At 33.8% G+C, this 69921-nt stretch overlaps 8 protein-coding genes, 1 non-coding gene and 1 pseudogene across 18 annotated transcripts in view; 3 read left to right on the forward strand and 7 right to left on the reverse strand.

Annotated features, from left to right (window-relative positions):
* The window catches only part of LOC110714764, a 10919-nt gene extending 7448 nt beyond the window's left edge, over positions 1-3471 (reverse strand). For 4 of the 5 annotated variants that reach the window (XM_021893313.1, XM_021893312.1, XM_021893310.1 and 1 more), the window contains exons 1-5: positions 3249-3471; positions 2065-2129; positions 1897-1974; positions 1527-1574; positions 718-817 (exon numbers count right to left, since the gene is read on the reverse strand). In XM_021893313.1, the coding sequence (XP_021749005.1) occupies positions 718-817; positions 1527-1574; positions 1897-1974; positions 2065-2129; positions 3249-3338 (381 nt within the window). In that variant the 5' untranslated portion in view covers positions 3339-3471. Of the gene's footprint in view, positions 695-717; positions 818-1526; positions 1575-1896; positions 1975-2064; positions 2130-3248 lie in introns of those variants that run through there. The other variant, XR_002510152.1, reaches the window with a different exon arrangement.
* Positions 3472-9879: 6408 nt separating this feature from the next.
* LOC110714956 (E3 ubiquitin ligase PARAQUAT TOLERANCE 3-like) lies at positions 9880-18795 on the reverse strand. Of its 3 annotated transcripts, none has more exons than XM_021893511.1 (15): positions 17807-18795; positions 16825-16924; positions 16543-16624; positions 16287-16459; positions 16105-16175; positions 15902-15967; positions 15652-15808; positions 15408-15556; positions 14502-14666; positions 14108-14422; positions 13717-13761; positions 13287-13578; positions 12163-12285; positions 11866-11944; positions 9880-10821 (listed from the first exon to the last, which is right to left on the reverse strand). In XM_021893511.1, the coding sequence occupies exons 1-15, from the start codon at positions 17970-17972 to the stop codon at positions 10096-10098; spliced, it is 2709 nt and encodes a 902-aa protein (XP_021749203.1). In that variant the 5' UTR covers positions 17973-18795; the 3' UTR covers positions 9880-10095. The 3 variants fall into 3 exon arrangements, with proteins under 3 accessions (XP_021749203.1, XP_021749202.1, XP_021749201.1); XM_021893510.1 differs by having other exon boundaries at positions 11866-11941; positions 13717-13803; XM_021893509.1 differs by having other exon boundaries at positions 13717-13803.
* A 3851-nt stretch (positions 18796-22646) lies between these two features.
* On the forward strand, positions 22647-25381 carry LOC110714919 (probable aquaporin SIP2-1). Its single transcript, XM_021893474.1, has 3 exons — positions 22647-23071; positions 24535-24795; positions 24897-25381. Exons 1-3 carry the CDS (start codon positions 22778-22780, stop codon positions 25056-25058), a joined length of 717 nt encoding a protein of 238 aa, XP_021749166.1. The 5' UTR covers positions 22647-22777; the 3' UTR covers positions 25059-25381.
* Positions 25382-25932: 551 nt separating this feature from the next.
* On the reverse strand, positions 25933-29270 carry LOC110714855 (magnesium-protoporphyrin IX monomethyl ester [oxidative] cyclase, chloroplastic). Its single transcript, XM_021893403.1, has 5 exons — positions 28706-29270; positions 27600-27664; positions 27080-27407; positions 26823-26921; positions 25933-26353 (listed from the first exon to the last, which is right to left on the reverse strand). Exons 1-5 carry the CDS (start codon positions 29153-29155, stop codon positions 26090-26092), a joined length of 1206 nt encoding a protein of 401 aa, XP_021749095.1. The 5' UTR covers positions 29156-29270; the 3' UTR covers positions 25933-26089.
* Positions 27821-27892, forward strand: TRNAC-GCA. Its single transcript has one exon. It is a non-coding gene; the product is annotated as a tRNA-Cys (tRNA).
* A 759-nt stretch (positions 29271-30029) lies between the features above and the next one.
* LOC110714854 lies at positions 30030-35505 on the reverse strand (annotated as a pseudogene).
* Positions 35506-37123: 1618 nt separating this feature from the next.
* On the reverse strand, positions 37124-43181 carry LOC110714897 (probable protein S-acyltransferase 3). 4 transcript variants are annotated; one of them, XM_021893450.1, is made up of 7 exons: positions 42616-43181; positions 40874-41053; positions 40488-40790; positions 39336-39557; positions 38635-38890; positions 38417-38535; positions 37124-37446 (listed from the first exon to the last, which is right to left on the reverse strand). In XM_021893450.1, the coding sequence occupies exons 1-6, from the start codon at positions 42757-42759 to the stop codon at positions 38447-38449; spliced, it is 1194 nt and encodes a 397-aa protein (XP_021749142.1). In that variant the 5' UTR covers positions 42760-43181; the 3' UTR covers positions 37124-37446; positions 38417-38446. The 4 variants fall into 4 exon arrangements, with proteins under 4 accessions (XP_021749142.1, XP_021749141.1, XP_021749140.1 ...); XM_021893449.1 differs by having other exon boundaries at positions 37124-37440; positions 38417-38890; positions 42616-43180; XM_021893448.1 differs by having other exon boundaries at positions 38417-38890; positions 42616-43179.
* Positions 43182-51012: 7831 nt separating this feature from the next.
* LOC110714864 (50S ribosomal protein 5 alpha, chloroplastic-like) lies at positions 51013-52759 on the forward strand. Its single transcript, XM_021893415.1, has 2 exons — positions 51013-51211; positions 52169-52759. The coding sequence occupies exons 1-2, from the start codon at positions 51028-51030 to the stop codon at positions 52513-52515; spliced, it is 531 nt and encodes a 176-aa protein (XP_021749107.1). The 5' UTR covers positions 51013-51027; the 3' UTR covers positions 52516-52759.
* A 287-nt stretch (positions 52760-53046) lies between these two features.
* Positions 53047-59773, reverse strand: LOC110714875 (E3 ubiquitin-protein ligase At4g11680-like). Its single transcript, XM_021893428.1, has 4 exons — positions 59058-59773; positions 58173-58292; positions 54039-54306; positions 53047-53764 (listed from the first exon to the last, which is right to left on the reverse strand). Exons 1-4 carry the CDS (start codon positions 59471-59473, stop codon positions 53600-53602), a joined length of 969 nt encoding a protein of 322 aa, XP_021749120.1. The 5' UTR covers positions 59474-59773; the 3' UTR covers positions 53047-53599.
* Positions 59774-61930: 2157 nt separating this feature from the next.
* Positions 61931-68696, reverse strand: LOC110715012 (alpha-L-arabinofuranosidase 1-like). Its single transcript, XM_021893585.1, has 17 exons — positions 68438-68696; positions 67580-67784; positions 67305-67359; positions 66784-66995; positions 66575-66696; positions 66317-66470; positions 65902-65971; positions 65615-65760; positions 65471-65516; positions 65319-65371; positions 64983-65127; positions 64533-64651; positions 64341-64412; positions 64156-64259; positions 63693-63948; positions 62789-62929; positions 61931-62374 (listed from the first exon to the last, which is right to left on the reverse strand). Exons 2-17 carry the CDS (start codon positions 67739-67741, stop codon positions 62222-62224), a joined length of 2010 nt encoding a protein of 669 aa, XP_021749277.1. The 5' UTR covers positions 67742-67784; positions 68438-68696; the 3' UTR covers positions 61931-62221.
* Between the last annotated feature and the right edge of the window lie 1225 nt (positions 68697-69921).

Genomic DNA, 69921 nt, shown 5'->3' on the forward strand with positions numbered 1-69921 from the left:
TTTAAGAGTAACTTTTGTGAGTATAAGAATAAATTTTAGGTATCCTGTCAAAAAAAAGAATAAATTTTGGGTAACTCTTGCAATTTTAAAAGGTAATTTTTGTAATTTTAGGGGTAACTTTATTAGACATGATATTCTATAAATGTACAAGGAGTTAACACTATTTCAATTACACGTACATATTAAGACTTTAAATAGTAAATAGGCTATTTTTGCAATTGATGTGTCATTTACTCATTTCGAGATGATTTTAAGGAAAAATTGTATATAATCTTTAGTGAATTGATCTACATCAATTGCGATAAGGTTTAAATATAAGAGCATTAATCACTTCAAAGGATTATTTTTTGTATGTTTTTGCACTAATTATGTTGACGTTGAACATAACACTCCTTTTAAAATGGTATTGTATGAATTAATTTTAGGAAAAATTGCCCAGAATAATCTGATCTTTGCCTCATCCGCCCAAAATAATCCCACCTTTCGATTATTTTTTAATAATCCGACCTTTATACCCAATCCGCTTTCAATGGTCCCAGGTGACTTGAAACCGGCTAAACATGTTACCATTTGTAACTTGGGATTATTTGCACACGTGGTACCACATTATTGGTCTAAAATAATAATACAAAAAAAAATAATAAAAAAAAAAAAAACCCAACCACCTCCCCTTTAAAGCCATACAAAGCCATACAAAGGTTAACATATAGCACACACCTGCCAGGCACGCCGGTGGGAATATGTGCGATTAAAGACAGAGGATACTGGAAGCAATGATGCAGAGCCATACGGAAACTTTTTGTGAATTACTGATCCACTGAAAAAAAATATATATACCAATGTTTCGTTATAAATTACTCACTGCCTTGAAAATATAGATCTAGCCAGGGAAAAAGAGACAAAAAAGTGGGCATTCAAATACACAATACCGAAATCTATCAACATTCAGTAATAATTAGACTAAAGCAAGCTAAGATGGTAACCACCAGGGTCCACATCCTCCACCATCACCACTCATAACAAAGCGTTGATTAGAATTAAGGATCATATACCCACACTCAACATAGGCACACATACCATTGTCTGAGAACGATGCGCTTCCAAGAAGCAAATACTTTTATAAATGGATGTTTGCAGAGTAGAGTGGCCACCTGCTACCCACTTATTTCAGCATTATAAGGCTGACCTAAAATACTAATAATAATAAATAAATAAATAAATAAATAAATAAAGCCCGGTGGCACTCACAAAGTCACAAAAAGTCCAACAGTGCAAATTCATCAAAAAAAATCCTACTTATCTTCTCATGTACGGAGTATTAACTAGCTATGCACACTTATTTCATAATGTAAAAATGATGGTAACTTGACCCTCTAGAGCATTTTTTTTTAGCAACAAAAGGCCATTTGAATTTATTATATTACTTGAAGTCACCAAAGCTTTACTATCAACTATTCTCTAAATAAATATATAAATGCCAAAGGGTAAAAATAAAAAATAAAAATCAAGCGGGTGTTATTCTTTACCTCATAGCAATGTGGCGTAATCTTCGACGTACAAGTCTATCATTCAAACTGCATCATCAGAAACAAACCATAACTCAGAATTTACAGCACATGTGATTCTAGAAATTTGAAAATCTAAATAGAAAATTACTGATATTCCTATAGGATATAATTTTAGTATTTCAAATGATTAGAGATAGGAACTGAATGCAATGTGATGAATTTTAAGAGTAATAAAATCTAGTTTATGTTATTAGTGTTGAATAGCTAGTATATGAGCATGCTGACTAAACAGTCTCTTATATTACAACATGAATACATCTCAATAACAATATATGAAAATGAGGGAATGCCAAATACTGAAGTCTAAACATGAAAGCAAAGAGGGAACCTTATTGGATATGTAATTTCAACTCCAGTGACGAAGAGCTTGCTTGGCTTGACCCGAGAAAGCAACCATAACCCGACACTGCATAAAAGTTTAGACTTAAAATAAGGAATATGATAGGAAGACCAGTAAATCACAATAGGCAAAGATAAAATTTGTAACTAAGAGTACCCATAAATCTTCTTTTTGAAAGACCCTTGTGGCGTCTTCTCCAAACCCGTCCAAGCCGTATTCATCTTTAGAAAAAGAAGATAAAGATAATTAACTGATTAAACAGAATACATCAGAATATGGCACATGCAGTTAGCTCTGCACTCATACATTTCTGCATACATAAACTAAAATAAGAGAAATCGAAAGGGAAAACAGATGGACAACATTAAATGGGTAACAAATGTAACATATCAAACAGGCTGCACAATATTTTGACTATTAGTATTTAGTACCCATATTTGCTCCAATTTTATTGAACTTCTCAACATCCCAACAAATAAAAATGCTAGACGTTAATTCTAAGTATCAAACAGGTTGTTCTTAGCTTGTGTCTGTCCCATTGAATTTGGCATGATCCACCATTCCACTAGAAGCTTAATACTGGCTAATTCAGGCTTCATAAACAAAACCAAACTGAAATAATTTCTGCTTCAATATGAACAGATAGCTGTTTAGGGACTACAAATGACAGATGGGGACGAGTATCTAACCCTAAGTTCACCACAAGATAACTACACATCATAACATTACGACTGCATTCAACAATCGAGCTAGGGGTAACTACTCTTTGCAGCAAACATCACAGCATGACAAATGACATTACTCCGATTAGAAAATGACTACCCAAAACACCAAAATTGGCAAATATACCAGCATACAACTATCAACAACTATCAAAATATGAAAAATAGCCCAGATTAGTCATATTTTATACTTCATCTCCCAAGAAATTACCCAAATTCAGAAATAATTAACAGTACAACAACAATCTTGCACCCCCACATCATTGCTACCAAACATCAACAACCCCATTTCAAGATTATAATGTCAAGACAATAACAATGAAACCAAGATTGTTATACTGCTTCAATATGAAAAGATAGCTAATAATTTCTGCTTCAATATGAACAGATAGCTGTATAGGGACTACAAATGACAAATGGGGACGAGTATCTAACCCTAAGTTCACCACAAGATAACTACACATCATAATATTACGACTGCATTCAACAATCGAGCAAGAGCATCATTACAAATGACAGTACTCCGATTAGAAAATGACTACCAAAACACCAAAATTGGCAATTTATACTTGCATACAACTATCAACAACACAACAACTATCAAAATATGAAAAATACCAGAAGCTTGGTATTAGCAGTAGCAGGCTGAGAAGAGGATGAGAGAGACTTCCAGAGAGTAGACAATAACTTTGACGTAGCTCGCATCATAGTTGCTTACTTGACGATGATTGTTTGAAGAATTAGGAGGAAGAAGGGTTTATCGAAGGATTATAAACCCTAGAAAAACAAATTGATGGAAAACATTTGTAGAATTAGAAATGAGTTCGCGGGTTGCCCAAGTTTTTACAGTATATCTTGTCCGAAAAAAAAAGGGGGGAAGTGTTGATAATAGACCTGGTTATTGGGCGGGTCGGTGCGGGTCGGGGTCACATTTTATAGGGTCAATATAGGATCGGGCCAATGCGGGTTGTGGGTTGATAATGTGCGGGCCTGCAAAATATCAATTAAAATAAATATTGGATAAAACAATTATTAAATACGTATGAATACAAATTAATCTATATAATTATTTTTACATTATGTATTTTCTTTATCAACTAAATTGGAAAAGCATGTTGGCCCTATATTGACCCTACCCAATAAGGGCCCTGTCCATTAATAGCCCTTTTCAATAAAAGCCCTATAAGCTTGACCCTGACCCTATTATCATTGGGCTACCCTATCCAATAACTACCTCTAGTTGATAAATGTCCCGTTAAAGTTTATGGGCTATTTTGGCCCTAAAGGATCTAAATTAAGATCAGAATTGGAAAATATAAAACGTAAATACCTCGTTTTGCGTATTAAGAAATGTCTTCATTTGCGTGTTTACATTTCAATCTGTAAAATGAGGTATTTACATAGTTTTTTTTTTGGCAAATTTAAGCTCAATTTGGTCTCTTAGAACCAAATAACCCCAAAACCTTTAACGGAACATTTTACAACGCGCTATAATCAATAAAAATAATAATAATTGGAAAGGGCCCCACTAAAGAAATTTATTAACGGTGGGATGGCGGCAAGGTTACAAAAAAAAAGTCTAAGATCTAAGAGCAAGATTAGCCCTCAGGGTGACATCATCATTTTATTGATTTTGTGATCTTAAGACAGGACTTTGTTTTTTTTTTAATGCATTTAAGAAGCTAAGTCTTAACAAAATCTGAAGTGGAGTCTTGAAAACTCAAGACTCAACTCTCCACACTATACACCGTGTTTTCCCTATATACATCAAAACAGAGTGTTTTGATAAAATAAAACTTTTTTTTATTTCTTAAATACATTAAAATCTATGTACATTTCTTAAAAAAAAAATAAAAAAAATAATAAAAAATTATAGATATGTACGTTTGTTTTAAATTTTTTATATGCAAAAATCATTGTTTATTCTATTTTATCTTAACTATGTACTTATCTTGTTGCAAAAAAATAAAAATACATACCAATCATAACAATTATCAATTTAAGTTATCTTAGTATTTAAACTATCAATTTTACATTAGTCATTTTTATTTTCCATTTACAACTATTTAATGCAATATTGTAATTTTAAAATTTAATGCATTTTTAAATCAATTAAATTCATGTAGTTCCATTATAATTTATTTTTTTTTGCTTGATCTTTTTTCTATTATTTTTCAACTATGACATCTAAATTGGGTTAGAAATTTGTTATCCCAATGTGAATATTTATATCATATTAAAATTGTATATGTATTTCGAAAAAATATATATTGAAATATATATGTTAAAAGACAAATAAAAATTAATAAATATTTTAAAGAAATCTAAAATAAGTCTTAGGATTGAAGAGATAAATTTGATTGGGTTTTAAGCAGTCTTAACATAATTAAAATTAAAAAAAATAATTAAATTTAATATAAAATCTGATGTAGCAATTAATTAAAATCTTAAGACTAGACAGGGCTAATCTTGCTCTTAGATCTTAGACTTGAGTAAGTCATACTCCATTTGATTATGTAGGGTGGTTTTCTTTAAGGTTTGGCTTTCTATGTTCTAATGCTTTATAAAGCTATTTCGAAAGATTCGTTCATCTTGCTTATTTTGGATACTTATTTATTCTTTGGTTAAGGACTTAAGGGTGGGCAGTTGTTGCAACGATCGGTTAAAGTGCGCGACGCGAGCAACAAAGAGTTCCATTAAGTACAGTGTCTATTCCGTTGAGGTTTAAAGCGGCATTGGCTTTTGGTTAGGTAGTTGTTGTTGCGTATGTTTGCCATTTTAGGACTTATGAAATTGTGATTTTTTTTTTTAGTTTTTTTTTTTTTAATTTTTTATACAGTATATAGGAAATATGACTTTAGTGATTGTATTTTGTTGTAGTGTGAGGAGAAATTGAGGGGTGAAGCTAGGGAGGTTTTTATAGGGTGTGCAATAAGGGTTAGTTGAAGAGTATAATAATAATAATAATAATAATAAGAGCAACTCCAATGGTTGCTTTTAGGGACTAGCTTGCAATTTTAATAATTTTCAAGCTAATAGCCAAACCATTGGAGGATAGTTTGATTGAAAATGTAGTAGTAGTACTAGTAGTGTAGTCTTTGTTTTTAAGCTATTGTCAACTATATGTCTACTTGTTATCTTGATCAGGTTAATTAACTTGTAGGCCTTTAGTAATAATATTCACTACATGTAGTTCAACCTATTGATATTCAACAAATCATAAGACCCTTATTTGCAAATTTTCCATGGGTACAAATTGCAGGCATACCACTTAACCGACATGATTGTACGTGACACGTGTGACATGTGTATACTTGACACGTATATGTGTATAAGGGTTGTGTTGTGTTCTGCGTCGACACGTTAATGATAGATCATTATGGGTTTAGTGAATTTAGTTGAATCCGTACATACTAGATTCGGATTGGAAAATTTCGGATATGTTTTTTTTTTACTAAAAAATAGAGTAGAAAAATAAGGGATAGATAAAATCTTCGTTGCATGGAAAACCTTAATTAATCTTAGGGATAGGAAAACATGTACAAAAATTAGAAAAGTAATAATAGTATTACAAAGCGAACTCCCTCTTCCTCATACATTCATTAGTAACTAATTAACTAGTTAATTTAGTTACTATCTTATTAAGAATTTGAAGGAGATACATAATTTATTGAAAGCAAGAAGAAATTATATTCCAAGTACTTGAAACATGTACCAAGTTTAATCCACCAAAAATTTTACATTATATTAATAATTTTGGTAGAAGCTTTAGGTACAATATAGATAGTTTGATTAAAATGTACTGTTCTGACAAATTAGATCAATTAACAAGACTCAAAGCGGGCACAAGAAGGGTAGCAACTCCATTAAGGACGGTGCCAACCTGCAAGAGAGGGATGCCTTGGAGGTGGCCGGTAGACACGGCCGCCCAAATGGGACAACCGGCGATAGGAAGCTCAATGAAGACCCTAAGATTAGAGACATCAACTAGGTTATTTATGATGTTTCCCACATTAATAGTGATCTTAAAGGAGCCATCAGTGCTAGTATTGGCTGAACCAATTACATTGCCATTGAGTTTAACCGCGATCTTGATGTTGGACAAGGGCGCGCATATGGGGCAGGTTGAGGTCACGGTGGGTGAGCACCGACAAGTTCCTACTATAGCAAGCACGTTCACGGTTAGGCCGTTGATTACTAGGGCGGCATTGGTTTCGGGTAAGGTGGTGGACATGATTAGTAGGGCTAGTGCAAGAGAAACAAAGGCTGATTTTGTTGTGTTTGCCATTGTAATGTTAGTTGTAGGAATTTAGAGTATGTATTTGGAGTTAGTGTGAGAAGAATGATAGAAATGAAGGAAACTATTTATAGGATAAATGTGTGATTGCAATATGCATGCATATGCATATACTTTGTATGTACTCCGTATAAAGTTTGAATAGTACAAGTATAATAATAATAATAATATAATAATAGTTGAATGATAAATCCGGAAAATGAGGATTTAAGGGATGGGTGTTTTTGTGTTCTTCCCTTAAAATTGTGCAAGTGTACTATGTACGTGTAACGTGTTGTGCAACTTTAAAAATTGATTCGGTGACCTTCTACTACATATACACCATACATGAGTTGCATGGGGTTTAATTTAATTTTCTTTAAACAATATGATGAGCAATATGATGAGCATAATATCTTCTACTTGTTCAGTTGTTCCGATCTGGTAGTCTTCCATGCATACGTTCTATTATTGCACTAGCCCTATTAACAAAGTCTAACATAACAAATTCTCAAAGGTATAGGACTTTGGGAATACAAAATGTGATAATAATTTAAAAAAAAAAAAAAAAGTACGTGACCACAACGTCACAATATATATAAACAATTATTTACGCATGCACATTCATAACAAACTCTCCCTATGGATTGCAACCTTATCAAATTGCACACTTACACTCTAATTAATAAAGGGAAGAACACAAAATATAGCCATCCCTCAATTCCCTTTTTTCCTCATTAATCATTATGTTTAATATTAAAATATAATTATTACCCCCTCCATTCCTATTGATACTTTGATAGTCTCTTCAGCCAATAAGTTTCAAAATGATAGTTTCATTTGCTTTTTTTTTTTTTTTTAAGTACCATTAATATTACGGAGTAACTTTTACAAAAGTCCCCTCCAATTTGCAACAATATTTATGCAAATTTAACTTTCTTATGTAACTTTTGCTTTTTCATATACTTTTATTACTTTCGCTCTCTACTTTTTTGCATACTCAAATGTAAATTTACCTTTTCAATGCACTTTTACTAGTTCTTATTAATTCCCGTGAAAATTGCTCATAAGAGACTATCAATAAGGACGGAGGGAGTATTTGGCAAAGCTAATGAATATCCAGGAGGCATTGGATGAGATAACTCAAAGTAAAACTATTAACTTGAAATAAACATTAATTAGACAGATCGACACGTGATTTAATTAGCATGCATTCCCAAATTTATACCACCATTTTAAAAAACTATTTTAATAAAGGGTTATATAACGTCCCGTGTGCTCTTTAGCAAGATCCTTATTATTTTCTATTTTAATTTTCAAACATTATTAAGCATACAATTATTATACAAATTGCATATACATTCCTATAAATAGCTCTCTTAACTACTACCATTTTCCTCACACTTCAACTAAATACAAACTACTCAACCATACAACAATAAATACATCCTTACTACATACAATGGCAAACACAACAAAATCAACCTTTGTTTCTCTTGCACTAACCCTACTACTCATGTCCACCACCTTACCCGAAACCAATGCCCTAATAATCAACGGCCTAACCGTGAACGTGCTAGCCATAGTCGGAACATGTCGGTGCTCACCCACCGTGACAACTGCTTGTAGAACCTGCGCACCCTTGTCCAACATTAGGGTAGGAGTTAGGCTCAATGGCAACATACTTGCTTCAGTCAAAACTGCCTCGGATGCTCGTTTAGGATCGAAATTCTTAACGTTGGTAACATCTTAAATAGTGTACTTGATATCTCTAGGCTTAGGGTCTTTGTTAACCTTCCCATCCTCGGTTGTCCCATTTACGCCGCGGTTAGTACAGGCAGCCTCGAGGGCATCCCTTTGCTTCAGTTGGGCAGCATCCTTAGCGGAGTTGGAACCCTTCTTGTGCCCGCATTGAGCCTTGTTAATTGATACAATTTGTTGTAACATAATCAATAATTTAACTATTATACCTTAGCTTCTACCAAAACTATACAAAGTTAAAGTATAATGATATTTTGGTAAATGAAACTTGGTAATAGTTTTATGTAATTGATTTTGTTTATGCTTTTGAAAATGTATGCATCTCCTTCCTTAATTAGTAACTAATTAAATTAGTTACTAGTGTTATATGAGGAAAAAGGAGTTTGTTTTGTATTATCTTTACTTTCCTTAATTTCTTTGTACGTGTTTGTAACTTGTAAGATCAATTATTGATTTTCCATGCAAAAAAGATTCTACTACGTATATAAAGAAGGATGTTTTTCTGTTTTCAATTGAAGTCCCCTAAACTGTCCGTTTGATAGTTGAGTTACGATCAAAATTTTAAGCTACAACCATTACGGAGTACAAAATAGGTGCTTTGCATTTCATAAAGATGTACGTCGTAAAACCCTATTCGTATTTTATTATGGCCTTATTTGGTATTTGGCTATTGGTTAGTTTGCAAGCTGCTTGTATTGGCTTTTTTAGTAAATATTTGTTATGATTTGGCTATTAAAACCATTTACCAAACAAAATGTTTGAATGTTAGATTAACCAAATGCTAAAGCCAAAAGCCGATTAAAGAATCATTTACCAAGGCATATATCAAATCAGATCATGTCAAATGGGTATAGTTATCCAACTCATGCTCACCAGTAATTTTATTTTTTAATACTTGTACTAGCAACATATTAATACTACCTCCGTTACACAGTGTGCAACGATTTGACATAAAACATTGAGGAAAAATGTCTAATCGTTACATATAACCTGTAACGGAGGTAGTATAAGATTTTGAATTAAAAAAAATGTTAAGCCATCGCTACGAATTTTGCTTAAACAAAACGAAGGTATAGTTTTACTAACACACTATATGTAGTAATCAATGCATTCTCGCTAAAATAAACTACATATTCAAAATCTATTAACGGGGATAATCGAAAGAGGAGACGAGTATAAGCAAAAAAGAAAAAAAAAACTTTTGACAAAAGATTCATATGTAAATTGCGTGGATTTCATTGATATTTGATAGAAAGAATGAAGATGGGAAAGGTACAATTTTATTACAAAATCATCAAATCAAAGTTTAAAAAAAATAAGAAAAAAACATAAGATTACAGTGATGAGTGATTTGCCCAAACAGGGAAAATTGATCCTCGGCCTGCTCACTTTTCAACCTCACAATATCAGTTCCCTAGTATTACATCTCTACCTGTGCTTACGATGCCGCCTACCATCTTCCTCATCTACACTCATCCACTCCTCTCGGCGTGGGGGTGATGGCTCATACCTTGAAGGCTTCCTCTTAAAATGCCGTTCATCGTCACTTGACTCATAATCCATAGCTGCTGCTGCCGCCACACTCTTCTTCCCTGCATCATGATGGTGCCCATTTGCTGTAGATGATGACGCCACTACTTTATGATGGTGGGCATCATGGTCCTTGCTAACGGGCTTAGACTTGGGCTCAGCAGAAACCTTTTGCTTCTTGGAAACCTCCTCATCCGGGAAGCTAATCCTCGAGAACACACTCGCCTTATATTTCTTGTCTAATGACTGTTGAACCACATCTACAGAAGATGGTGGCTTAGAGGACGGTTTAGAATGACGTTCAGATTTATGGTCACGCTCACGGTGATCGCGGTCTCGTTCATGGTTGTGATCTCGCTCAGGGTGTTCAGATTTTCTTTTCAGGGTCGGACGAGGGACTTCTACATCACGTTTAGTTCTGTCAGGTGAAGCCCGTTCAGACCTGTGACTGTGGGAAGTCCGTCGCTGGTGGCTGTCATGGTCACGATCCCGGTCTTGTTCCCGGTCACGATCGACAGAAGCCCTTTCCCTTACCCTCGCTCTTTCCCTCTCCCTCTCCCTCTCCCGGTCCCGGAGACTATCATAGCGGTCTTCACTTGGGGACCTGCTGGCTGGAGGAGGCCTCTGCAACAATATAAAACATGTTAATAACATGCTTTTTATATTTAACTAACACCCCAAATATATAACAACTAACATAGGTAAATAATTTTAATATCAGCTATAATACATTTCAACTTTTTATTTCAGATTTAGACAACACCCATCATCGTATATTTCATAATCAGTCAACCAAAACAAGTTTTTCTTAACAAAACAGCAAACACATTATAGACCTGGTAATTAGAAACAAATTAGTCAAATACAAACTTTTTGTCCAACATTCAGAGTAGTCAGGCATATAAACTTTGTACTCCCCAGGAAAATAGTTTACTCGGGTTACTGATTCTTCAAAAAAAGCTCACAAGAATTTCGTATTTTTAGAGTAACTAAAATTCCCTGGCATATTTTTAAATTTACTGAAAGACTAAATACAGTAAATAAATATGTATTCAATCTGAAAAGAATATTATTCAGAACCATTCCCAAAATTTTAACACTATATCGCATAATGTCAATTATTACAAACATGCATTCAAAACAATATACATAGCAAAAAGAGAAATTTCTTAGGTGAATTAGAGCTTCTTTTTTTTTTTTTTTTTTAATGTATTATCCCATAGCTTTGCCAAGACAGCCTTTTGTTACACAATCCACCAAAAAAAAAGTCAACCACTTAAAACTAATCATTCAAATTTTTTTCCTTGCAAGCAACAAGGGAGCAATAAAAACAAACAAAAAAAATGAACCAGAAGAGTGGGTATTTACTAAGGTGGGCCTGTGGCTACAGCCCATTTATACAACCACAAATTGAAAAATGTCATCCAGCTCATAAAAGATCGGGACAATCGAGAATAGCCCAATCAAGCTCCCCAACATAGAGACCAGAATAATCCAATATAGGAATTATAGACCAAAGGGTTAGAAGAAACCTCAGTTGCCTATACTCACATTTTTTTGACTTAAATTTATCAAGCTATAGAAAAAGTTTGCTAGCCAAATTGCAGCCTCCTGCTTCACTTAAGGCCAAAACCAAAAAGAACAAAGATTGACAACAAAATAACATACAGGTTTTGACTTCATAGGTGGGGGGTTGGCGCTGCTGCTTACTTCTCTGCTATAATCACGATCTCTGGGAAGTTCCCTACTGCAATGAATATTCATATCAGACCAACACACTAAATGAACTCTTCATACATACAAGTACCAAGACTCCAAGAGTTCTCCACACGCAAAAATAGGCTACATAATATGGAGTAATACTACACCCTGAAACACGCCTTTAATTTATTAATTGAAATAGCTAACTATTGCCTTATTTGGTTTACAAACAATTAAATCAAAATAACTTAGACCCTTCCTCACCTCTCAACCCGTCTCTCCATTTCTCGCTTTCTTCTTACTTCAGCCTTCCGAGCCTCAAATTCTTCCCGACTCATCAAAGGTGGCCTGACATTCATGCCCATTCCAAATTCTGCTGCAAGATCCCTGTATATGAAACACAGCTCAATTTTTTGGTCTTTCACATAATGAAAAGTAAAAAAAATTCTAGTGCCAGCTCAACACAAGCAGTTTATTCATGTGCATAAAAGAGACAACACCATAAGTATGAACTCTATTGCACAAGAACCAATAAAAATCAGCTTCCATATTAATATTACCCCATTTGCCTCTAAAGTGGCTCATGCCTACATTAGAGTAAGATAAATGGGTGTATGCAACCTCACGCCCTCACCCAACAAGGGGAGTTGTTACCGTGTATACCCTGAATCTGTAACATGAAAAGTTGAAAACCATCTGCTCTGGAGTACGTCACAATAATAACTAAAAAAATATCCATAGTTTACTGAGCCATATCAGTTGTTTTTAATAATTGATAGAAGGATGGAGTAAAGTCCTCAAATAAAATTAAATAGGCATCATAAATAATGACACATTTTTTCATTCTTATTTTCACTGTTCAGTTGGCAGACTGCTTTCTTTCTCATTTCTCACTGATCATACATGACAAATTTTGTTTTAATTTTTGGATTAACAAGTGACCTGTTTTTGTGGAAAAACATTGTGTTTAGTTATATGAAGTTTAGTTAAATTTTTTGTCAGGAAAATCTATTGTTCAGAAATAGAACTTGAGATGAAAATCTAGGTCAGATGCAAAGCAGATGAACAGTGAATTTTGAAGCTCTATCGAGAAGACGAGCATGAGAAGCAACAGAATGTACATACAGAGTATATACATACACAGTGAGCTCAAATGAAGAAAATGTCAAAATTATAACACACACACCCACCAAACAGCATCAATGCCATAGTATACATACATACATGCATACATACATACACTCAACAAAAAAACAAAAACAAAAAACACATTTATTGGCATGAATACTGCTATTAGCAGAGTCCAATATCAGCAAACGGATAACAGAGCCAAAGACAAGGTAAGGAAATGGTGTGAGAACAAAATATCAACATTCTGCAATTTATACCTTTGAGGAGGAAGCATCGGGGGCATTCCAGGCATCATGAACCCTTGTGCTCCAAAATGGTCTGGAGGCATCATGTTCCCAAAAGGATCTGGAGGGAAAACATTCCCAAAGGGCATATCCATAGGCCCTGGACCATAACCCATATTGTAAGGCATGTTACCACCATGTCCACCAAAGGGGCCCATGAATCCATCCATTGCAGGCTGCATGCCTGGCCAACAGGGATTGAAGCCATTAGGGCCCATGTATCCATCCATCCCAGGAGGCATGCCCATCCATTGCATGTCTGGAGCTGCAAATTATCAAGTTCAAGCCCAGTGTCAGAAATCAGTACCACAAATACATACATAAAGATAAACAATGACTCAAGAGAAACATCCAGAGTTGTAGCATTAAGAAAGACATGAAAACTAAAATGAAAAGGGTGTACCATTTCCAGGCATAGGCATCTTCTTCTTCTTCTTCTTTTTCTTTACTGGAAGACATGGAAAAGGCAACTGATTAGGATAACAGCCAGCTGCATTTATATACAAAATGTGTGTTATCTACATTTTAATGTGAAAAAATTCTGGAGAAGTGCAACAGGAGCATTTTCACCATAATCACTAGGGCAAAATAAATATAAGCCTCTGTAACACACTGCAAGCCCCCGCCCCTAGCTCCCCTCACAAATTAAAGAAAAATAAACGACAGCTTCGGACAGAATAAAAAAAAAAGTTGCACAAACCTAGAACATATTACAGAGAGCTAAAAAGCTTTTGTAAAACAAAATATAGTAACAGAGAACAATTTTGACAAAACCAACCATCTGTGCAATTTACCTGCTTCACCAACAGCCACCTTTTGTTGAACTTCTTCCTCAACAGGTAAAGCACTACCCTGTGACGCAGGTTCCTTCACACTAGCCGACTCATGAGTAGCTTCAGACACGTCTGGAACTTTCGTAATCTTGTCTCTTTCTGAGATATGCTGCTGTGGTTGCGACTGTGAAGCATGGCTAGGCTTAATACCTTCTAAACTCTCTTTCATATTTGAAGTTCCTTCAGTACGTGGAGGAAGCATTTGCTCCCCTTTTGAGGCAGCAGATTGAGTAGGCGATGGAATCCTAGGCTGCGGGCAGCGAGCAGACTCCATATCTGAGGAAACAAGATAATGAGATCTTTGAAAAAAGACAGGAAAGAATTTGTTCAGCTGAGAAAAACTCAATTTAACTACCTTGAACATGGAGAGCACTCCCTCCATTGTCTGCACTACTATTACCAGACTCCAGTATACGGTTAATGGTATCCCGGAGTGTCTTATTTGGCAGAAGATCATCTGCAAGTATATCTCTTGCCCCACAGACACATATAGACTTTGAGATAATAAAGTCCCTTATACCTGGCCATGATTCAAGGAAAATAAATAAATAAACAATTTTAGAACCTAGAAAAACCAGTATACATCAACTGATCACAAATGGCACTAACACTCAAATCTTTAAGGCTAATTTTATTTGAAAATGTGTCAATGAAAAAACTGCAATATAAGTTAATGCTGTTTATAAAAAGGGTCCACAATTTGCATAGTAAATATTTGCACAGTAAATGTAAATGTTGAGAGCAAATAAACAGGCCATTACATAATACACCAATGCTCCAGCACAATGAGACCCAAAGATTATATAAATTACTAGGAGATGCAAAACCAATAACCATCAACTTATTTTCATGTTCCAAAAATATACCATACAGGAGATGCAAAACCAATAACCATCAACTTATTTTCATGTTCCAAAAATATACCATACAGGAGATGCAAAACCAATAACCATCAACTTTTTTTCATGTTCCAAAAATATACCATACAATAAACCAAGCACATAAGTACATCAAATTCTATATGACCCCCACTCAAAGATCATTATGCTACTTATATCCTATAATTAAAGAATAAGATTATATCAATAAACTAATTAAAAATAAATAAAAACAAAAACTTGCAATCTGAAGCCAAGGGAGAGCTATTCTTTGAAAATATTTACATTCATCAAACCAACACAAAACTCTAACAATCGTCAAAAACGGCACGCGTCATTATTATGATAATATGAAGGCACTTTACAGTATACAATCACCCTACATTTATCACAGAAACTATTGAAACAACATTTGCTGGTTAACACGGCATCCTTCATCACTTCCTTGCACAGCGGGCAATGGAGCTCTGGTGGAAGATCTCCAACAGAACGAGTAGAAGGTAGACCTTCAATTTCTCTCTCGAATGCAGCCCTGTTAAGAGTAAAAGTGCTGTCAGCTCAAGAATTCTGCACAAGATAAGAGCTGCAAAGACAAAATGATAATAATAGTAATTTAAGTGAGCTTACTCATTTGGTTTCAAGACAGCAGATGTGCCACTTGGCAATGCATAGGAGCCATCCGGTGTAGCTACAAGCATTGACTTGGGAATGCCAGTAGGAGGTTTCACTTTCCTGATGTCAAAATTAGGGTCACCATTTGTAGGGCAGTGCTGAATAAAGTGACCTGATATACAGATTTATTTACAAACAATCAGCATCCACGACAATGTTTAAAATTGAACCACCAACATTAAAGAAAGAGTAAACAACAACTTACCAGGAACCTTACACCTGTGACAGATATAGCCTTGTGGAGGTGTTTTCCTCTCCATACCACCTCGGCCTAATCAAGAGCATGCAATATTAGAATTAAATCATTTACATCACTAAGACTCATCGCCAATAGCAAACAAATTTGTCAAGGCATCAACAATATACTATATACACTAAGCAGGTAAGGATTTATTGCTTTAGACATACCAAAACCTCGACCACCCCCCCTCCCACCTCTTCCAAATCCTCTCCCAGAGCCAAAACCATCACCAGGTTGACTGCATATTCACACATTACTTCACATCAGTACTGGGAAAAAAAGATATCCGGTCACAACTAAAACCCTTTCTTAAATTTTGTAAAAAAAAATAAAGAAAGAAAAGTCTCACCGCTGCCAGTCAAAACTAGAATTTTCAATTAAAGCCTTAAGCTTGCTGTCCTCATCAGCTTTACTAGCAGGAACTGAATCCTGCATCGGATTGCCTGATTGTCCTGGTGTCATCTCAGGGATTGTTGCATATAGATCATTTCCAAACTCATCATCCAGTTCTGAAGCTTCAAACTGAAACATATGATCTAACATGTTCGTCATGTATGAATTTTGTAACAACTATAGATATAAACTAAGAAATGCTGGATATATACATCTCCAAACCCTGAAGAATCAGCAGCAAAGTAGTTATTTTTTGCATGTTGCTCATCCTCAACCTTATCCTCCACCTTCGGCCTACAGAACAAAAGCAGATTTCCATCTCAACAAGCGAACAATTGGCCACCTTAAACTCAATTTCTTTTCAATGAAAATTTCAGCACATATATATAACAAAATATAACAGGTAAATAAGATGAGCCCTATGGCACTGATACAAAAAGTAGTATCAACAAAAAATGATTCAAGGTTAAAAAAACAGGAGATTGGATCAATACTCGTCCGGTTGTGTAACAATGGGCATGCGAGGACGTCCTGGTACTCGGCGTATTAGAACAGAAGTGTTTTTTGGAATCAACATCGCTTCATCTAGATACTCTGAAATCGCAGAACAGAGAGACAATCCATGAAAAGCTGCAAAAAGACATAAAACAATACAGCCAAGAACCATTGCCCAACTTTGACCTGACAAAACTTGGCAGCTGTTATTAGTGGGAAGTCAAAAGGCCATCTCAGTTATGTAGCAATGAAACCAAATCCCCAAAATCAAACAGCCTAGACAAAAGTGTGAAATTGCATGGCAAATTGAGCTTGAACCAGAATGTGGTTATAACCTAAACTCAACTATACAAAGAAAACCTAACTATCAGCTATTTGCTTCTTGTTAACAAAGTTAGACATGTCAAGAAATGAACACTTCTTAAGCTTGTAAACAAAAGAAGCAGCTAATTAAGCAATTGGGGTACTACAGTCTGATGTGGTTTGGGTATTAAAGACCACCATCCTGCATCAGGAATTGGATCATATGTCCCATTCAACATCAGCATCTTAGGTATATCGTTATCACCCCTTCACATTTCACCACCTCATCATCCTAATCCTAATTTAACTTGCGGAAATATAGTTAATGCAAGTTGGACTTGAGAAGTACTCAGACTACTTGTGACATCATATGAGACTAGCAAAATGAGATAGAAGATCTCATTACGGACTCTAAGTCCAACAAGGACCTGTGTAATTGCGTGAAATCAGACGGGCTCACATCAAGACTTCAATTTTAGCACTTAAGAAAAATTGCAAGAGCCTCTGATTTCACACAATCCAGATAAACCTAAAAGCCGGTTTCGAATCCCCAAGAAATAACAGCTTACACAACTACAGGTTCAAAATTGAGCAAGAATGCAATTCAAAAACTTCAAACTAAAATTGGTCGAAAGCAATTCAATTCAACTTATAAGCTACACCAGGAAATCAACCAACCTTCATTGGTTTGAGCGTTGGTCACGACGAGGTCAAAATCAGTACCCCTTCCCAAATGCTTTGATTCAAAAATTCTTTCTTTTAGATTGGCAACCGATATGAAATGACCGTCGATTGAAATTGAGTCGTAATCTTTAGCACTTTTAAACTTATAATAAACTGCCATAATTAATTTTTTTTTCACTTTTCTTTCCTTCAAAAAGAAATCAATCAATCGAACAAAAATTATATCGCACAAAAATGCAATCAAAAACCCTAACTACGGATATTATGAGGCCTTCAAATTCAAAAATAAAGGCCTCTAATTGAACTTCAAACTCAAAATTAACAAAGTACAAAGTAAAAATTTTATCTCTTTGCCGCCTTCAGTTCCTCTCCTAGTATACTTCTTCGCTGCGAAGTCCTTCGAAAGCCACTGCCGCCGCTACAACAGCTCAATTCTTGAATTCTGAATTAATAGAAGCAAAATCCAGCTTCAAAGAAGATCAATTAGATGATATTGATCCAATCAATCATAGATTGAACCGATACGATACGATCTCACAGATCGAAGCCAGAAATCCAGAATTCCTTCATGAAAAAGGAGAAATCATCAACACCGAAGACACCGACTCTTCACAAACCTCGAAAACCGTAACATCTCCGGCGCGAGAACCTCTGATAACAGATGAAACAGCAGAAAAACACGATAAGTTTCTGCAAATAGCCCAAAAATTGAAAGTTCTTCGATTCAGCGACGAACTAGAGAAATCTTCAGCGAAAATCCACGGAATACTGCGATTTGGAGAGCAACACAGGAGAATTTGATTGAAGAACAAGTTGATTGGAGGAGTATCAGTGATAAAATTGGATGAAGAAGATTGAAATTTGAGAGAAGGATAGGAATTAGGGTTAGGGTTTGGGTTTACATAATTGGGGAAAACGAGAGAGAAGTTTACGTTTACGAGTTTACGTTTACGAGTTTACGCCCAAACTTGGGATAATGTGGTTATGTGGCGCCATTTATAGTATCAAGTGATGTGAAAGTGAAGTGCATCTTCTTTCTTTTCTTTCCCACTTGTTTATCAACTTACCATGTCTAAACCTAATTGAATAAAGGTATGTTCTATTCAATTTAATTTTAGTTTAGTTCAGCTTCAATCAGTTAAATTCAGTTCAGTATAGTTCCTAAATTCTTTCTGTTGTAAAATATTCAGTTCAGTTCAGTAAAACAGAACAGAACATAACTCTTTCCTCCATTCTAAATGTCTTCTCAGTTTGAGTATTTGCTAATTCGGGTCGAGTTGACTTATGAGAAGTTTTAGATTGGTAGGATAGTTCTTACTTTACTCTAAACAAAATGTTCAAGCCTAATTCATTTTACAAAGTAGAAGTTTTTGTAACCCTGTTATTCAATTTTGAATTTGCATATCTTTGAACGTCTTTTTGACATTTTGCAATTTATTTTTTCTCGTGATTTTGAACGCTGAAATTGGTTGTTATATTACTATGTAGTTGCTCTTAATTGTCGACTAGTATTTGCTGAAGTTGTTGTCTAGTTTAGATATTCGACACAAACTAAAATGTTGAGATTTTGGATAGTCAATTATATATAGGAAAGAGAAGGTGTTATGAAAATAAAGACCTGTTCACATTTACTGAACCGAGTTGAACTGAACTGAACTGATTGGAGCTAAACTGAACTGAACTAGATAGAGTTGAAATGAATATTTTATGAGAGAAAGAAATTAGGAGTTGAACTGAACAAAACTAAACTGATTGGAGCTGAGATGAATTGAACTGAAATTAAGCTGAGATGAATAGGCCTTAAATCTTGTCGCTTTTGTCAAAAAATAAAAAAATTGATGTTGGTTTTACAAGTTTTGTCAAATGTATTTTAGAAGTTACAATACATTATTCACCACAAATATTCGGAAATTAGTGGAGACAATACACTAAAAGCTACTTTAAAAGTTATTGCTAAAAATGCTCTTAAATTAAGTGTACAAACCTTGACTTTAGTATTACAAAAATCATATTATCCACAATTATCAATTTTATTTCTAAAAATAGTTAATTACTATGTTTTTTTTTTTTTTGGGAGTGTGATGAAAACACAACTCTCTTGGTGGGATTATAATTATGAAGTAATCCAACGGTGATATTCTAAGAAGATAATTACTCCATGTTAAGCATTTGTATAATATTTGATGCACTTAGTTAATACTGATGAATAGTGTAACAATGTTTGTTATCTCACAACCAAGAGAATGTAGGCTTCAAACCCCACTTAAGGCACTTTGGAGTGAGAATTCCTTTACCTTATTCCCCCACTTTCAAAGGACCTAACTCGCTAACTCAGATGGGATTGACATATAAGAGGTTCCGACCTGTAAGACCCTTCTCCTTATCTTATACTCTGTAAAGAAGTGTAATAACAATCTGAGCTTGAGTTAAGGTTAGCTCAGTTTGTTTTGCACTGGCTTAAACTCACATTTAAGCTTATTGGGCTTTATATTTTCAAGCTTATCCTAGCTAGCACAAACTTGAGGTGAGCCCAATTTAAGAAAATATGATAGATATCTAATAGAGGTATGATATGAGCAACCAATTTCGTAAAATATTACTAGTTGCTACTACATACTTCATTTTCCTAAAAGTTCACCATCACACAATGCCATTCACAGATAATCACAAATTCACAACTAAAATATGAATTATGAGTACTATTAATTTCTCTATCAATTATGTGTGCAACTATTCTTATTTATTAAGCATAATAACAAGTGGGTGTTCTCACCATATTCAAATGTTACATTTAGCTAACTAAAGCCGTTATATCTTCAACTAATACCTCTCCCAGTCCATGCAAATGATGTAATAATCATCCAAAATTATTTTGTCCACATAACAAAAATATGATTTTTGAGATGTTATTTCATTCAGTATAATTTTGATTGAAATAATTGATAGTAACCTTATCTAATACAGTACAAAAGGGGACATGGGCACATAGTATTAATTTTTTCATACTCGCTCTCTCCGTCCTTTATTGCTATTTTAAGTCTCAAAATGATAGTCACATTTGCTTTTTTTTAAGTACCATTAAATTAATTTTTTTATCAAAATTTCTCCAATTTGCAACAATATTTGTGCAAATTTAACTTTCTTATGTAAATTTTGGTTTTTTATGTACTTTTATTACTTTATCTCTCTACTTTTTTACATACCTAATGTAAATTTATCTGTTCAATGTACTTTTACTACTCCCTCCGTTTTTAAATATTCGTTCCACTTTTTTTTCTGACCGTTTTTAAATACTTGCTCCATTTCTTTATTTAGAAAGTTTTTACAATATTTTATTAATTTCTCTCACCGAGTGGACCCAACCATATTAATTCCATATTATGTCTCCTTCAATTCTCTTAACTACTTTTGTTTTTTTTTTAATTTTTTATTCTTCCACCAACCCCACTACCTCCATATTTTATTACTTTATCCAATTTCTCCTAAAACTCCGCGCATGGAAAAATGGAGCAAGTATTTAAAAACGGAGGGAGTACTTCTTATTTATGTATATTAATTCCCGTGAACATTGCCCATAAGAGACTATCAATAAGGGACAGAGGTATAATTTATCTTTTCAATGTAATTTTATGTCATGAATTCCTACTCAGGTATAATTTTTTACCAATTTTTTTTAGCTAATTTGATTGAATTAGTTATTGGGTATTGAGTTTTTTTAATTTTTGGTTTATTTGGTTGTATAATTTGTGATGAGTTTGTTTTATATTGTTGCTAGAATTGATAAAGTTTGCATCCAAAAACAACCTATAAAGCGTTGCAAAAACACGGAAATTCTAGTAGTGAATGTAGAAGCTTTTGCTATTTAGAATTTTTAAATTCTTTCACCTACCCCACTACTTCTATATTTTATTACATTCTCTAATTTCTTCTAAAACCCTGCGTTCGTATAGAGAAATAGAGCAAGTATTTAAAAATCGGAGGGAGTATGTTTTATGTTTTTTTACATCATCCTACTTTATTTTACAGCCAACTCATTATTTAATAAATTACATATGCACATTATACATTTATACAGTATGAGTAAAGGAGAATTCTTTGTTGGTGATAAAACTATAGTAATTAGCTGGGTAAGCATTATTGAAAAATAGAAAAGATTCCATTTTAATTTTATTCCTTTCCCTAGTGTAACATTAATGTCAATGTCAGCCCAATGCTCACTTTCCAACTTGGCTACTTGCAAATTTGCTACATAAGCCGCCAAATAACGACCAATAAATTAAGCTCATACAGTCCTACCATATGTATTTATACACTTACACAAAATACAATTATACTATGTACGGAGTACTTCTTATTTTAAATTTATGGACATATTTCAAAATCAATCTAGTGGTTAGAGTTCCTCTTTCCATCGGGTTCCATTCTCATTTCAAGTAAGTGAAATTCCTAATTTTCCCTTATTGACAATGCAACAATTTGACATAAGGGTAATAATAATATGTGTAGGCTTGTAGCCCTTACTTAGGGCTAAAAATAAATATTTAATACATTTCTTAATTTGATTTCTTTATATATTTTATAAGAGTATTAATTTAGAAATGCATTAAAAAAATTAAAAATTGAACAAAACTTATTACTGAAAATAATCTGAAGAGTACAGACTTATGTATAGTATTTTTCTTGACGTAAAAAATGTGAGTAAAAAATATCACGACCATTGTAAGTAATTTGAAAATTTGTAATTATCGTATTTTCAAAATATAACTAATTTAAATGGAAAAAATAAAGTATTTTTGTATTTTTTTTTAAATTTTAACCAGGCACACCATAACCACTCCCTCCCAAACAAAATATAATTTGAAGATATGCCAAAATACAGAACATTTTCTGTTCTGAAAGTCCAAAGATAGAGAGAGATACACTACCATAAAAGCCTATTGATCAAATACTTTTTTTTACATAAAAATGGGAGAAACTAGAAATGGGTCGTTGTTAATCTCGGATTTCGTGCTGTCATTTATGTGGGTATGTTCTGGTGTTCTTGTCAAAATCTTTGTCTTCCATTTTCTGGGATTTCAACATAATTTTATTGGAGAAATTGTGAAGCTGTGTTTCTCTGTCCTCAATTTGTTCTTCTTCGCTTATTTGGCTAAATTTGCGAGAGGTGCTTCTTATAATCCTCTTAATATTCTGGCTGGCGCTATTTCTGGGGGTTTTAGTCGATTTTTATTCATCATTGGTGCAAGAATTCCTGCTCAGGTATAATTTTTTTTTTTAAACCAAATTTTCAGCTAATTTAATTAAATTAGTTAATGAGTATTGAGATTTTTTAATTTTTGGTTTATTTGGTTGTGTAATTTGTGATGGGTTTGTTTTATATTGTTGCTAGAATTGTAAAGTTTTGTGCTTTAATTTGATCTTACTTTGACTTTGATTGAGTTTAATTTGAGGTCTTTTTTTATTAAATCAGTGATTATGTGACATTAAGATTGTAGTTTATCTTCATTTGTTGTGCAGTATATTGATTTGATGTTTTTGTCAATGGTTGAATATGTCCTAGATTGAGATTTGTGAGATGAGAAAGATTTGATTTTATTAGAATTAGGACCTTAAAAACACTTAGTTGAGTACTTAATTGATGTTGTTATTTGTGTGCACGTTCTTTTCGGTATGATGTCGTTCTGCATTTGCGCTTGTATTCGAAGCAAGATCATTGTGCTTGTATATGAAGCATTGTTGTTATATGAAGCATTGTTGTTATATGAAGGGATCTTTATTTGTCGGGACTAAATAGGAAAGTGCTTGATTGCATGAAGCGCGAAATTAGCATAGTAATAAGGACACTCCGAAAACCTTTGGCTTTGAAAATTGTCCTTTTGTCTTCATAACTCATCCTCAAATTGACTAATAATTAAGTGAATTCTTATTATGGAAAAGTATTTTACTTTTTCTTGTAGAGTTTAATGTTGAGAGGGTTTGCTTTCACTTCATATTTAATTTCGCTTTATATCATGATTGTGCATCACAGATTCACAATTTATGTACTTTTTATTGATTGTGAAAGTAGGGAAAATTGGATGCACTTTTATGTTAAGGTTCTAATGGCATTACAAAGGGATTAGACCGTGTTTTGTGAACAAGTGGGAAATTGGATGCATTTTCATGTTAAGGTTCTAACAGAGTTTATGAAGGGATTAGACCATGTATATCTGAGTATCTGACCCCCTGCCCCCCAATTTTCCTGGATTTTGGTGGGAGCCTTTTTAGGATCATTGGGAATTTGGGACAATGTTGATGCAGATGATGTTTTGATCTTATAACTGTGTTGTTTCATCATACAAGTAAAGACATTTAGCAAATCTTGTTTAGAACCTGGATTGATTTTATAGTCCTTCAAACTTAAATGTTTGGAGAACTTTATTTTCGCATTGTATGAGGTGCAGGTACTGTTTAATGGCTGGTCTTTATAATGGTTGTTATGTGGTTTGGAAATGCTCCATTGTTACTACTCGAGTTGAAATCAAAATTTACTGTTATTTGAAGTTTTGAACTGTATGCCTTATAAGTTACTCCGGTAGATAAGGTGTATGGCAATTTCCTTTTCTCAAATTGTTTGTTTGTTTGTTTTTTTTTTTTTTTCGTGATTGCCTTACTTGGGTAGGATAGTTGGTCTTTTTCATATTTTATAGTTTATCATATTAATCTACTCCTCTCCATTTCAGGTGCTTGGAGCCATTTATGGGGTTAAGCTCTTAACTCATATGTTTCCTGAAATTGGCAACGGACCAAAACTGAATGTCAACATCCATCAAGGCGCATTGACTGAGGGAGTCCTAACCTTTATGATTGTTTTCATCTCTTTGTCATTAGCAAGAAGCATTCCTGGGAGTTTTGTGAGGAAAACCTGGATTTCTAGCCTTTCGAAACTTACACTCCACGTTCTTGGTTCAGACTTAACTGGTGGATGCATGAACCCGGCATCTGTATGTATCTTTACCATATATATGGTCTCTGTCTTGTATGCTATATAAACTCAGTTTCTGAACTCTTTTTTTACTGTCAATTTTGCTGCTTGCCTATGTAGGTGATGGGATGGGCTTATGCTCGTGGTGACTACATAACTAAGGAGCACATTTTTGTTTATTGGCTTGCTCCAATTGAGGCAACCTTACTGGCTGTATGGATCTTCAAGGTGTTGTTTCCGAAAGCAATTGAAGAGTCCGACACAAAGCCAAAATCAGATTGATTTCAGAACAATCTCGACAATTTTTTGGCTGTATGGATCGTGTTGTTTCCGAAAGCAATAGAAGAGCCGGACACAAAGCCTAAATCAGAATGATTTTTGAATCTCAACATGTTTTATTTTTTTCTTCATTCCCTTGTGTGTGTATTTTGTTCCTTGCACAGGTACATAATTAGATATGAAGATAGAAAATTATGGAAATTGTTAAATACATACAGAGTAGCATGAATGGGAACATTTCCCTTTTGTATCACTTCCACTAAAACTAGCTGTAAATTTATCTTGAGTTTATTAATGCAAGAAAGTAACTTGCAATTGCATCCTCATCGATTTCCATCTACAGATTCTGGTGTGTATTTCAAACTCAATGACGGTACAAATTAACCCTCTCAAATCCAATAAAGGAGCTTTCGCTGCTTATCAGAAGCCTGTCATCCTCTGCTGATATATTGTATTGATTTATTTTTAGTAGCAGTTATGCCTCAATTTCTCTAATGTGGAACACCTGAGAATCTGTTAGCCATAGTTTATGGCTCAATGTCTCAACCATTTAGTCGTTGGCTGGCTTTTGGTTGCAAGACTAGCAAATTTTCTATGCAAGAGGTCATACTTGTATATTTTGATACAGTGTTGATCTAGTGACTGCTGATCAGTCATATTGTTGAAAGGTGACTTTTATCCGATACTTAGGCACGTTTAAGTATTTTAAAGGGTGAGTTAGAGTAGATGCACCCAAAACATAATTAAATTCATGTGACTTTGCAGATCACTGTCTCTTATTTTGTACCAAGTAATTCATCAAAATTTCAAATTATGGTAAAATTCTTCATATATGAAAGCCCGCAACTGCCTAGTTTTTTTTATGACTTCAAAAATTATCAAACATGGAATTAGGGATATTGCTGAAATGTCAAAATCTGCAATTTATAAGTTTACATACTGTTACAGATTTTCTGTTCTCTGGCAATAGCAATTTAAGTCATCCTCGAGTATTGATTACTAGAAGGAACACAATACAGTAGTACATAGGAAGACTAATATACAAGCTGTGGCTCAAATTCTGCAAAATCAACCGAACCAGATTCAATAGGTGGCATCAGATACGCAGCCAAGATTTCTGAAACCAGTGCTGCAACTAATGGGATCCTCTTCAAATTCTTCACAAAGCCGATGTCATCAGTCTCCCCAATAGCAATGATCTTCTGGTTAATCTCCACCATTCGATCAAGCTTCCTCTTGAACTCTGGGTTCTCCACATCTAGCACAGCTGGGAATATTCTGGCAGTAGTGCGGTTGGTCTGCAAAAAACCAAAGCATCAGAAATTCAATCTCTTATTTTCACAAGCACAATAGAATCACTGAATATGAATGGGTCCTCTGGTCTACAGGGTATCAGAAATTCGCAGCTATAAGCCTAATAAGCTTAGATAATTGGATTATAGTAGAAAAGCGTTTGAAAAGAAGTAGTTAAACAAGAAGTTAACAAAATAACAAGCTTCATTTTTGTACTTTAAATAAGCAAACTACATTTAAGTTTGCTTTTCAATAAAACACTTAAATTTACCTCGAGTACCTCTGTCAGATTTTAACACCCTGACATGGGCACAAAAACTTTTAACATTTTCTTTGGACCAAAAAAAACGTGGAACTTTTTTTGTAACTCATCAATTTTGACACTTGAAGACATATACCAAACACCAAGATTCAAATGTGAGGAAGATAGAATGTACATGAGAACAAAAGCAATATACAATTTCATCGTCTCACCTCAATAATGACATGCATGTCAAATTCTTTGGTGTTGAGCCCAATGCCTTCATAGAATGCTGTCCTTTGGCAATCGTTGAGGTACATGGTCACATAAACCTGCGACAAACATAGATATAGAAGTTTAAAATAAATGGTATCATTACAGACTTTCAGTACTTGTAGTCCAATCTCCCCTATAATTGAGTGCTTGTTTTCAGATCCCACAGCGTAAAAGTAGATATAGCAAAGGGATAACTTGTGAATGTGATGATTACCGAAAGGCAGAAGAAACGGGACCAGAGTTTGGCCTTCCAGTCATTGAGGAACTGGGGCTGCGCCTTCATGAGAGCAGAGAAGAAATCTCCGTGCCTGTTCTCATCTTGGCACCAGTTCTCAAAGTACTTGAAGATGGGGTAACACTGGTACTCAGGATTTTCCTTAAGGTGCCTGTAAATGGTAATGTACCTCCAGTAACCAATCTTCTCTGATAGGTATGTCGCGTAAAAGATGAACTTTGGCTTGAAGAATGTGTACTTCCTAGCTTTGGTCAGGAAACCCAAGTCCAAGGCCAGATTGAAATCTGACAAACCCTTGTTCAAAAACCTGCACAAGTTAATAAACAGTTCAGGTGAAAAACTTTTGGTACCTAATTAACATTCAGAGGCTGAAATCACACAGCAATAACATCCACAAGGACCATCCGCAATGTATTGGAAACTCGTGAATATGATCAAAGTTTTGTACAAATAGAACGCATTGGAGAAGTTTTTAAGGTAAAGAGTCGCGAAAACATACCCAGCATGCCTGGCTTCATCTCTAGACATAAGAGAGAAAATCTCTGCCACCACTGGATTTGTTTTCTGCAAAATTAAAGGACATCAAATATCAATATGTCACATTGTTACAACAATATCTTACACTAGAATAACTAATTCTGTCATAATTTCAAATCATGCAGATTATATTAGTGCAATAATTTGATTTAAATATACAGATTAGCATAAAGTAAACACTGAGGGTCCATAGCTCAGTGGTAGAGCATTTGACTGCAGATCAAGAGGTCACCGGTTCGAACCCGGTTGGGCCCTTTCTCAATTTTTTGTTTACTTTTTGATTTTCCTCTGAAAAAGTTTCCTATTTGCACTTTTTTGAGCTAGATAATCAGTAAATCACAAGTCCAAAATTACTAGACTTAAACTTCAAAAACCACCAAACAAACACCTAATTATAAACTGAATACAATTAGTTTACAACTATAAATTTCTAATTTTTATGTTTTTGTTTTTGGTGACATAACTGACATCGAGCCACAATGGTTGTTACTCCTGTTAGTAATATAGACGCCCACAAACAAAATTCTCTACAATTATAAATAGAGAATCATCATACTAGTAAGTGATATAGACAAAATTCGATCTAACATCATATACTATCCCACGACACGACTTTAAATTGCTTACAACTTTACAAGTAAACTTTAGTAAACACACTTAATTGGTCACTATAGTCAACATGCAAAGCGATGTAGACTAAAATATAACACAACTTAAAATTGCTCACAAGTAAACTAATAACCCACATAATTAGTCACTATAATTAGCATTTGAAGTGATATAGACGGAATTTGACTCAAGATATATAACATGACTTATAAATAATTCACAAGTGAGCTAATAACCCAAATAGTGTTAGTCACTATAGTTAGCATATGAAGTGATATAGACGAAATTTGATTACGGGTACCACCCCACCACAACAAAACATAAAATTGCTTACAATTAAACAAACAACCAACTTAATCCATCAAAAAAACATAAAAATAAGTAACATCTCCGTGAAAAATGTCTAATAGTTGCAAATAATATGTAACGGAAGGTATTAAGTTAAAAAAAATAAAATACCTTGAGCCTCCTACCAAGCTCCTTGTAAAGAAGAAACCCAGAAAATTCAGCAGTACAAGACCTTTCCAGAAACTCAACAAAAATCTGTCTCAAAGGCCCATCAAGCTTATCAGCAGCTTCCTTAAACTCACTGTTTCTAACAAAGTGAGTTTGATTATAATCAGTCTTAAATTCCTGCAAAAGTGCTTCAAACTCAGATTCATTCAGGTTCTTGTTAATCTGGGTGTTAAAAAGCTGCTCCATTTCATCAAAATCAGTGGTGTAAAATCTGGGTGTTAAAAGGGTTTCTTGAATTTCCTTCTTATTCCCCTTTTTTGATGTTTTTGGGGGCATTGATGTTGTGGACATTGATACTCTGAAGCTTTTTGCTCCGGGTCGGGTTATCGGGCTTGGGCTTAGTTTCGGGCTGAACTTTGAAATGGGTTTTAGGAGTGCCATTTCTGCTGCCATTGTTGAGGATTGTGCTAGAGAAGGAGGATAAAATATTGGTGGGAGTTTTGGGATTGTTATAAAAGTGTTTTATTTATTTTTATAATTTTTATTTTTTCATTTTTTTTTTGGGAAATTTTGAGGGTAATGAATCTGATCCAATGAAATCTAGAGGTTGAAGTGGGTGTTTGCAACGTGTCATGTGGTGATGGGTTGGCTTGATTTCTTTGATGGGTTAAGGACTTAGGGGTTGTGGGTGTTCCAACTTGGCTTTGATATATATGTGGCTCTTCTTGCTCTATTTGATTTGTGTAATTGTGTGAGATTTTTGGAGGTTTTATGGTTTGTAATGTATTGTCCTCTATAATTGAATTTGGTTGATAATTTCATACATGGATAACAAAAATGTGACTCTTTGATTGATTCCCTCCCTCAAAAAAAAAAAAAAATGTGACACTTTGATTTACGATCACTATTTATATTTTTCTATAAATCTCTACTTTTAATTATATATGCTCTTATTGTATGGAGCCACGGTGAATAAAGGTAAATACTAAATAGGGTATGTACATATTATATACTGGGTGTACATGTACCTGAGTATGAGATACAAGTGTTACCATGTACTTCTCATTAATCTTCATTATCGCCTTCTCAATACTCTTCATGTATTAGTTTTGTTGTACGCTATACACAAATTAAAAGTTAAGCATGGTGCAATCATTTTTTTGGCTCAATGCTCGCAAAGGTACAAGAAGATGAACAAAGATAAAAACCAGAATTTATGACACAACCGGTTGTACATAGAAAATTGTCACTTACCCAATAACCTTTTAAAAACAAATTATAATGTGCTGATACATATACAGACAATGAATTGAAGGACTATTAGCTATTTAAAAGATTAAACAACCCAATTCAAGTAATACTGTATAAGGGTCAAAACTATTTGTCAATAATTTACAGTTGTGCGAAGACAGCAGTGTAATAGAATGGTACATTTTTTAAGCAACTCTATGAAAATAATGCATTACTGTCAATTGTCAGCTCTTCAAACCCTACAAAACTATAAACCCCAACGAAAAAAAGAGAGAAAAAAAAGCTAAGAAGAAGTTACAATATGTAATCTCAAGTACATAGAATGTTTGGAAATTCTTGTAGGCAAAATAAGGGGGAAATTCTGTGTCATTTCCTTGGAGCTCGACTATTGCTCCACCACAGCACCACCGAGTCTCAATGTTTTTATGTGCAATATTATTCTGAACTTCACAAGAATCAGACCTTTCATGGCCGAAACATCAACACTTTAGCTGACATCAGTCTTCCGCTATACAGATGGGCGATGATCACGTCTGTTATACAGAGTTGCAAACATAAAACATTGGTTAGACAAGCAAGATATTATGTAAAGTGAAGCAACTAGCTCAGCAAGGGTCAGATATTTTAAAAAGAGTTGTAAATGGAATACATCAAACAGTATCCGATCCAATTAAGTGAAGTCTACTTGCCTAATTAGTTAGCAAATTAAAAAGAGTTGAAATGTCTAATAATTTGAATGACCAAACAATAGTTAGACTCAACAAGTAAAGACACTACCGATATTCACTCTTTGTTCGCTGTCAAATTATTAGATAATTAGCCAGAATTGGGAAATCTAGAGGCCCGAAATAACAAAAAAAGCAGAACAATGTACAGTATGAAATTATGAACATAGTAAAGTAAGGTAATCACAAAGCACCTGGGTTCTTGTGTGCTAGGCTGTGCAGCACCATAAGAGCTACTTCTTTGGTAGATCCTTTCACCAAACTCATCTTCAGCGAGGGAGTTATGCAAAAATTTTCTCGGTTCATCATCAACCAAAAAAGGGTCTGCAATCATACCTTCTCCACTATTCTTGCTTTTAACATTGTCTTCCATATAATCATAACTTAAATTGCGCAAAATTTTAGGAAGTGAATAATCTTCTTCATCATGATGCTTATCACCTGCTTCAATGTCTATTTTCTCCTTTGAGCTGAAATCCGTTTGAAAAGATGGGTGAACATGAATCCGTTTGTCCGGTACCTGGTCTTCTTCAGACACAGTTGCCCGGAAATCATTCAATGAAGGGGCTAGTCGAGTGAAGAAGATTTCTCTAAAGTTCTGGAGTATCCCCTTATTATAAGGATTCTCCTTTTTATCATACCGGTAGCGAAAATTTTCATAAGTTGTCTGCACATGTACAAAGAGGTATATAATAAGACTTGATCCAATAATGAATCAGCCAACATTTCAGTTAAAGATTCATGACAAAAATCAATAATGGCACTAATCCTGTCAATATGAACATGTTTCAAGCATACAGGCTATTCCCAGCATAATGAGGCACATTATACAACTAAATTCTTCATTTCACATACAGATTCTACTTGATACGACTCTTGAGTAAGACTATTATAAACCTCAGTTTACCTTTCTTATCTCTTCTCCCATTTTATTTTATCCATTTCTATATTTTCTCTTTATTGTACATTGGAATCTAAAGTGTTAAATTGAGCATCTTACTTTCACAATCATTGAGGTTTTGGAAGCTATAAGAATAAATCAGGTTACAAACACTTAAACTGGAAATTACCTGGTTGGTGCTCATAAGGTAGAAATGGAACACAGTTAAGCCTCCAACAAACCAGATAGCTATGAAGCAGTATACAATCAAGACAACTGAGAGGATATCGTGTGCCATAGCCTTCAAAAGACCCTTTGGTTCGTTCACTAGGCTAACCCAAGAAAATATGTGAACATATAAGCACAGGATTGTTGCCGTAAGTATGAACATGTAGAAGAAACGATAGTTCCGCTGCAAAACCAAGAAAGATGTTATAGCTACATACACATGTGTAAAAACGATAATGAACAGATGCACATTTGTTAGCCATTTTAATTGTGTCAGGCACATCTTTTAATATCACTCTAGCTCCATCTCTTTGCTACAACAATTTGCTAAAAGAAGCCTTTTTGTAAAGCTATGAAACTCATGCTTTAGATTCTGAGGTGCATTAGCTAGGGCAACACATTACAAACAGTTTACCTGTATGAATCATGAACTTTCAAATACGTTTGCATGGGCAACAACTCTAAGGGCCACGAGTAAAAGACCAACGCCCCATAATTTCCATTATCATAAAGTCAGTTTATTTCCATAGCCATTAAACCAGGCCAGTGTCTTATCCCCATAAAAAATTAGAAGGCACTTCATTCAGGCTAATGCCATCAAGGCATCAACCTTCCTGGGTCAGACTGCTATGACATTGCAGTTAAAAAAAAGTCAAATATAACCTTAAAGATGGGGGTTTGCAGAAGCATGGGGTTAGAAAACCCTTATAATTCACATAATTATAAATAGATGGATGTTTTACAAATCAGATGCCCAGGGAAAAAAATAATCACTAAAAAACATGCATGGCTACATGCATATGGATCAAAAGCATATCTAGCTAATTATCATATGGATGGTTTTCAAAGGCGAAATGGAAGATGCTCATTGATTCATAATCACACAAATCACAACCCTCCGTTATCCAACTCAAGAATCAATTTGCATTAAAAATATTCCATGCCTAGTGACTAACCCTATTTATTGTTTCTCTTTTCTGAGAAGGTTAGATTAAGGGAAGCATAACATCAAATCAAAATATTAAAACCAATAAACACATCACACAAAATATAATATAAGCTTAAAAATTCTCAATCTTGTGACAACAGGTTACTTACAAGTCCGATGCACTGACCAACCCAGGGGCAGTGATGGTCAAACCGCTGTACACAGTTGTTGCAAATGGAGCAATGGGAAGCACGCGGAGGGCGATAAAGCAAGCATGTTTCACAAAACTTCACCTTAACAGTGTAGCCATTCACTAATACATTTTTCACTCTAGGTATTCTTAAATGAGGGTGCCTTCCATTGACCCACTCCATTGAAGGGTTTGTTATATCAGATTCTTCAGGTTCAGGGGCCTCGAATTTCTTGGGACTATTCCAGGATCTCTCCCAGATGTCATGTATAGAAACATTAAGTCCTGCAAGAGAGTGCATTGACGATCAGATTATACAATTATAATCAACAAGACAGCATGAGTAAAAACTAAGTGGTGTTCTTAGATTATCTGAGTGTTTTGCTTGCATAAATCATTTCTACTTTTAGCAATACTATATGAGTTTTAAAAACTTTTGGGTTGGGCCGGTTGGCAAGGAGAATTTGTTTCCCTTAACTATTTCTCTTGATCTTGAGAGATAGGTGTTCGTTCAGTGGGACTCAAGGAGTCAGGAAGCCTAGAGGAATGATATATCATCCTCCTGTTCTTCATCAGTTCACAACTGCTCCTTCGCCCTTAACAACCTTATCCTAGGAGGCTAGGAGAACTTGTGTGCTTATATTCTTTACATAAAATTTGAAGCTTTTCACCGGAAAAACATATACATAGAAGCAGTGTGAATTGTGGTGTGGATAAGCACTAAACAAAACTTACCAAAAAGGTTAGGAATAGTCCAACTGCTGCTACAGGATACCATTTACTGTTGTCTTTCGCCTTCACAAACACCTTTATACAAAAAGTCAACGCTGGCCCGGCAATTAAGAGGTTCGACAAAAACATTGATCCCACATCAGGTCCAAATATCAATCTTCCTCCACAGAGAAATTTCTATGAACACAAAAAAAGAATATCAATCAGCAGGTATGCTTCCAATTCTATTCATAAGAGGCTTTGAGACAAATAAGTTCATACTTCAGCTTTTGCACTAGATAGCATTTGGAATAGCATTGGATCTTTCAAAAATAAGAATGGGAATTTTATCAAGAATTACTTAATCTTTCAGAAAGTAAAACCAAAGTTATCTTTTAAAGATCAATTCAAAATCGATCATGACTTAATCTAATTTCTAAGGGGTACTAATAGCCTTATACACAACGCCCCCCACCAAGTGAATCCATTCTTAAGCAGGGTTTGGGAGGTCTATATGTATGCGCTTCTACCCCTTGAACTGGTACAATGCCAGTTTATATAGGACTTGATAGGGATATGATTTTGGCACACCCTTAATTGATTTTAGCACACCCTTAATTGATTTTGGCACACCCCTATGTGAGAGCACAATTTTCTATGCTCTTTTCACAGAGGGGTATGCCAAATCAATTAAGGGTGTGCCAAAATCAATTTCCAATTTGATAGTAGCAAACCTTATATGAAATCTTAGCTAAACCCAAACCTGAGAGCACATAGGTCAACTGCTGTTCTCTCCCCCCATCTGATCTTCTCTTCCTATAAACATTCACAAGTCTGATCTTATCTGAATTTAAGCTTCCACTTTGACCTTGATTCGACCTCCGATACCTATCAAAGGGCCCCTAATATCTAGCAGTTAACTACCAAAGAAAGACTGCTTCATTCAATCCAAGACAACTTTTTGCACAAAGCTGAGATTTTTAAATCCCATTTGGGTGCACTGCTGGTTACTCTTTGCATCAATAACCATAAACCCTACTAGGAAAAACCCTGATAAATTCGTTATTGAAACACAAGACTAAACCCTGATCATACAATATGAATAAAAAGCTGAGCCTGATCATAATTCCCTCAAAAAAAATTCACAGGTAAATATCTAGTAATATGACAATTCAACCATGATTTCATTTAATTAAACATATGAAACCCAGTATTAATATCATAAAATCATTCAGCTTATGATAATCAATTGAACATAAATAAACCAAGCAAAAACAGATAAAATCGTCATATCATCATATTGATACATAATCAATAAAACCCAGAACTTTTAAGTTAAAATGAGAAGTAACCAATTCAATATTAGATCAAATAAACAAAGTACAACAATACAAATTTAATAGAGAAGAAACGAAATTTACATTATTGCCCCTCCAAACTTCAAATAGCCTCTTGGGTTTGTTGGTGGCCATCATCAATTGAAAGCTTCAAAAGACCCCCAAAAAACCCAGAAATCCCAAGAAATTCTCAAAAAAATTCTACCTTTTCTTACATCTGCAACAATCTTTAATCACCCTCATAATTATATCAAATAAAATCCACCAAAAAGGAAACAAAAATTACTCAATTCTCTTGAAAAATCACTATTCAATGAAATTTCAAAAAATAGAAAGAAATTAATACAAATCAATAAATTCCCTCAAAATTTCCCAGCAAAATTATCCCAACAAAAAGATTAGATCTTTCGAATTTCTGAGCTTCTGAGTCTTCTCTCTCTTTCTTTTACTTGTGAAACAGCAAAATAGTTTCTCTTTTCAGAATGTTGAAAAAAATGAAAAATTCCCAAATTCTCTGACTTTATTTATTTTATTTCTTTATTTTATTATTTCCTTGTTTATATTCTCTCTCTATAATGGTATCTGGCACGTAGCCGTAGTCCACGCTGGAAAATGGCGGAACTTTCAATTTTCTCGCGGTTTTTCGGGTAGATTATGGATTTTTTTATCAATATAAAATTAATTGATTATGATATTTAAGACTATAATATCAACATTGCTTGTAAAAAAAAAAATATCAACGTTAAATACATTTTTTATGCAATTATAAATTATAAAATTATATATAATTAAATTTTGAGAATTCATGTTAGTTGGTTTTTGGTTGGTCCGACCAATATACGTGCTGCCGTATACCAATATTAGAATTTGTCTTCACGCGGTTTGGTTGCCTTTCAATTCATCGTTGATTTTGCTACCATCACCAATTCACCATGCATCCACTACAACGCTAAATAAATAAATTTACAAATATGATAAACTCGATAAGAATTATTCGTGTTTGAGCTAAGCTCGATGATCTTTTAAAATCTAGTTAAAGTTTCACTCGGTAAGAATTTGACTTGTTTAAATTTAAAAGTGAATATGTTACTTTGTAGATTTGCCAAATAACCAAGTTTATAGGTTTTATAATACTTCATCAGTAAATAATATCCCTTTATTGCAATTACTGATATTTAACAAAGGAAGTAGATTATTATCTGATAATGATTTTTTAAAGGATATTATACATTTGATTTTCATTTATCTAAACTTTATCGAGTTTATAATTTTTTAAAAATATACTCCTCAACGTTTTCGTCTCAATTAATAATTACATTATTTGACTTTTGCACAAGTTTTTGGAAAGATGTAATGACTTAGTATGACTTGCTTAATTAAAATGAATATAAAACACAAGGTAGTGGAGTTTGGTTGATTGAAGTAAGGAAAAAATACAAGACAATGAGATTTTGTTGATTAATAGTGCATAAAGAATATACAAGTGAAATAATACAAAGTAAGATTTTGGTTTAGGACAAGTTTTTTTTGGTTAAATTTGACTATATTTGGAGACGAAATCATAGACCTTTTTTCCTTAGTGAATTGAAGAGCTTTCAGTGAAAGACTTTCACATTAATTTCAATTAGTAGGGCGAATGACGTTGCTAGGAACTGCCGCATGAACATGTTTAATTATTTGTAATTTAAGTTGTATGTCCTTCTGCTATTGTCAAAAAGAAAAAAAAAAAAATAAAAAAATTCAATGTGTGGGAAAATACTAAACTCATCATAACTTATTTTTCCCGAACTTATTTATCTTTATCTAAATTTAGCCTATATAAAATATTTGCACACATACCATATTAGTATGATCATATTACAAAAATTGCACTCATCAACTACAATAGTTACATACTTACATTCAAAACTTTGGTTATATCTTATATTCTTATACTCGTATGAGATGATAATTATAATATCATTACTTTAGTTTCATCTTCTAGTATGCACATACTGACATACACTTATAATAATAGAAAGTTATAACACCTCCATGACCCCATAATGATAAACACATTTTTTTTTCATGGCAAAAAAGCTTAACTAAAATTTCTAAGTTTATGAAAATATACAAATTGGGTAAAATTATCTCGGAGGGAAGGAAAAAAGAGGGAAATTTGAAAATAAACCTAAAAGAAAAAAGAAAGAAACTCGTAAATGTAAAACTGCTGATATTTTACAAAATGATACACCTCATTTCACTGTAAATTTTTACATAAATACACATTTGGTGCCACCAGAACACAGAATTTTACACTCTTTCTCCTTATAGGTACATGATAGATACTTCAGTCTTTTCCTTCGTTGTCTAAATCACGAAAAATCCCCTCATGATCGATTATGTACATCAATATACAACGATTCATGAGCCTGATTCCATTAGAGGTCCATGTATGAGAATAAATCTCACTTGATTTAACCATGAAGTTGTGATTACCTGCTTCAACCTGTAACTAACAAGCGGATACATATCAACTAATTAGCTAATACAGCAGAACACTCAAATTAAAACCATATATAAATCAGTAGAAATATAAAGCAGCAAGTCAGCAACATACATTCCACCAACTCGCCTCCACCAAGTCACCAACTCGCCTAAATTGCACAACGTATACTAAGAGCATGATTGTACAATTATCAGTAATTAGAATACTGGTATGATGGAAGATCTTGTAATGATCAATGCATCAAATCTATGGAAGTTGTAGGTAAGAAGTTTCTGCATCTATATATTGTCTCAGAAATGGCTCAAAATTTTGCATATCCGAGTAATACTTCATGGGGCAGTTGTTTAAGAAGTGTTCTGCAAATCTCTGAGAAATGCAACCAAAAAAAAAAAAAAAATCGACTGGAGAAGATAGGTGTGATGAAAATCTCTTATGGTGGTATCTTAAGGTACAAGGTGGTATTTTGGACGGCTGTGATGGTTGGGAGGTGCAAATTTACTACCTAATGAGAGTCATCTATCAATTTTCTCGGTCTTTGATGCATTATACAGTTATGCTGCAGACATATAGTAAAATCCGAACTCAGATGCATTAATACTTAATAGTTGATATCAATTAGTTATGTTCTCCATCCTAAGATTCCTAACTGAGAAGCAAGCTAGTTGAGCCTTAATTTTATATTAGAATATTATGGCTATAAATAAAAAACCCTATGCCACATAATGGCTGTAAACCTAAAAAAAAAAAAAAAAAAAAAAGAGCGTGAAAATTTAAGAATTTGAGAGATTTCAAGAACTAGCATTGACACATCAGTAAATTTTTGGAAAAACTCGTTCAGTAATCAGGAAGATAAGTCCCAACTTTCCATTGGAAGAGAAAAATACAGCTACAATAGATATAAACTGTCAATGGTGTTTACCTTGCTAATATTCCTCTTGCATACTATAAGTTTGTATAAAGTTAGAGTTGAGATTACCTTCACAATCAGGGTATGCACATGGCAGCCTTAACTAACATCAACATTCTCAGATTTCTTTGCCATGTCAGCAGCATCTCGAGATGTGGCTTGATATCCTTGAGGTGCAGAAGCTTGTCCTGGGGCCAATAGAAACTGATCAGTTGAAGTGTCTTGGTTACCTACTTTCTTCTTCAACTTTTCATCACTATCTTCATGATTAAAGTTCTGAAAATTACTTTGAAGCACCCAACGTCCACTTTGCGTTAGCCTTTGTGTCATATCCTGATCTGAAATTTTCCCGAATCCAGTATAGCTTTCATTGTCACTTGGAGTCATAGGTAAAACTACGTCTTCTACGATCACCAACTCTCTGAAATTGATAGCTGAAGGTGGCGTTTTGGTGAATAGGACTTGTTTAATATTCTTGACCACACCAAAATTATGGGGGTTTTTTCCCTTGTCATACCGATACCGGAAGTTCTCATAAGTTGTCTGCCTTGGAAAACAAAATATATCAGATTGTAGTGAAAATGTTATGAGACATTGAGACCTAAAATGTTGAGACCCAGGCACATGCTTAAGTTCTGGTACATATCTATGCAAATTGAAACCAACAAACTCAACTACAACAATTGGACACGAGTATGTCTTCAAGAGCTCCAAGCATCAACCATTTTATGAAATCTTTGAATGTTTTTGTACTACTATGTCTTTTAATTGTCACACATTTAACACAGAGATTTGAGATGAAATGAAAGAGTCTAAAATTCTAAATAACAGTCTTCAGCCAATGAGTATGAAATAAAGGGGTGTGCGCAAGTAGTTATACCCCCATGTGCTAAAGCCTCAAGGCTTTGTAGCATGAACATTGTACAATTCATACTTTCTCATAGCAGAAAATGTTAACTTATTATAATTTTGGTGTAAAGATCATCACCTGGTTAGTTGACATCAAGTAGAAGTGAAAGAGGGTAAGTCCACCAACAAACCAGACAGCTACAAAACAATAAACGACTAGAATGACTGAAACAACATCACGAGACATTGAATGCACGAGGCTTTTCCTTCTTCGAAGAAGATTGATCAATGAAAATGTAAAGACGTATATACATAAGAATGTTGATGAAGATATGAAGAAGATGAAGAAACGGTAATTACGCTGCAGAAAAATTGAGATTTCCAGTTAGTAACACTTGTAGCAGGATAAGAGTTTGAAAAAAAAAAAGAGGAGAAAATTATAATACTGATGGTAGAGCAAGAAACGACATAGGAAAACCTTAAAAAGGAAGATCAGGCATATACATGCATCAATTTTTAACAAAGAAAAAAAAGAAAAAAAGAAATTCAGATTTCCATATTCAAGTGATTAATCATTCGAAACCTGAATCTGAAACTGAAAGAAACAAATCATATCATCAACATTCTTTGACATAGTACAAGTTTGGCACTGATTGTACCTAGAGGCTGCTGCAGCAGATTTTTTTATTCAGTTCATTAGTAAGATTATGTAACCCACTGGGGCAAAAAAGTGGTGGTTGGTCTATGTCTGTATGTTACATACTGCTATTAATATAATTTCTTTAACAGATTGTTGAAGACTGTTTCCGTCATATATATAGGCTAAAACAGGGGTTCTACTTGAACCTGGAAAAACAAGACAATGCAAAAGAGCTCATGCAGTCTTATATAGTAAATGATCGAAGTTATTTACAGGCAACACTTAGTTAAGAATAAATTCATTTTAAGGCCGTGAAAGATACTTATCAAGTCTTAGTAGTGAGATGTCCTATCATTCAGGGAAGGATTTTGATGATAGTGTTTCCAATGGTTACAGGAAGTTCAATCGTAAAAAACTTCATAAAGACAACTGCAAATGCAATAGAGCATTCAAATGAACAAATTTACCATTCTGATTGCAGTAAGATCTGGCTTCATACGAATAAGTAGTATCATTTCTCAAAATTTATATGCTGAAAATTGAAATAACATATTCTTGATAAAACCTTTTTTTGATGCAGAGACTTCAGAAAATACCATATCAAAGCGTCACAAATATCTGTATGATCAAGAATAATAGAAATTAACTTACTAGTCCAATACACTGACCCACCCATGGACAATGATGATCAAATCTCTGCACACAATTGTTGCATATTGAGCAATGAGAAGCACGGGGTGGGCGGTAAAGCCTACAAGTATCACAAAACTTGACTTTAACTGTGTAGCCATTAATCGTCACATCCTTAGTGCGAGGAATCCTAAGAATACCAGACTTGCCAGTTGCTACCAATTCCCTTGATGAAGAACCTGAACCTTCATCTTCAATTGGTCTATGGTTTCTTGGTATTATTCCTGGATCTCGAACAGATGTCATGTAGAGGAACAACAAATCCTACAAAGTTCATAAACTGCATATGACTAACAAATATATCAATACTGCTCAAAATAACATAAATCAATCAAAGAAAAACGTACCATAAAAGTGAGAATGACACCTGTGGTGAGCACCCCATATCCATATAGTGGATCATGTTCTTTGATCCTAACGAGCATCCTTATACAGAAAGTAATAGCTGGAAATCCTATCAAAAATGATGATAAATACAAGGATCCCGCATCAGGACCTAGTACCAATCTCCCACCACAAAGAAATTTCTGCCATGCAACAAGTGGAAGTAAATCAATTTTATTCCTTACATAGCTTAGGCATTTCATTCAACTAGAGCTACACGACATCATGTATAAACATTGATCCACTTTGCATTGTCTAGCAACGATCGAAAAGGATTCAAACCCCAGTAAATTATTGGTCAAATAAAATGACTTTAGATCAAAATATTCTTTATTTGATCTTCCAATTATTGCACATACAGCAACACTGTGCCTATAGTAGCAGATTGTCAATATAAATCAGGAAATATAATATAAATCAGAAAAAATATTATCAATCGAACAAAAAGACCATGGAAGCATGCTCAAGTTAAGTTGCTTTGATTCTTTACTATGTCTTATGTAATTTTGTTGTACATTTAACAATCCAACGTATTAATAATTCCTTAACCTTTCAAGTTTCACCTCAATCCCTCAGATTACTCATAACAGGCATATTGTTAATGAGTAAAAAATATACAAAGTACATAAGAAAGTGTTGAAAACATTATGCTATATAACACTCACAAACGTATATAATAGCCTGTAATTTCTGGCATGCAACAAGGAAACATTTTGAGGCTGCCTAATCAGCAGGAACTTTCACTACAACAGGGGGGTGTTCATCAAAGCTACTCCTCGCATAGTTTTGGCAATCTTAATGTAAAAAAGTAAATACAACCAAAATTCTCAACTTTATCTAAAAAGGCTTGGAGGATAAACAGAGTTTTCATTCAAGTTAAAGATACACAACATCACATGTAAACAATGATTCACTTTGGCCAGCATGATTGTAAAGGAATCAAACTATTATCCCCAATCAGTAAACTTTTATCAAATAAAATGAAATTAGATAAAAAATCCTTGATTTGATCTTCCAAATCTTGTATTCACATGAAACAGCTCCACACCCATAGTAGCATATTGCCAATAAAAATCAGGAAAAATGACATCAATTGAGCAAACAGACCGTGGACACATGCTTAGCCTAAGTTACTTCGATTCTTTATTCTAATTTCATGTAATGTTGTCTTAAACTTAACAATCCAACATATTAATTAATTCCTTGCTCATCACTAAAGAAATATTGGTGGAGAAAAGAAACGTAAGAAAACTGAGATTTAAAACACTATGCTATACAATCCTCACAAATGAACCAAATATAAGAGTTTCAACAAGAACTAGCTAACAAGTCCACCTAAAATGTTTTCATATGCATTTGTTATGTGAAAGGTACACGGAGATTTCAGTGAAGTTGTAAACACATAATCTCCATGTCTAGAATTTCGAGTCCTAGCATGTCATACACTTATACCCATGTCAAGCTAATATAGTGCTCAACTAATTACCATCAATTAGCAATTTAGCATCAATGCAAATTCAAAATCAGGAAACTTTTCATGTTTTGTCAACTATCAAAATAGGCAATGATCACAATTCATATCAAATGGCTAACACCAAAATGTACTAAATAATAACATGAAAACCCCACATTTCCAAATTCAAAAATACAATGAATAACAACATTTAAAACATAAAAGATCATAGCAAAACAGAGTAACACATACATTGTTCCCAGGCCAAACTTTATAGAGCCTCTCAGGTTTCGAGGAGCGCGTCGAATGCATAGATTGAGACCCATAATTCCAAGAAGAACCCCCATCAGGAGTCATGCTATTACGCCTACTAAGGATCTGTATTTGGTCATCCATGGCTATAATCTAACACCCATCATCAAAATCATACTTATTTGATAGAATTTTTTTCACAGGGGAATTTTATCAAACAGTTGGTGGGCAATGCAGAAGAAGGGAAGATTAAGATGTATGATCTTATTATTACCAGCTTCCCCTGCTAATCATACAATACAATCAATTAATCTTGCCCCAGATTTTACACAATCCTATGAATTTTTTCCCCCTTATTTCTTCATCTCTATCTTTCAGACAGCAAATCTTCCAAAATCCAAGGAATTGTGGGGGGTGATGTAATGGTTTGTTTAGCCTCAAATTTAGGAGGTTGGCATAGTATTAGTATGTCAACATGACCAATAATTCTCATGGGGCAATTTATTCCATTTTTCTCGTGCTATAGGATTTTCATGTTATTTAATTAAAATCTAGGTCGGGTTTTCTTCACCTTAAAATAATTCGGAGTAATATTGTACTTCGTAGAAAAATAATTTCAATCTATTAAAAGAAATACTACCTCCGCTTTATATTATTTGCAACGATTAGATATTTTACGCTCGCATTTTAGGTCAAATTGTGACAAATAACATGAAACGGATGTAGTATTAGTTTATTAAAAGGGAAATTGTTCCGTGTATCCCTAAGGTTTTGAAAAATGCATTGTGTACTCTTGAAAACTTTCAAATACATGTACCCTTGAGGTTTGTATAAAATTGCACCACATATCGTCTTACAAATGCACATATCATTGACTTATGAAATTAAAATTATGCCCATACACACTGACTCATTTTTAGTACTTCATATGTAGTATATGGAGTAAAAGTGTAAAACCGCCTAAAAACATAAATTACATCAAAATTTGAACTCCATCAATCATTCTAAATCCTAAACTTTAAGTTGTTAGAATTTGATTTATCAATTAAGTTTGCTTGATAATTAAATACTTTAGCATTACACTGTAACAATTTAATAGAATTTGATGCTTATAGTCTATATGGGTCTCAATTTCACAAAATTATCATTTGTTATATGAGTCTATGGGTATTGGTGCAAGTTCTTACAAAACTCTGGGTTACACGGTGCATTTGAAAGTTTTCAGGGGTACACGGTGTATTTTGTAAAACCTTAAGGGTACACGGAACAATTTCCCTTATTAAAAATATGTTCATTAACATTAGTCATTGTAAGGAGCGAATATACTAGATTATCAATAAAAAAAAAGTTTTAATCCGTAAAAATAATTTTAGTTTTGTAAAAATAATTTCAATTCAATAAATTAAAAATAATTTATATTCTGCAAAAATAAGATAAAGTGAACATGACTTAATAATAAATTATTGTATAAATGTCGATATAGATAAGGGGTGGTAGGTTGGGGAAGTAGCCACGACTCACGAGCCCTCTTGCTATATGTTCATTATATTTTTATAATTTGTTCATTCGGTTGTACAAACCAGATATCAACCCTTAATTACATTCATTTAACCCCATATATCCCTAATTACACCCATACATATAACCCCAATTATATTTCTCATACATTAGGGTCTTCACAAGGGGGGTTAAATTAACGACTTATAGTATTAAGGTGTGCAATATAGAATTTATTGGGCTAAATGGGCGCAATTACGGATAATTAGGTCAACATACAGCATTAAGTGTATATGGAATTTAATTAGGTATTTCAGGTGTAATAAGCCAATTAGGGCTTATTCTGATTTACAAACTGAGAGCTAAACTGAACTGAATAGAGTTCAATCATGAACTGAACTAAAATTAAGCTGAAGAGAACAGGTCCTAAGTTCAGATAAGTTCGGTTCATGTTTAATAAGTTCTGATAAGGGTTACCCAAATACAAATTACAGCTAAAATAAGTTTTAATAAGGTTTAGATCAGTTCAATGGGTAATGTTATACATAGCCCATTAGCCCTTAGGCTATAGGCTATGTATAAGCATTAAAAATACTCTTGGAAAATGTATAAAATTAGGAATTCAGACAAAAACACGCATAAATTAGTGTAATTAGTGTGAATTTGTCATGATTTTCCAAATATAAACATTTTTAGAGTATTTTTAATGCTTATATGTAGTCCTAAGGGCTATATATATCATTTTCCAAGTTCAATTAGTTAAAATAAGTGAAAATCAAATTAATAGAACACACTCAAACCAAAGCGCCAAACATTAATTATTCAAGATTACATCACAATTGTTGCATCTTCAATATAAATACACCCTAAGCAAGCAATCAAATGATGTTTTTTCTACTAGTGAATTGAATTGTACTACGATGTATCATCAATGTTGGATATGTCGCAACAACATGAAAAGTAATTGATGCAACCTCCATTATCAAATCTACTGCCTTCAGCTAAGCAAGAAGCTTTACAAATATTAATATTGCATGGTGTAACAATAATTGGATACTCAGAACATACTGGTCGACCACCGCCACTACCACACATAATACCTGATTACAATAATATTCACCAATGAAAATGAAAAATTAAATTAGTGATATGCTTGTAATTAAGCAAGAATTTTACAAAAATTACATAAAAGTTGCTCTAATATTAAGAATACACTTCAATTAATCGTAGATATATAACTTACCATATGGTAGCAAGAACACTAATAATATGATGAACAAAGTATGAAATTTCTTAGCCATAGATTATAATGAAAAAGAAAACAAACAATTTTGTGTGCAATTTAGATTTACATGTATTCTATTTATATACATTGGCAAATGCACAAAAACCCTGCTACTTTCCAATTATAATATGATACTACATAATTACTAATTAGGACAAGGCTACTACATTTTTTTTTTTTGAAGATAGAAATCATATGCAATTCCCTTCTTTGATCCTTATATATATATAATCATGATTATGATCTTCCAAATCAATAGTTATTTCACATTGTAAATTCACAATCATTCTGTACTGTTAATCTAGAGATATGAGATATGAGATATGAGAATGAGAGATAACTCAAATGGTTAAAACTTCTCTCTCGGTTCTAGGAGATACTGGGATCGATTTTCACCCGTACCTTTATGACTTCTTATAGTACAGTCTATAAATAGTTAATTTTTTTTATAAATAGTCTATAATTTAATTTTTTTTGTTAAATTACATTGATTACATTGCATAACGTTGTTATATTATAACGAGGTCACAACAACATGAATCACTACCTGACATAGAACATTTGAAATAAAAATCTAAATTAGTGATGCTCTTGATTATGAGCAAGGATTTTAAATTTTTACATATATCTAATAATAAAAATCGTCCATTTTTCTAAAAAAAAAAATAATAATAATAAAAATCATCCGATAACTTACCATATGGGAGCAAGAATAATGATATTATGAAGAACAAAGCAAAAAATCCCTTAGCCATTGATGATTCTGATGATGAAAACAAGTAATTACAGATGAATTTCTTGAATGTAAAGAATTTTGTGCGCAATTTTGATAATTTGTATTCTAGTTTATATATATATATATATATATATATAAATATATATATATATATATATATATATATATATATATATATATATATATATATATATATATATATATATATATATATATATAGGTAAACTCACAATTTCACAAAGACTTGATTCCAAATCAGTTAGTACTAGTTGTATTTGGCTACAATTCATGATTTGCTGCATAATGCTTAGAAATCTTACATGATTCCCTATCTTGTTCCTTCTATTCATGATTTCTAAGCATCATGCATTGATGCTTAGAAATCATACATGATTCCCTATCTTGTTCCTTCAATTTCCTTATATACGGAGTACCTTTTTAAAAGTATGACCAAACGTAATTTTATGAATAGTACGTATTGAGACAAATATGACCTTTAAAATTTTTGTTCATGCAGGTGATCCAAAAGTATGTGCCGAGTATCCATTTCCTCTAACATCTTGCTCGTATGAATCATGTTTGGATGCTTGCTTAGTTAAGTCCGGTTACTCCGGTAGATATGGAGACAATTGTGATTGCATCAATAGTGATTCATGTTGTTGTGACCTCCTTAGAATATAAAATGTAATGCAAATGTAATTGATGTACTTCTTAAATAATTAATAAGTTTTGTTTCTATATTGTAATTCTTGGTTTTCTTAGGGGCATTGGAATTGAAGCTTATATTATCATTACAAAACAATTAAGGAAAATTTAACAACAATAAACCAACCTTTGCTCCATTCTCCCAAAATGGACCAACCTTTAAATCTTCCCAAAATAGACACAAGTTTGCATTTTTTTCTCCCATATTAGACCAAGTTGACTTATGACCTAAATAACCGGTCACTTCTTTTTTTTTCATTTATTTATCTTTTTAATTTAAAATATTAACAAAACAAAATAAATAAATAAATAAATTAATTAATTAAAAAAAAAAAAAACAAACCAAAAACTCCGACCACCGCCAGCCCTCCACTGCTAGCCCTCCTCCCCCCACCCACTGCGAGCTGAGCATGACGTCTTTCGTGGAACTTTCTTTTTCTAGCCACCCATGACTCATCCTTGTCATCAAGATCAGAATTATAAAACTCAAGTTTGATGGAGTAATCTATTTCATCGTCATCGGAAACTTAGATTCCGGCAGCAATTAATCATAGTTAAATAAATTCCACACCCACTTTATCATCAACATCAATTGCTAAATATCCCTACCACAATCAATTAAGCATAGTTGTGATTCTTGTGAAAGTTCCACACGATATCACCCTCATAAATTTCTCATAAATAAATTGAGCAAAAAAAATTCAAATTTTAAAGTATAGTTTGAGTTTGTCGATGGGTATTATGGGTTGATTGTTCCACATGATAATTGATAAGAAGAAGAAGAAGGCGAGGCGGTGATGCGGTGAAGCGCCATTGATGATTTTCTGGGTAGAATGAGATCCGATTAGAGGAGATCGGATCAGAGAAATTAAAGGGGATCGATTTTATCTTGGTGTCGGATTTGATCTTGGTTGATTGGTTTTTGTGTGTTGAGGTGCTGCTTGCAGTTAAGCGTCGGCCGCCGGTTGGCCGGGGAGAGGTGGCTAGTGGGGAGTGGGGCTGGCAGTGGTGGGGAAAGGGACTAAGGAGGATATTTTTATTTTTTAATTATTTGATTTTAAAAATTAAAATAATTATTTTTTATCAATTATCAAAATATTTTTAAAGAAAAATTAACCAATAAGGACTTGACACGTGGATTGCAACCTGGTATAACAAGTCAAGTGACCTGCTTGGTCTAATTTGGGAGAAAAAATACAAACTTGTGTCTATTTTTGGAAGATTTAAAGGTTGGTCCATTTTGGGAGAATGGAGCAAAGGTGGTTTATTGTTGTTAAATTTTCCAACAATTAAAGAATTGAGGGTGTGGAGTATCCTTATGTTACTTGCTTGTGGATCGTAGCCCATAATCAGAACAATTTAATACTTCCTTTGTCTCAAATAATTATTGACACGCTTTGAATTTTTTTGCACTATTTATATATGAAGTATTAATTTTGCTTTGATTATAATTATTTTTAGGAAATTTTGTCTAGAACTACCCTAAAGATAGGGTCATTTGTGAACAACTACCCGTTTTTTTTTTTTTTTTTTTTTTTTTATTTGTTAAGAGCTACCCAAAAGTTAAGAAAAGTTTGAGTAACACTACTCATTAACGTTTTCCGTCCAAAAAAACATTAATGGGGTCCACTTTATCACTTTTCCCACTTAATTAACTCCCCTAATTACTTTTTCTCTCTTCCCTAATTAACTTCCCCTAAACCCTAGAAATTAAAACCCCCAAATTTAGACATCCTATCAATTACAATGGTCAAGTAGACATCCTAGCAGCTGCAATGACCAATTAGTAATTAAAATGCAATTGAATTCAATCTCAAAGTCAAATAACCAAAACCTAGAACTCAATTGAACCCCTAAACCCTAGAAATCAAAAACCCCCCAAATTTATTTGAACCCATAAACCCTAATCCGAATCCCTAATTTACACCCTAATTATGTTAATTGCGTTCAATTAAAACTTGTATACAAATACAATAAACAATGAATTAAAAGGAAAGTGTGAAACATTACTTGAATAATTGAGAATTTGTATTCAATTGATTGAGTATAATCTTTTGGATTTTTGAGTGAGAATGGAGGGGAAGTTAATTAGGGAGGAGAGAGAAGGTAATTAGGGGAGTTAATTAAATGGGAAAAGTGAAAAAAGTGGGCTCAATAACGTCTTAATTGGACGGAAAACGTTAGCGGGTAGTGCTACTCAAACGTTTTGTAACTTGTGGGTAGTTCCAAAAAAAAAAAAACAAAAAAAAAAAATAGTTGTTCACAAATGATCCTATATTTAGGGTAATTCTAGACAAAATTTCCTTATTTTTAAAATAACTTATTTAAAGCAAATTTTATCTAAAACATGTTAAATACTTCATCCGTTCTAGTATTATTGCAACAACTGGACTTTTACATTATTTCATCACGCTTATACATAAAGTAAAATATAGTCATGTAGGGTCTTATCAACTTTTTATAATTTTGAAATTATAGAAAAGCTCTAATAACCATTTGAGTTATCCCTCACTCTCATCTCCCTTATATATTTAAATATAATTCATTTCTTTTTAATTTTATAAATATTTTTCCCTTTTATAATCGGATAACATTACTCTGTATATTTGTATATTTTTAAACTAGACACAATGAATAGATGTTTTTTTGAAGTCATAGGTCAACATCACATGAAAACTTCTAAGGTTTCACATATGAACCATTCCGTGCATGTGCCTATTCTACTATCTCCGTCCCTAAATTACATTTCTACTTCTCTATTATGGCCTTGTTTGACAATTGGTTGCTGGTTGTCGGATGGTTTGACTGGCTGGTTGTATTGGCTTTTTTGCTGGCTGTTTGACTTTTTATTAGTCTAAAACATATTTGGTAAAATTGGTTGTTGGATGTTATTAGTAACTTAGGTAGCCAAAAGCCAAAAACTTCTCCAAGTAGCTTGTTCACTTTGGCATAAAAGCTAGCTGAAAAGCTGGCTGAAAAAGCCATTTACCAAACACAAATTTTGGATGTTTGACCAAATGAAAAATCCAAAAGTCAAAAGCCAATGAAAAACCATTTACCAAACCAACCCTATGTGAGGAATAAATACTAGCTACTCCCTCCGTCCCCAAAACTTCAACACTTTAGGGTTGATTTCGCGGTTATTAAGAAACTTAAATAAAAAGAAATAAAAACATATTAGAAAGATAAATTTACACGGGATTTGTAAAAAAGTAGAGAGATAAAGTATTAAAAATACATGAAAAAACAAAATTTTATATGGGGGAAACTAATTTTGCACAAATAGTTTGTGGGTATTTTAATGCAATTGGATCAATTATTTTCGGACTTAAATTAGACCAAAATGGTCGAAGTATTCGGAACGGAGGGAGTAATAATAGGAATGTAATTTAAGGATTGAGGGAGCTTAGTACAAAACATGTAAATAAACATTTTAAAAGCCATATAATTGCTGCAATCTTAATTATTATTATAATTTTCAATCAAGTAGCAATCTAATTAGATGCTTTCAATCATCTATAATTGCTGCAATCTTAATTAATAGTATGCTAAATCTGAGGATAAAATTAAACATTAATTAACTCATAATTTACAACATTTACCTTCACGGTTTCACTCATTTTCTTGTGTGGCTTGCTACATCGTGTGATCGGGTTACTTAATCAAGGTTTACTTATTCAATGATTACTCATTTACTTGGTCGGCTAGGGCCGGGGCTACTTAATCATGAATTACTCAGTCGATCGGGGATATTTTGGTCAGGGGTTACTTGATCAATCAGAGGTTACTCTCACATAGAAAACGTGCTAACCAGCGGAGTATCCCTAGGATAAGTAACCCTTGACAGATTGAGTAAACCCAAAATAAGTAACTATTGACCGACTTAGTAACCTCTAAATAAGTAACTCCGGCCATACGGTGTGGTCAACCACACATAAAAAACACCATCACCGTTTTGCTTCATATATATTTTAAAATTTTCATTTGCTATTTAAATCGATCCACCTTTTGTACAATAAATGCTCTTTGAAGCTGTGATTATTAGCTCAGTAGTTAACATGATATCTCATGTCCAAACCCACAAAAAAAAATAATAGGTTTGTCGGGCTTTTTTCGAATTAGATTTGAATTTTTAACTAAAAAAACGATTTTAGACTTGCCCCAACCCGCCTATTTTCACAGCGGGTCGATGTTGATCACCTCTCGTTTCATCCCATGTGATATTATTTTATCCCCGCCATCTTTACAAAAGCTTATCCAAAAGCCACCCTCCCACTCTACTGCGCTAAGCAGAGAGATGGCTCTCCTTTCACCTCTCCTTTCTCTCTCCTCTGCTCCTCCTTTAACCTCCATTGCTATTTCTTCTTCCTTCCGTGAGTATTTTCTTCATTACTTTATTCATTTTCAATTTCTGGGTTTGAATTTAATGCATATATTATACAACTCATTCATCATCATGTTTGCTGAATTCTGAGTTTTGTTTATCTGTTTGTGTTTTACTTGGTTTAATTGTTTTACTGCTTTAACACCCATTTTCTGTATTCTGCTTTGCCCTGTTAGTTGGGGTTATCTTGCTTTTGTATTTCATTGGGGAATTTCGTCGAGCAGTTGGAGTGCTTCTTTAATTGATGTAATTTTGGGTCAAATTTTAAGCTAAGCTTATACTTAAATAATCTGTTTAATCATTTATTTCAATCTTGTTAATGTTGCATCGATGAGATTTGCACCAATTTTGACTTTGTACTCTTGTTCTGGGTTCAATTGGGTTTCCCAAATTTACTGTCTTTTTCCCCAGTATTATCTAATAGATTGAATTTTAATTTATGTAACCTTAAAGTTTTATGGGATTAGGATGAAAATTTTCGTTTGTGGGACCTTTTATAATCCTGAATTTGCTTACAATTTGCTATTATTCATAAGAATTAGGACATACTACAGCCCACTTGGTTCCCTAGTACTCTTGTAAGGCTGTTTGCAGCAATGTTCTTGAGTAAGCTCGAAACGAGTTATGTACAGGTTATCTTTCTGCATCTTTCTTTTTGGTGTTTGGTAATGTTCCTTGTAGATGCCAATTATGCCATATTGGTAATCGCCTCGATAAGATATCAGAGTAGTGGTTCTTAGCAAGGTTTTGAGGTGTCTTGTATAGATAATCAAATGCAGATTGTTGAAGAAAATGAATCTTAGAAAATCATTGTATGGAGTATTAATGTACATGTACTGTTGGAATGATATTCGAATTAGAAATCAAACATGAATGTTGTTGCCTGGCCTGTTTACTTTGCTATACTGTCCTAATGGATGACTGACTTTTTTTGGTGGACTTTCAGCAATCAGGCTGCAAAATGTGTGTGTTGCATTGCATCCAACCTTTGGACACAGCTTACAGGCTCATGGACCCGTAATTGCTCAAAAGAGAGGCATTGTCGTTGCAATGGTCTCAGCTGCAGAGGAGCCTGTTGGAGAAGGTGGAGATCAGTCACCAGATGAGGAAGATAAGAAATCAGTTGAGAATCTTCCACTGGAGTCAAAGTTGCAAATGAAGCTTGAACAGAAGTTAAAGATGAAATTGGCAAAGAAGATTAGACTCCGGAGGAATCGTCTAATGCGAAAAAGAAAGATGAGGAAGAAGGGCCGATGGCCACCTTCAAAGATGAAGAAGCTCAAGAATGTGTAAGAGAAGCAGCAGTCAGGTCACTAACTGTTTGGCTTAAGAAAAAAAAAATTTTAATACTCCTTTTGTAGCATGTTTGGTATTTTGTTCTAGCAGAGAAATCTTGTCCTGTAGATGCCGAAGTTGATGAGAAACATAGATATGCACAACTTTTTCCAATTCAGCAGAATGTATATGTTTGAACAATTTGTACTTGTTTTTTCTGTTTGCAACAATCTATCAAGGGCAATGTAGATCATTTTTCCTAGAATTGGCTTTAATTTTACCCCTTAATTCTCCCAATGTTGGCCCTTTCACGCACATGAATTGGTTTAGGGGTGTAATACCCTGTTAGTTAGGATTTGGTTTTCAATTTAGTTTAGTTCAGTCAATTTGCTTTCTAGTTTTTATTTCATTTTAGCTCAATTCAAATTTATTCATTCCAAGTAAAAAAGAACCAAAATATTTCTTAAAAAATGATAATAATAAAGGCTCATAGAACTATAAGAGGGCCTTTCTTAATTTCCAATACATATTGGGGTGGGTTAGATGAAGTTCCGTTAACTTAAAGTTTAGTGTGTATTTTTTTCAAATTCAGGTTTAAAGCCTGGGGTGGAAGGGAGAGCCGGAGAGCATAGTCCCAGTAGTTGGTCAAAATTATCTAGAGGTGGAAAGGGTATAGTTAGGCAAAGCTAGCATGCTTTCAATGTTACAAAGTCGTGCGACTCGTGCCTTTTTCTTTACAGGCAAAACTCGTCCCAGTAGTTTTAGATAGCAACTCTGTGACACGGAGTCGTACTACATTATTTTCAGCATTGTATCAATTATTGCTTCAAGATTTGAAAACCAAAGAAAATTGATATGGTGAGTTAGAAAGAGACCTAAATTAAAAATTGATTATTTACACTAATTTAACAGTTAAGATTACAGAAGCCGGGGGAAACAGTTTTCTCTACATATTGCCTTTCTACATGATCTATTAGTAGCTACCAAGTGCCAGCAGATCGGTGAGAAATCAGCAGTGCTTCATCACTATCGATCTTCATTTTGAGGGGAGAACAGTTAACTGACTGAGCTAATAATCACAGCTTCAGAGAGCATATTCTTATTAGACCAATGCATCACCTTTAGCCTTGATATTAAATTTACAAAGCGGACAGGTAGCATTTATCCGCAGCCATCTGCTGATGCATCCATAATGGAAATTGTGGTTGCATGGAAGGGTGCATAATTCTGCTCCTTCCACATACCGTGATAAGCATATACAGCATTCCTGCAAAAGACACAAACAAGTCAGATCCCAGGGACACATTGTATAGTATTTACAGTACTGTGAACTTGATTTCAATTTATATATTTCCATCATTATCCCAAAAAAACTAATGGACTGCAGGCCTTTGCCAAACACTAAAGATATCCTTCATGCATATCAGCATGCTTAAACTTACCGGCTAGAATTTTTTTCAATGAGAAAAAAGAGGGAAATGTTTTCCAAGCATAAAAAATACAGTATGGTCTTATAAAATATAAAAGGCGGTGCCACTCACAGAATTTTCAAATTGCAAGGCTAGTTCGTCAGCAGCATTCATATTTCCCAAATCCACAGAGGCAGACATCTTTAATGCATAAGACTGATGGAACCTATACTTTGGAAGTAGTCTGATCTCATCTTCAGATGCTCCTTCTCTAATCGTCATGGCATAAGCAATTGCCACAATTGGGATACAACAAAAAAGAGCAAGGCAAATTATACAGGCCATTCCTATGCAAAATATCATAAAGAACACATCGAGTGCCAGGAATACTACAGCTAACCTGCAATTCAACAAAAAAAAATTCAACATCATGTTCCTTGAGCATAAGAATACAACCCTGAGTAGCATATATATATATACTGACAATATGTAGAAACTAAGAGGATGACATCTGAAAACTATAGCACCAGTACCACAACGTAAATACTCCATGTCATTATTGCAAAACTTGAAAATAAGAAAACCCAAATGTATTTAATAAAACCAAAAAACTTAATGATATCAAATGCAGAGGCAAAAGATAGATCAAAAGAAAACAGTCTAAATTAATGGAATATGAGAATGGTCACAAATTGTCCAAGAATGGTAACAGAACCTATCTTAACCAGACTCTTCATTTTACCCCAAGTACATCCTTGATACTCCAACATTGGTACAGAAACTTCGGCATTCATGACGACAAACAGATGAGCCAAACACTTGGACACATTTGTGTCAGTTATAGATTTATGGGTACCCTAGTCTGAATAAAAGTTTAGAACTTTTGCCTCCTACTGAGTATTAAGATAAGCATCATTATTCATAACTGATTATTTCATTAGCACCAAAAGAAGAAGAAAAAAAAATATCCAAAGACTTGCACATAGTTCTTTCTAGGTGGGGGTGGGTGGGGACAGGGTTGGAATCTTGTTCAGTAATCATATGTAAAGAGCAGGAAATAGCATGGTGAATACACAAATGAACCAAGGGACAAATCTATATACGAGGAAGGATGAGGATAAATCAACAACAGTGTACGTGTGTAACACTGTGACGAGAAAAGAACTAACAAAGTAACAAGTCTTGAGTCCCACCGTGTTTGGTTTGGCATGGTAAGGTTACAACCAATCCTCATTCCTCTTGTTTCAGGTTACTAAGGTAGAAATCCAACCTATGCTACATTCTACTTATTCATAACTCCAAATCTACCACGTGTTTGCCAATGCAAAAGCTACAGATTGTCCTCCTTTTCTTGCCCAAAATTACTACTACATCCCCCGTACTCACCACCAACACAACTTAAGATCCTCCTTAACCCTGTCCCAAACAAGTAGGCGCACTCGTCCTCGTACAAAGTGAAACCTGTCTGAAATGGCTTCTATTCAGAAAGCACCATGATAATTTGCAAGCTGACATGGGTTCAGAAAGTGAAATTAGTGGTTCATTCAGCAACGCCCAAAAAATCAGCCCACTTCAATTCAGAGGATTTAACTCAGAGCAGGCCTTCATCTTTTTTACCTTAAAGGTACCTTAGGGGCAAATCATTTAACTTATCAAAACTACAACAGTCTAGCTTCATAACAAGAGTTAAAGATCGAGCCAGTCAAATGATTAAGCTAGCCTGAACTGACTTGGCTAGGTCCTCCAATTCTAAGATCCAACCAAAGCCATGGAGGGATCTATTTGTCCACTTGCCTCCACTCCGTAACCACAATTTCAATATACATTAGCCAAAATTACAACTATCTTCGCTATCAAGGGTGACTAACCCACAACACCAACATAAACATCCTCCAGAGCATGCGATATAATCACCGTAACCACGAAGCCACAACCATAATCATCTCTCCTCGTGCCCACAACTATCATGGCTGTCAAGGGAGGCTGACCCACAGCACCAATATACACAACTCTGTTTAGGGCTTCAGGTACCAAGAAAAAATATCATTGTTTTGATCTCCCCCCCCCCCCCCACCCCACCCCCAAAAAAAAAAAAAAAAAAAAAAACCAAGTGTATATATATACCCTTTATAACCACCTAGTAACATACAGATCCTCTAAAGCATACAATAACCATAGCTTCATCATCCTCTCCACCTCAGCACCAAAAGAGAACAATAATCATTTTCAGAAAGTCATTAGTTTCATGCTTTCATCTGCATATCTCCATAAAAGAAATCTTAACATGCCAGTAACATTGGTAGAGAGATTTCCATGAGGCATTGGAAAATGGAAAGGATATCAAGCAGACAATCATATATTCCCCCCCCCCCCCCCCCCCCCCCCCCCGAAATGAAAAAAAGAAACTTTAAAATCATGAATACAACGAATTGAGGAGCTCTGACATGATGACACTTGATGGTCAAATCAAACCACTCAATCTCTAAGCCAACTCCTCATAGAGAAGATAATTTTTATGAGCTATCCACACCATCAATTCATTTAAAATAAATAGTAACAAGAATCATGTAGGAACAACTAAAAAGAAAGCCAGCAATACTTCCACGCAGACTCCTTGTGCACCTACATTATTTGGAAGAGAAAAAAAAGGGGGGGGGGGGGGAGGGGGAGAGAAGAATACTTAATGGTAGGTCTTGAATTAAAAGGCAGAATAAGATGTACTAAGCCTGGAACCTGCAAATAAGATCTACCGCTGAAGATCTACTCATATATGATTTCTCTCATACTATTAACAGATTGATTCAACTTGGCAGCAACCCCTCCCCCTTCCCCTTATAAACTTCTGCATAAAAAAAAAGGAGGAAATGTCCATACCCCAACAGCCCAAACAGCCCCAAAGATAAAACAAAGCAACAACCTTCATCATCTATCCATAAGTTTCATTGAAAGAATTGCATACAACAGTTTCACAAAGCCATAAGACAGATTAAGATTCAGCGCTCTTCTCAATTTTTTTGAAAATATAATGGATTCATATTACCACCACACAGCTACACAGATGAGCTACAGCTATTCTCCCCAGGATCATGAAAAAGGAAAAAGATGTAGCAAATTAGCAATCAACCGATAAAAAGGATTCAAAGTCTTTTCATAAATCTACTCATCGTGACTTATATTGAATTGAGACCGACCACCAATGAGCTAGGAAGGAAGGAGACCAGTAGAACTGGGTTAGGAAACGGCCCAACAAACTTATCAATTGCTCTCTAAAGCACTATAATAAAGAATTAACTACACGGTATTAGCAGTAGATCAAAGTCACCTTCCCCTGTTCCCAATTGAAATCTGGGTCAACGTGAAAGGAGCTGGAGGACAAATTTCACACATTAACCAATGACCATCATTGATACTTAAAACCTCCTCCACAACCCCCCTGAACAGTATTGCTGATACACGTACAAACACCCAATTATTTTGGCCCACTTGCATCAGCATGACTCTAAAATGTTAATCACCAACGGCTCCCAAGGCTTCCTTCTTCTACTCACCAGAAAACAGAACACCGCTGTCCAATATGGATCCAATCTTAGACATGGTTTTAAGGATGTACAAGATGTACATAGAGCCATACCACAAAGTTGAACAAATTGTCCCTAAAAATCTAAAATGAAGATGAATCTTTTTTCTTACTGTGCTAATCTACAGGAAATAGGAACCTCCCTCTGGCACCAACCTAGATTCTGACTTGTAAGGGACATAACCCTAACAATCCACTCAAATGCAGCAAGACCAGAACAACATAACAACCAAAATCTAATAGACCTTCATCGAACGAAACTAATAACATGTGAACTGTTGTAAATTTGCTAAACAACATACAACTACAGCAGTGTAGGTTTTAAAAGATGAGACCACAAGAAGATACAAATGAAGAACTTTTTTAAAAGCCCCCAAAGCATAGCCTACTACTCGCTAGAAGCAAGGTTAGAATCACTTGGGAGAAGAATATCTAATCTTGAGCTTAGTAATTGGCTATAGTCTATCAACCCAGTTTTTAGTCTGTTCATACTTGTCACTTTGTCAGCTCTCTTAACTAGAATTCATGATCAAATTTCTTCCCATTACTTCATCCAGTAATTTTTTTATCCTAAATAGTTAACACAGGACTGTTTCATACTTTCCTATGAAACAATAGCATTTTTAAAAATGGAACAAGAAAACCTAGAACGAAGAGATAAATAGAAACAAAAAGAGAGATGTACTTACCAATAAAGACGGGGAGAATCCTGCAAAAGGGATTGGCCTCCGGACACGATCCAGTAAAATCCAAAAACCCACCAAAAGGATGATGCTACTGTGTTCAGTGATTCCAATCTCTTCATAATACTGAAAATTAGATCAATTGAGATTTAGCAGTGATACCCTCAATGAACCAGATAATAAGGACCACAAAGATTGCAGTGCCCTTCCACAACCATTAACTCAAACCTAACCTTTGCATGTTGCCATAAAAAAATTCCTACTAATATACATATAGATAATCCCAAACCATAAATTATGACAGAAGACAACTTTAAAGTATAGCGAATAGTCTACCTGAGTATTGATTATGATTTACTGATTTTGGGCTATATTGGCAAACTACAACCATATACCATCAACCAAAGACATCAGTTTCAATCATTATCACAATACCCCCAAATTGCAATGTAAAACATGTCAAAAAAAATTTGTTTCCTATATTCTGGCTACCCATTAATCAAAGATATCAGTCATATCACTATCATCATATTCATCAAGTCAGTAAACTAACAAAATTAAATGACAATTCCAAAATGTCAATTTCTTTTTTTTTTTTTTTCAATTTTTTTTTCTCCAGTGTTTAAATCCAACCGATCACAGGCTCAACCCACAATCCAAAACCAATCACAAAAATGCTAATCTTTTTCTTTCACCTACAGCAAATATTAAACATTTCAGGATTTCACCCAATTACAAGCAAAACCCACCAATCAAAATCACCTCTAACATGAAAATTACAACAAAAAAAATATAATTATACCCAATTCTTTCAATTGAACCCAAAAGAAATCATATTTACGACTAATAACAAGAAATGCAAAGTTGATGTACCAAAGCATAGAAGTATACCTATTGTGAGACTGCAAATGGCCTTCCGGCGCCGAAACACCGCCAAAACCACCATGATTACGGCGGCGAAACTCGTAATAAACAAACCCCACATGCAATAAACATTGTAGAGCATAGCCAACAATCCAAACCCTTAAAGGGCTAGAAGGTTTCTCTGCAATTGTGCAAAGTAACACAAAAGCAGACACCAAAACAAACCCCAAATTCCAAATTACATCAAGAACAACAAAGGGTTTACAGTAAGGTTGATCAGATGATGACCCATCATCGGAATCATCATCAATTCGAAGCTCAGAGTAGCCGCCATTGATGCAAGGATGGTTTAATGGAAGAAAATGAGAGAAAGTGGAAGTGAGATAATTTCTTAAATAATTTGTGGGTGTGTGATTTAGGAGGGTTGATGATTGTTCCTCCATTTTTTGAGAAAAGGGTTTTGAAATTTTTGAGAAAATTATCTAAAAAAGTGAAAATGTTTGGTGAATTTGAGCTTTATTTATTGGTTTATGGTATTGAAGCTTTGTTTTTTTGGGTAGAAAGGAAGAAGTTGAAGGTCGCAATTAGTGGGAGATTTTCTAATATGGTGTTCTTCCTTTTCTGTGGTATGGTGAGTTGGTTTTTCCACATTCATGTAATAACAATTTAGAGTATAGATGATCATAATCGGACAATGATGTAAACGAGATTCTATCGAGATATTATAACATCCAATTTGATTATCTCCTAGAATTAAGACTTGTGTAAATGAGATTTTATGTACGATTATCTTAACACAATTATTCATAATTAGAGATAATATGTAAACAAAATTTTGTAATGATATACCAAAAAGTTTTCTATACAAAAGTCTTAACTTAAAATACTACGTATACAGTATAATCCTAATACTACTTGTTTTGGTGGGTTGGATTATGGACATTTATATATTGATTAATTAAAGTCAAAGTTTATTATATAATCCAAAAGGATTATCCTATATAGTGGGTGACTTAATGTGGTTTGTGAGTATGTGACTATGACCAAACTAATCGTGGTTTAAGTTGTTTGGGAGGGTGTCCGTTGATTTGGGAGGAGTAATAAAATTTGATGTTAACACTTTAATTACGGTTTGAAATGAGAGTGAGTAAAAGACGAAAACTCCCAATAAGGCCAAGTAATAACAAGAGAGTGTTATATACACCGGGTGCACAGTGCACCTAAAGGTATTTGTTTGCTCCTGGGATGATAAAATGAGCAATAATCATCGAAATGAGCAAATAATGCCCTTGGGTGCACCCGGGTGTATATAACAATTCTTGTGTAACTTGTGACCTAATCAAGTTCAAGTTGATTAAGATTCACTTCCAAAAAGCATGATATGAGACAATGAGACATTAACGATAAATGTAGAATGCACAAGTAGAGAACTTAAAATTCTTGAATAATGTAAGAATAGTTTTATTCATATTTTTAGAACCCTTAGTTTTTTTCTTTCAATTTTTATTTTTAAGTTTTAAATTTTGTTATTAATAGTAACCCGTTTATGTAGCTCTAATTGTTTTTACTTTAATTATGTGTGATTAGTTCTATACTAGGGATATAAGATCTATGAATATTTGTATCACGACTCATTTCACTAACATAAATAATACTTCTATATTATGAGAAAAGTACTACCGGTTAATTTTCCTCGAAAAAAAAAAGTACAACCTTTTAATTATAATATTTGATAAGACATTAGACTGATCAAGTAACATTTACCTTTTTTATACACCATCTTTCTTATCTTACCAACAATAGTACCACGTCAAGGAGACAACGAACATCCAATTCAATTTACCGTATTGTAAGACACCCAATTAAGAGTAAAAACTTGACTCTCTCAGTCTCTCGTGGTCGATGCTCCTATTTGTGCAACAATATATTGTGGCCTCTTTTTCATTATCTTTCTTTTACTTAAAAAAGATAGATAATGAAAAAGAGGCCATAATCTATTTATGCATTATATATCAACCTCCTCAACAAAGAACATAGGTACATACTTCTGCAAATTAAAACAACATAGAAAATCTATTAATTAAGAATAGAAAACTCAAGGACAAATATATGCATTAGTGAACATTCGAATAAAACTTGGAAGTATTTAATATTCACTAAAGAAAATGCTAAGCAATTATACTTTAATTTAATTTACTATGTACGTAATGGACATGGTTAAAGCAACACAAGTAAAAACAAAGTGCAACGTATTCATGAGAAAATAAAGATGTGAATGTTACGTTAGTACGTTACTAGTTCAAGTTACACAATACATGACATGTAATATAAAATGGAAGAAGCTAAGTAATCGAGAGTGTTAGTTCTGATGAAAAAATTACCTGATGCTCTCTTCATTCTGCTTCATTTTTTTTTTTTTATTTTGGAACACTATTGTAATTTGTGAAGATTAGTAGAGATTCATTGACTGGAACTAATTAAAATCTAACTTATTCAGAAAAGAAGAGGTTATAAAGAGGGTTTAATTTTCACTATATTAGTATATGTTACCTACTTATCATGTGATTGACCACCATACTATCCAGTCAAAGGGCCATTTTTCAGAAGAAGGGTAGATCAAGTGAGAGTTAAGAGGAATGGTTGATAAATTTTTTTACAAAAATTAATATTTAGGTATGCGACCCATATATATACCACCACTTTTCATTTTTTTTACTCACTTTATTTTATAATGTTTGTTAGACAAATTTCAAGAATTAAAATGATTTTTATTTATTAAAAACTTAATTTATATATTCACTGTCTCTCAGTATTAATGTTTTCATTTGTTGAAACTTAATTTTGCTGATTAATAATTTTTTTTTTACTGGACATAATTTTTATAATTGATAAAGAAAGGATACCTCATAAAGGGAAATGAAAGCAATCACTTTTTATTGATTAAAATGACATCTATATGATATACATCAGGCTCATAAGCCAACCTTGAATCTATACAACCAATGAACTATAAAGATAAATTTGCATGAAACAAGCTGGTCTTAATCGTGTGGGCTTCGTTAAGAGTTGAATCAAACTCCTGTACACGGCCCAAGACACACGCTTGTTACAGAATACAAAGAGTACAAAAGCCCATAATCTGTATTTGGATGTGTCTGGTGTCTATGTAAACTGTATACTGTATAAGCTCTTCATATAGAAGATTTTAGGCCAGAATCTGCTTCCTTCATTAACAGATGACTTGGTTGTTCTTGTATCACATCAAATGAAGTGAAAGAAATCGGCTGGAGCATGATATTTGTGTCTTTGCCAGTTAATGTGAAGTGAGAAGAAGATGGAATCACCTGTTAATAACAAAAAATCTTTCAGTCCCAGATAATCTGACAAACGCTTTCTATGATGGTGTACATTTTTAAAAAAAGTTGTCACATTTCCTATAACAGTAATGATTTATGATCAATATTCTAATGTCCTTAATTAGATTTATTATGGGAGTTCATAAGTCAAGGAAACGTGAGTACGTGACAGTTAATTCTCTAAGGAGGGAGTAAAAACAGAAATTTGTTACTTAGCATATGCATATTACAATATACACGATCATGCAGGATTTCTAAAGGGATGTACAGATATATGTTGGTGGTATAAAAGAGTAAAACCACACAAAACTGACTACATTGGTAGAGGTAAGAGCAGTCTGAAGTCAACAAGAAATCGTCAGGAATGAGTTGCAGAATGAAGTCATGTGTTTCGAATATTACCTTATTAGGACTTTGAAATGAATTCTCATCCATTACATTGGTAGAGGTAAGAACAGTCTTCTTTGACCCGACTAGCTGTACAGAGTTTTCAGCCCCAATTGAGAGCTTGAGGTTCACATAATTATTTCCGAAATTCACAATCTGCACCAATAATCAAACCCCTTTTTAAAAAGACTGAAAACTAATTATGTATACCAAAATGCATTTTCCAACCACAAGTCATACGCAAACCATGCGAAAGGTATTTGAATAATCTGATAGAAAATGTTGAGGTATCGTTCTTTTCACCGTTGGAAATAAGTACAGACAAGAGACAATGAGTTTTGATAAGTTCAGATTGAGGATAATATACTCAGACAAGGACTACCTAAGTTCAATCTACCACTAAAATAAGATTAGGACCAATAAGTTCAGATTAGTCAAAAGATAAGGACTATATAAGTTTAGTTCAGGGTTTTCAGATGAAAAGAAGCCGAAGCCTGAGCAGGTAAAGCATTTCTTACAGCAACCTCAATGAAATAAAAGGACTAATTGGTCACATATCTCTATTCATCCCACCAGACAATTGTTATTTTACGAAGTTGCCACAAACTCAATACTTTACTCCACACAAATCTAACTTTTTGAGAAAATTGCACTAATGCTGGATGTATCAAACTCATTAAAAAAGGTATCAAGTAGATAACTGAACCAACAGAGACATTTACAGGACATGATAGGTTTGCATTAGCAGAATTTGAACTTCAGAAAATAAAGCAGTAGTGCTAACATGTTATTAAGCTCATGTGAGATCAAATATGCCAAGAGGAGCATGCTAGGGAAGTGTTCCTCAGTCATTATCACGGAATCTCTACTTATAGTTTAAGGTGCCATACCTTAATAGTTATATATAAAGGTGCCATACCTTAATAGTTATATAGTTCTTGTTGTCTGTTGTGTTCTTCCAACTGATTGCGGAGGCAACAACTGCAGCTTTGGAACTGGCTTGAAGTGCTGAATTGAGAAGAGTTGCCCCGCTGGATTTTGTGAAATATTGTTGCATCCAATAGCTAGGTGTACCATAGACGCGTGAAGAATCATAAACAATAGCATCTGGATTCCATCGTCTATCATGGGTATTTACAAAAAGTGGAGCATAACTTGCCATTTCAACAGCATCACTGCGCTCAAAAATACAATGCAATTTTTCAACAACATAAGATTGTGTGGATATCGACACAAAGAAGTAAAACAAACTCGACCCAAAGCTTTTAAAGCAACCTCTGTATATGTTCAAAATTTCTGCAGATATCTTTGTCAGAATTTCAGCAATTTATATGGCTAAAAGAAAAAACATAGTTCACATAGAGGCTAAATGTATTGCTGACCTATTTTTCTCTATTCCAATAAGGAATGCGGCTTCACCCAAGGCAGCAAGAAGGCTTCCAGTGCCAGCATCTTTTCCAGTCACAGCATATTCACTCACAAATGCCTGTCAAACAGAGGGTATATACTATACAGTGAGTACAATATATGTTACAGAAGAAATTACAAAATAATCCTCTTCATGTACCTTTGGCCCATTACGCCGTGTCTTGTCAAACTTATTACTCTTAGAAAACATATCAGCTGCAGAAGTGTATATCTGGAATATATTTTTTTTAAAAAAAAAACACAAGGCTTTCTTCAGTCGGTTGCTATAAATTTCAAAACTGTACATCAACACCAGAGACGTATACAAAAGAGAATGATGAGAAGTTTTTACATGAAAATCATATAGATCAGCTGGATGACTCAATGGAGTTGATGACGCATCACAATTAGAGATAACTTGAATATCTGGATAGGCTTTTCTTAGGGCGTCATAAAACTTGAGGTAATTTCCTGGTCAGAAATGATAGAGAGATGAGTCTCTAGGCAAAGCCATTGGTATAATGTAAGAATAATAGTCATTGACCCTTTTTGGCATAGCATTGATCTTAGAAGAAAAACTTTATATTCGACTGATGAACACTTGCTACATAGTAGAATGTAAATTTTGCCCTTTAATTCTCATCTATTGTGAATTTCAATAAGAAAAACAGATATGTCAAAGGCAGGAAGCATATAATCACAAACTTGCCAACAAAAACGGGTGTACAATTTATAAAGCAGTGGATTTGAGCATAAATAGCAGTTATTGTAGAGCACAATAATTTATGGAAAAAAAATGTACCTTGATAATATGGTTTCCCACAATCTTCATTACCAATAGCAATATATTTCAGTTCAAAAGGTTCTGGGTGCCCCATCGCAGCTCTAAGGGAACCCCATTGAGAAGAATTATCACCTCTGGCAAACTCTATACTGTCAAGCATTTCCTAGATTCATAGAAAAGTGTCGAATAAGATCAACTGTTTACTACATTAAATCAGGCTCTGGAAGGAGAAGGAATTTGACTGGATTATCAGAAATTATGTATGAATGAAACTTGTATCTCAATTCGATTAAGTAGCAATGCATAGCAAAAAGTGTTTATTTCAAGTGGAAGAAAGCAGAGGAAGTAACATACTTGCACAAAAGGAGTTACCATTGATGTTTCAACTGACTCTTGGTGACTGATTCCTATGATAGTCAAATAGCAAGTACAAATCCATCAAATAGGGAGCTTTAGACAGTAAAAAAGAGAATCAGTCAAACAAAACAAACGTTCATACTTCATACCATTATTAATTACCCACACTGGAGATGCCCCGAGATCTTCGGACAACTGTCAAAACTCCAAACACAATATTTAACTACAGTTCCCTGCATTCTTGACGATAGTTAATTAAAGAAAAAGAAGAGAAAAAAGTTTATGATTCCTACTTGGAGGAATTCATAGTAGCCAAGCCCATCATCAGTCCAATACATCCAAACATCTCCAAAATGTCCCGGTCTGTCCTCCCATGGACCAACAGTTTCTTTCCAGCGAAAAGCATTTCTTAGCCATTCACCTTCAACAAAACAACCACCTGGTAGAACATAACACAAGAATGAATAAACAAATATGTGACAAGCTCATGAAGATTGAAGAAGTATCTTTTTGGAAAATAAAGGATATGCCAACATCATATACATCTATGAAGCAACAACAGGACTGTACTAAACTTTACCTGGGAATCTAAAAAATTTTGGTTCCAAATCAACAAGCTTTTCAAAGAGGTCCTTGCGGAATCCATGTCCCTATGTAAATAGATTAGATTTCATAAGGTACAACAGAAAAATTTCAAGAATTGATGGTAATTTGTTTGTAAGCACATTATTATCCAAAATATTTCCTCCTTCAATGAATGAATTACAAATATTTACAAGTGAAATAATTCGGTTGTCATGGAAGATCAGATGAATACTTGGCTATAATTTTAATTGGAGGTATTTCCTGAACTTATATATGATATCTATTTTAGAGACATTAGAATATATTAGAGACATAGGGAAACATACATATTGTCATATATGTTATGTAGATATATTATTGCGTTTACAAATATTATTCGATCGAACATCTATTGTATTCTAAAATTCTACCTTATAGGTATCTGTTGGCATGGCTGACACTTGATCAATCCACAATACACCCTTTTTGGTGGTTGTTAATTGAAGCCTTGAATTTGGATCAGAACTTTTCGCTTCCAGCATAACCTCCATCCTTGTCCAATTAGCAACTTTAGCTGCATCAGCACTGCCATAGAAAGAAACTAGAGTCAGAATGCATGTAGAAGCAGCCTTTTACTTGTAGTTTACATACGATCCTGTATACTAACACAGAGTAAGTACAACTCTTACATCACATTGCTGGTAGCCAACACTAGGCCTCCATTTGAGCTAGTCAATGAGACATCTATATTAATTGAGTCTGTTGATCGAACATAGAAGACTACTTTGTAACTCTTCCCTTGTTCAATGTTCTGCCAAATCAATCATGGAAAAATGATTAAACAGATTAAAGCACGGGTGAAGCAGCACTTAAGGATGAATTAATTCCAACTTCTTACCATCCCCCAAAATCCAGGGTTATAGACTCCTACACCGCCACTAGGACAAGATTTAGCACCATCATTGCCACATAAAACATCCATCCGGAGAGCAACTTTGTTACGCTCAAAGCATGATGAAAGGTCTGTAGATAAGACGATGTTTGATTCATCTCCAACAATTGACCAAGGCTTGATGTTTGAAGGGGTGTGATGACCTCCGGCTTCAAAACCTAGAAACACACAATTACCAGATTATATCCATAAGCATAAACTTATTTTCATTAATTAATAATTGGGAGAAATCAATGTATGCTAGAGCGCAACAAACGAAAGTGATAGTGTCTAATATGATGTATAATTCATCAATCCTGCCAAGTCTCCAGTTTTTAACCCACATTGCAATCATATAAATATGCAAACTGATAAAAGCAAAATGGCATGCCAACAACAATGGCTAATAAAGAAAATAACTCGCTCAAGCTTCTCAATCCAAGAGGAAAAATGACCCAATTTTGAGTTAATGAGGACAAAGGACATACCTCTGTTGTCTACTAGTTCTGCCCAAAGTCCACCAGATCCAGCATGATTGATTTCCTGTATAAAACAGCATTTTGCAAATTCTTTATCCATAGAGAAGCAAATCATATTTTACATTAAACATAAACATGAACTACATTATATTAACACGCGAAATTAGACAAACTGCAAGACAAATCAACTGCAAATAAAGCCCAATTTTGCACTCTTAAACTAAGTAAACTCCATTTTATATAAAGAAGCTCAGGATGAAAATCAGAAGTTCCAAGAAAATGACCTCAAAGAAAATCCCAAACAACTTATCCGGAATCGCTCGACCAGCAGCATTAGCATCTACTGTAAGTGTTGCTGTTTCAGTCTGTTTGATCTTTCCAACACCATATGAACTATACAAAGTACATGCCCCTATTAGCAATATCAACAGACAATATCCACCCATTTTGATGCCTCAACACATTAATCTTCTGCCAATTTTCCAAAATCTGTCACCAAATTAAGTTAGACAAATCTATAATTAAATCACCCCTCAAAATTGGCCAAAATAGCATTAAATGCAAAATGAGTAATTAGTTATCAAAATGTACAAAAGACCTTTTTTTTTAGGTGGATATAAATTACGTTGCATATACTCAAAGATAAACTCCAAAAGCATGAAACTAATTGTGATCATTCACTCTATTAATCTCAGTTATTCCAAATAAAACCTTTAATTTTTAAATTTAAAATTAAAAAAAAATAAAACCCCATGTACAAAATAGCTCATAAACACAATTACGCACCTTAATTTTCTTAACTAGCAACAAAAAAAAATTAGCAACAAATTAACAAACCCAGAAATCATATGGTGAAAGAACAAAAAGTCAAAAGATACAACTAATGCATGCAATACAACTAATATGCAACTAACCCTCCAAATAATGCAAATTAAATCAGACAAAAGAATCTTATAATTTAAACTAATCTAAAAACCATGAACTACATTAAACAAACAAATCACATGCTCCGCCATTAAATTACTTTATCATAAAAATTCAATCTTTCCTCAATAATCTCATTAATTCCCAATAAAGCTACAATCTTTGAAAACATTAAAAACAAATCATATGCAAATTAATCAATAATAACTATAACATACATTGTTCACCAGGAAAATGGACAGACTTCAAAGTAAAGTTCTTAATAATTAGAAAGAAAAAAGATGGTTATAATTATGACAAAAATAGGAAGATTAGCTTATGATTTATATAGAAAGAGGAGAGAGAAAAAGAGGGAAAAATTGCAAGTGACCCCAAAACAAAGATAGGGGCCACTTGAAAGAGTGTTGAGTTACGCCGGAAAATTATGAACAGAGACGGGTTGAAGATAAGTTTATCTTTACTTTTAAGGATGAATCCGACATTATAGTCATCATATGTGACATTATTATCCAAATAATATAATGTTTTGGATAAGGCAATTAATTTGTTTATTGAAATGGTAGAAAAGTAGTAATTATACGGATTTCCTAGAATAATTATGGAGAATTGGAGAAATTTTTGTTTTTGTAGGACCATTATTTACTTGTTTTAGATCTATGTACATGATTCGATGATTGATGTTATACGAAGTATATAATTAGTAAGAGTATTAGTCGTTTCGTTCCACTAAGATACTTCATACGGCGTACTAAATAGTCAATCTGTTGATTAAAAACACATGTACAAATGAGATGTTATACTCTGGCTAAACGAATCGAGATTCACGATAAGCGTAGGATTTCAAGGATTTGTGCTTACTCAACTCAATTTTACTTATTCTTATTTTAAGTTTGATAAGTTACGAAATAAGATTTAATAAATTTAAATAGTAGGATAATATGAGCGCAATTAAGTACTCTATAACATGGAATAATGGTTGATAAATTTAGACAATACAATATGTTAGAATAAATTTGAATACTATGTAAGATAAGTTCAAGGCTAAATATTCAAATAAGTGAAATTCCAAAGAAGAGAACATTACTTAAAAGCTGATTAATTTGGATATATTTACCTTTAAAAAGTACTCTTATAATTATCACTTTATATAATTTTGACAAGCTCCTATAATTATATTATTAACGGAATTTTAATGAAATTTTGTACTTCGAACTTCAATGATTTGCACTTGTTTATCCCACCAATCCTTTTTATACAACAACAACAATAAATAATAGAGTAACAACAATAACAATAATAACAACAATAACCATTATTAAAAATTATTTGCCCGTATTTTTGCCTAGATCAAAATGCTGATAAGGCTTTGCAACTACCCCAGACTTCCAAATAACCACCCCTTTTAAGCATGCTACAAAGTCCAGACAACATTTATATATTTATCACAAAAATAAATAACATAGTTTTTTTTTTTTTTTTTTGATAGAACATAAAATTATTCAATAAATGGCAAAAGAATAAAAAAGACAAAAAGTAGCTGGACAATTTAGTCTTCCCATTATGGAATTATGAGCAATATTCAGTGGACCTGTTTTCCTGAACATATGTATAGTTTTCCTGAAGATTACTACAAGTAGAAATAAAGACAAGAGTATTTGCTTAACTTTCCAGCAAAATCCAACTACAAATAAAATACCATACA

Source organism: Chenopodium quinoa, unplaced genomic scaffold (assembly GCF_001683475.1).
Source record: "Chenopodium quinoa cultivar QQ74 unplaced genomic scaffold, ASM168347v1, whole genome shotgun sequence".
NCBI lineage: Eukaryota > Viridiplantae > Streptophyta > Magnoliopsida > Caryophyllales > Amaranthaceae > Chenopodium > Chenopodium quinoa.

What these genes read in the sequence shown, in the direction of transcription:
- LOC110714956 (XM_021893509.1), bottom strand. Translation starts at nt 17,972, where the DNA reads ATGGCAGTTTATTATAAGTTTAAAAGTGCTAAAGATTACGACTCAATT. An exon ending in GGGGGGTGGTCGAGGTTTTG is followed by an intron (nt 15,968 to 16,104) that starts GTATGTCTAAAG and finishes GCTCTTGATTAG; the next exon opens with GCCGAGGTGGTATGGAGAGG. An exon ending in TCACAGGTGTAAGGTTCCTG is followed by an intron (nt 15,809 to 15,901) that starts GTAAGTTGTTGT and finishes TCTGTATATCAG; the next exon opens with GTCACTTTATTCAGCACTGC.
- LOC110714919 (XM_021893474.1), top strand. Translation starts at nt 22,778, where the DNA reads ATGGGAGAAACTAGAAATGGGTCGTTGTTAATCTCGGATTTCGTGCTG. An exon ending in GTGCAAGAATTCCTGCTCAG is followed by an intron (nt 23,072 to 24,534) that starts GTATAATTTTTT and finishes TCTCCATTTCAG; the next exon opens with GTGCTTGGAGCCATTTATGG. An exon ending in GATGCATGAACCCGGCATCT is followed by an intron (nt 24,796 to 24,896) that starts GTATGTATCTTT and finishes TTGCCTATGTAG; the next exon opens with GTGATGGGATGGGCTTATGC.
- LOC110714855 (XM_021893403.1), bottom strand. Translation starts at nt 29,155, where the DNA reads ATGGCAGCAGAAATGGCACTCCTAAAACCCATTTCAAAGTTCAGCCCG. An exon ending in AGCTTGGTAGGAGGCTCAAG is followed by an intron (nt 27,665 to 28,705) that starts GTATTTTATTTT and finishes TTAATTTTGCAG; the next exon opens with AAAACAAATCCAGTGGTGGC. An exon ending in GATGAAGCCAGGCATGCTGG is followed by an intron (nt 27,408 to 27,599) that starts GTATGTTTTCGC and finishes TAACTTGTGCAG; the next exon opens with GTTTTTGAACAAGGGTTTGT.
- LOC110714897 (XM_021893449.1), bottom strand. Translation starts at nt 42,759, where the DNA reads ATGGATGACCAAATACAGATCCTTAGTAGGCGTAATAGCATGACTCCT. An exon ending in AAGTTTGGCCTGGGAACAAT is followed by an intron (nt 41,054 to 42,615) that starts GTATGTGTTACT and finishes GTTGCATGGCAG; the next exon opens with AAATTTCTTTGTGGTGGGAG. An exon ending in GTGTCATTCTCACTTTTATG is followed by an intron (nt 40,791 to 40,873) that starts GTACGTTTTTCT and finishes TGAACTTTGTAG; the next exon opens with GATTTGTTGTTCCTCTACAT.
- LOC110714864 (XM_021893415.1), top strand. Translation starts at nt 51,028, where the DNA reads ATGTTGATCACCTCTCGTTTCATCCCATGTGATATTATTTTATCCCCG. An exon ending in TGCTATTTCTTCTTCCTTCC is followed by an intron (nt 51,212 to 52,168) that starts GTGAGTATTTTC and finishes GTGGACTTTCAG; the next exon opens with CAATCAGGCTGCAAAATGTG.
- LOC110714875 (XM_021893428.1), bottom strand. Translation starts at nt 59,473, where the DNA reads ATGGAGGAACAATCATCAACCCTCCTAAATCACACACCCACAAATTAT. An exon ending in GATTCTCCCCGTCTTTATTG is followed by an intron (nt 54,307 to 58,172) that starts GTAAGTACATCT and finishes GTTGAATTGCAG; the next exon opens with GTTAGCTGTAGTATTCCTGG. An exon ending in CCTTGCAATTTGAAAATTCT is followed by an intron (nt 53,765 to 54,038) that starts GTGAGTGGCACC and finishes TGTCTTTTGCAG; the next exon opens with GAATGCTGTATATGCTTATC.
- LOC110715012 (XM_021893585.1), bottom strand. Translation starts at nt 67,741, where the DNA reads ATGGGTGGATATTGTCTGTTGATATTGCTAATAGGGGCATGTACTTTG. An exon ending in TGTTTGGGATTTTCTTTGAG is followed by an intron (nt 67,360 to 67,579) that starts GTCATTTTCTTG and finishes TGTTTTATACAG; the next exon opens with GAAATCAATCATGCTGGATC. An exon ending in GCTACTATGAATTCCTCCAA is followed by an intron (nt 65,517 to 65,614) that starts GTAGGAATCATA and finishes GAGTTTTGACAG; the next exon opens with TTGTCCGAAGATCTCGGGGC.